At 40.6% G+C, this 60948-nt stretch overlaps 1 protein-coding gene across 1 annotated transcript; it reads left to right on the top strand.

The window, feature by feature from the left end:
• Positions 1 to 286: 286 nt before the first annotated feature.
• NOMO2 (NODAL modulator 2) lies at positions 287 to 30204 on the top strand. The gene is made up of 31 exons (XM_076351255.1): positions 287 to 426; positions 834 to 923; positions 2105 to 2150; positions 2590 to 2690; positions 2814 to 2920; positions 3099 to 3171; positions 3713 to 3865; positions 5001 to 5138; positions 5936 to 6025; positions 6656 to 6761; positions 7181 to 7331; positions 9208 to 9385; positions 10137 to 10278; positions 11226 to 11357; positions 12138 to 12274; positions 12552 to 12639; positions 13548 to 13611; positions 14732 to 14827; positions 17277 to 17486; positions 17793 to 17875; positions 18881 to 19040; positions 19167 to 19293; positions 19933 to 20046; positions 20724 to 20851; positions 21475 to 21616; positions 22468 to 22551; positions 24125 to 24235; positions 26146 to 26247; positions 26470 to 26589; positions 27569 to 27661; positions 28541 to 30204. Exons 1-31 carry the CDS (start codon positions 298 to 300, stop codon positions 28670 to 28672), a joined length of 3627 nt encoding a protein of 1208 aa, XP_076207370.1. The 5' UTR covers positions 287 to 297; the 3' UTR covers positions 28673 to 30204.
• The last annotated feature ends 30744 nt before the right edge of the window (positions 30205 to 60948 follow it).

The following is a 60948-nucleotide window of genomic DNA, read 5'->3' as shown; positions in this document are numbered from 1 at the left end:
GCGGGGCGCCGTGCCGCCTCGCCGGGGGGCAGCGGCGCGTTGCATCACACGGGAGCGGCACGAACGAACTAGGGGTAATCCCCAGGCAGGGACCCATGAAGGCAGTGGGGAGGGTCCCGGTGAGGGTTTCGCAGCGCGCTGTGGCGAGCTGGCGGCGGAGGCGGGACAGCCCGCGGCCGGGAGCGGGCCCGCAGCCCGCCGGGCCGGCAGGGGGCAGCACCCGCCGGCCCCGCCCGGCTCGGCTCGGCTCTTCCGGCAGCGCGGCGGGCGGCGCTGAGTCAGGGAGGCGGCGGCGGGATGCGGGCCTGGGCGGCGGCGCTAGTCTGCGCGCTTTGCTGCGCCCTGGCGCGGGGCTCCGAGGACATCGTCGTGGGCTGCGGCGGCTTCGTCAAGTCCGACGTGGAGATCAACTACTCCCTGATCGAGGTGGGCGCCGTCGCCCTTCCCCTCAGCCGGCCGGGGCCGGAGGAGGGCGCCTGGCGGCCCTCGCACCCTGTTCTCTGGCTGGCTGTAAAGGCTTGGCCCGGGGGTCTGGCTGCGCGGCGTGACTTAAGCCCTTTTGCCCTGGCCGCTGCTTGAGTTGAGTGTGGTTGCGGCGTGGTTTCGGTTGAAGTGGGGCTCTTCCTTAAGCGTTTTCTTCTGAGCCCGGGAGTGAACTCTTTGCCGGCTTTGCCTGGCAGATTGTAGTCTTCTTGCAATAAACCTTTTCCCTGTTGCTCCCTGGGGACTCGCGGGCGCTGCCGTGTAAAAGCACTTGGTTAGAGAATGCCTGGTTCCAGCTTTGCTCACGTTTTTTAAAATATCTTTTTGTGCTTTTTGTTTGTTTCTTTCAGATTAAGTTATATACAAAACATGGTACTCTGAAATACCAGACAGATTGCGCTCCGAACAATGGGTATTTCATGATTCCCCTCTATGATAAGGTAAGAAACTGAAATACCAGTGCTGTCTCCTCTACGCTGGAGGCAGGAGCTGCCAGCAGATTAAACGTCGAACAACGCCCACCCGTGAAGCATTTGAGTTGGGACATTATTTAATTTTGGACCAAACTTTCAACTGTTTCTTTTTGTAATGCAACTATTTTATTTCTCAGTGCTAAGTATTATCATGAGAAAAGCCAGGTAACTTTAGCTGTGGTGTTGTGTTTGTGCTGTTTATCTGTATGACTGCAGCATTGGGAGCCTGAGTTGCTGCCAACAACCATGTGCTAGCAGCTGTACAAATACTCACAAAAAGTATGGGTTCCTACAGAGTACAGATAAAGCTTTCAGTTATCTACCTATAGAAGTGAAAATAAATCTGTATAAGAATGTGTTTTGATGTGACTGAATTGAAAATAACTTGAATGACTAATTGCAGATATTAAAAATGTCTTAAGAAAATAACGATACAGGAAGCTCAGAATGTATCAGAAGTTTGACGTCTATTTAGACTGGAAAAATTCAAATTAAATACAAGCTGCCCTCAGATGGTCGAAGTCTTTTGCTATTTTAAAGAGCTAGTTAACTTAGGGATCAGAAATAAATCCTTCCCTTCCAAATCTAGGAATGTAAGATGCTTTCTGATCTCAGTCATTTCATTCTTAGGTCTTTGAGCCTTTCCACGGATGAACTTCAGAACACATGTGACAGAACATATGTGGTGCCCACTGATGTAAAGAGGATCCCTTTTGGTGCAGAGCTTTTAATAGGCTTGAAATTTTGCTATCCCATGTTTGGGCAGAATGGCTGAGTAGGACCTCCTAGTGGAAATACTAAAGGCTGATTTAGAGCACATCTGTTGGGGCAGATAGAGATAGATTTGAACACTTTCTAACACTGAGCTGCTTGAACATGAGCCAGGTTTGGTCTGGAAGCGGTATAAACACGATGATACTTAATTTTTGCTCTTAGCTGGCTGGATGTGAGCCCAGCATCCCAGCCTGTCTGGGTAGATATTGCTGCGTCTTTGAACAGAGCATCTTAGGTAGGAGGAAAGGAGAACGTGACAGTTGAGTCTTGTGTCACTCTCTGCAGCATGATGCTTGTGTTCTGACTTTTTTTTTCATCCTTTAGCTAAATTGAATTTAGATCAGTGAAGACAGTTATTGCTTTTTTATTTTTAGGGGGATTTCATTCTCAAAATTGAGCCTCCCCTAGGGTGGAGTTTCGGTAAGTGCTCGTATGTCTTCTTACAATAGGACAGTGTATCTGCAATGTGGAACTTAACTATCTCTAACTTACAGTTGGCAGGGAAAATCGAGTGCTTTTCAAAAGAGATAAGTCCTACTGTATGGTTTTAATAACTAAAAATGTACTTACTGTACCAGAGCAAAATAAAGCTATAAGGTAGACACTGACAAAGTAACCCGTGAACTGATTTGAAGGAATGTGGGTTTTTGACAGAAATGGCTGCAACGGGAGGGGGAAAGAGGTTTTTCAGCATCAGGATTTGTGGGTGGTTTAACTTTGCTGAGGCAAGACTTCCAGAGCAACATGTGTGTGCTTGAGTTAGTGCATTTCTGTAAGAGTTTTGTAAAGCTAAAGTAGAATTGCTTCATGATTGCTCTGTCACTAACTACCATGCTGTTTCATTGTTCTTCCCCTCCAGAACCAACCAGTGTAGACATCCATGTGGATGGCATTAATGACATTTGCACAAAGGGAGGTGATATTAACTTTGTGTTCACAGGGTTTTCTGTGAATGGAAAGGTTAGACTCCTTTATCTTTATTTATTTCATCTTATGCTAATTCTACCTTCATAAAAACATTCTACTTCAGCTCTGCAAGTTATTTTTATCTATTTATACTCTGGTTTCTCTTCTTTTTGACAGGTTCTCAGCAAAGGTCAGACATTAGGTCCTGCTGGAGTCCAGGTTGTACTGAGAAATGCTGGCAGTGACATAAACATACAAGCAACTATTACACAACCTGGAGGAAAGTGAGTGTGGGTGGTGCATACTGTTCATTTTCACAAGGTTCTTTCAATTCTGCCGTATCGACTGGGATTATAGTAGTTCTGAAATATTTTTTTAACGTGTATAGAGTCTGAATTGTTTTTTGTAAACAAATGTTTGTGACTGTTTCTGAAAAGATGTAACCCCTTTCTTGCCTTGCAGGTTTGCTTTCTTTAAAGTGCTTCCTGGTGAATATGAAATCTTTGCATCTCATCCTACCTGGATGTTGAAAGAGGTTAGAGCCTACAAAAGTTCTGGTTTACCTGTTTAGTAAGGGCGGATCTGCTAGACCTTGTCTTGATCAACTAGTGTGAGGAAGGATTTTTGTGAGTGGACAAGGTTAATGGAGTTTTCATAATTTTAATTTAGATAGTCAAGAAACTGCCTCGTGCAGGCCCAGTTTGGAGATAGCAGAGCCAGCCAGGGAATGACTGGCAAATGAGCTCTTGCTTTTGGTCTTCTAATCCTATACATTTTGTAGGAGCTTGAATATTATAGCAGATGCTGTAATCCTTCCTTCTCAGACTGCTTGCTTTCTGGGGAGCTCTAAGATCCTGACGAATTCCTAAATCAGTGAAACAGGAAAAATGCTGTTTTGCAAAGTATCTTTGCTTTAGCGTCTTCGTGTTTTGAATAGCCCGTGGACCCTCTTTGAGTACTGCTGCTCTGGCCTCTGTTTCTGTTGTTCAATATACAGCTTCTGATTGTTATTTAGGTGCTGTAAAGGAGATCTAATGCCTACTTTTGATGAAAATGTATGTGTTTCTGTATTTCAGTCAAACACAGTGGTACGGGTGTTGAATTCTAATGCTTATGCTGCTAGCCCTCTGATTGTTGCTGGCTACAATGTTTCTGGGTCAGTAAGGAGTGATGGAGAACCAATGAAAGGGGTCATGTTTCTCCTTTTCTCTTCTTCGGTCACTAAAGAGGTAATGGTCTATCAGTACCTTTTCAATATGAGTATGGACATAAATAAGAAGCAGCTAAATAGCTTCTAGATTCATATTGCCCTGTTACTCATCTCTGTCCTTCATTGAACTTGGCTCATAGAAAACATAAACTGTATAACCCCTCAAGCTGTATTTTTTTTGTTTGTTTTTTGAGGTTGTTGGTTTTTTTTAACAAGGCCCTTGTAATACAACATTTGTTGTACGTGCTGAGTTTTCACGTGACCTCCATGGAATTACTCAGATGTGTAACACAATAGCTGCCTGTTTAAATGTTGGCAAAATTGAGGCTTAAGGTCTACATATTTTTCGGACACAAGAAATTAGAAAATTCTTTTAATTTCAACTCTTGAACTCTTCATTACTGTTTTCAAACAACCAGGTTCCTCAACAATCAGGCTGTTCAGGGACATAGAAGACGTAAAACCTGAACTGAAGCAAGCAACAAGTGCAAATTATAATATGGTTCACAGCATGTTATTGATCTGTATATTCCCTGTGGGTCAGCAGGGTTAAGGGCTACAATTTTAAGACAATATTTTTCCAGTTACACCTTTTCGCATATTAAATGTTGGTTAGTAAATGTGTTCCCTCATGAGGATGACACTTCTCCATGGTGAAAGACCAGCTTCTGGCACAAGACACAAGATGTTGCCAGACAAATCCTCAAATTGCTCTTTGTCCTCTTGATGTGAAAACAAAGTTCAACAGCTTCTATTGCCACCTTAGAAGTGTGTCATGAAATGAGTGTGAAACATTTGGTCATGTACTGTGATTTGTTAACATAGAGTAGAGCTCTGTTCTGTAATGTTAACCTTGTCCACAGAACTGAAGTCAGTTAATGTTAAGACATGCAGTGCTGTTCTGGGGTACTGGGGGATGTTGAATTTCCCAGTTTTCTGTCTTTGTTACCATAAAGTTGATTATTGGTTGTTTTTTCCTCTTTTACCTATACATGAATTGTAAGCCATGCTATATCAACCTTGGCCTCTAAAATGGTTTTGTACTTCCCATCCTTCATTCACAGTATAGTATTCTGAACCCTCCTACATCCCCTCTGAAATTATTTTCTTTGTTCTCCCATGGGAAAAAAGTTGTATTGCATTTATTGTCACAGGATGTTGTGGGCTGCAATATTTCTCCTGTGGATGGATTCCAGTCAAGAGATGAGTCTCTGTCCTATTTGTGCAATGTTCTATCAAAGGAAGATGGATCTTTCAGCTTTCTTTCTCTGCCAAGTGGCAAATACACTGTGGTAAGTAGCTAGAAAGTTCATTGCTTGTTTATCCACTGGGTTGTTAACTTTCATTTTCTAAACTAGATCATGCATAACTTTGTAGCTGTTAAAACAGAAATAGTTGAAATATTTTGAATTGAATGAAATAATTGGAATAGGAACCTCCAACCTAATGTATATGACAGTGAAGTAAGTTGCTGTGATGGGGCTCTGTGGTGTGGTTTCTGAGGAAGGGCTTATTTGCAAATCAGGCTCTGAATTACCTCAATACATTGGCCAGGCACAGAACCACACCTAGAGGCTGCCGGGAGAATGAAAGTTTCAGTTGACTACAGCCACCTCATGTCCTTTAAGTTCTCTGTTTTTTGTTTTTTTTTTTCCCCCCGTGCTCTTTATTATGTCCAGGTAGTGTGGGAGCATGGTTGTCTGTGCACTGCCTAGAATGATTGTTCTGCATTCTCAGTCTGCATGATCTAGAAGTGGGATTCAAACTTCTCTCATTCCTTTAACCCTTCTGGCGATCATATAGTCTCCTGTCTGTAAGCTCTTGCACATCCAAGTACCTTTGCTGTATTCTGAGTAGGGCGTTACTTTTCTGACCCTTTGGGTAATCTCATATGGTTTCCATCAAACAGTCTTGAAATACTACCTTTATTCTTGTCTCCATCCCCCTGAGTTATTTTTTCCAGGAAGTTTGCAGCCCATTCGACCCTTCATAGAGGTGTCTGATGGTGATAAAGACATGGAAAATAGTAAAGGAGAACAATTCTGTTGTCATAGCTTCTTAGGAATCAAAACGATGTGTCTTCTTTCAGATACCATTCTACAGGGGAGAGAGAATTACCTTTGATGTTGCTCCATCTAGATTGGACTTCCTTGTAGAGCATGACAGCTTACAAATTGAGGTAAGGCATTCAGAGGAAATAATCTTTTTGTGCCATTCATTCCTGTAAAAGTATAACTGATTTTAGCAGAAAGCAGGTGTGTTATGGAAAAACTTCTTTGTAACAAATTTGAAGACATTTGTTACGCATACCCTCTTGCACAGCAGGTAGAAGACAATATCTGACATTGTACTGTATTTCTGCACTTTAGTCCCTTTTACTAGGAAGAAACAAAATAGGGAAAAGCTGTCTGCTATGTTCACTTTCATGTGCATGTTGCGAACAGGCAATAGTCTTTCAGGTTGCTTAAATTTACTCATTCAGATTGTCAAATCTCTGGAGAAGAGCCTGTAAGTTTGTATGGTGTGCAGAGTGCCTTGTGTAATGGCATTATGATCTGTGACTTGGGCCTTCTGAACTGTACTGATGCAGATAAATTGAGAATCTGTTCCTGTACTTAGGGTAACAGTATGCCTGGAGATTGATATGTACTTTCATTGTGATTATCCTGGTAAATTTTTTTTCCTAAAGCTGGAAATATATTTCCTTTATATATGTGTGTGTGTGTGTAAAACAGTCGGTGTTGATTCCTATAGGTGTGTGTTTGCTTTTACTGAGTAAAGATTAATGTTAACTTTTTTCCTATTTCAGCCTGTTTTCCATGTGATGGGTTTCTCTGTCACAGGCAGGGTGTTGAATGGTCCTGAAGGAGAAGGAGTTGCCAATGCCACGGTGACTCTGAACAATCAGATTAAAGGTATGCAGTGGTCTTGGTCTTTGTTGCTACAGGGAAGCCTGTATTAAGCTTAAGTACAGGAATAGTGTTTGAGATGGAATTAAGCCTTCAGGATAATACACTACTTCTGTTGCAATTTATTTGAAACATTAAACTTTTTCATGCAGTTCACTAATTTTGCGTTTTCTGGCTTAGATGAGAATATTAGGTGTTCATTTGTTCTGCTGCAGAAAATTTCTTATACTTTCCATATGCCAAATCGTGCTTTGAAATGCAGAAATGAAGGTTGGTCTAGTAAGAAAGCATAATACTGTTTCTTTGCTGTGCAATGTAAATTAAAAATAGCCTAAAGCAGTGCATGCCCTCTAGCTCTTTTGACACATAAGGATAGACAGCCCAGACATGCTCTGTTTTTTAACTCATCTCTTTATTTGTTACAGTAAAAACAAAAGCTGATGGCTCTTTCCGCCTTGAGAACATAACAACAGGTACATACACAATTCACGCCAGGAAAGAGCATCTCTTCTTTGATACTATTACAGTGAAGATTGCACCAAATACACCTCAGCTAGCAAATATCATTGCAACAGGGTAAGTACTGGTATCATGATGAAAATGTAATTTGATATGTGGACAAGGTCTTGAAAATGGGTGGTCCTTTCCCATGTCATGCCCAGACTTGCATGCTGTTGTCAGGAGCTAAATACTGCTCGAGAAATGCAAGGTAAATAGGACAGTGTGAGTGCAGAGTAATGTTTTGTCCACAGTATTTTGCTCAGTACTAGTTAAGGCTTAGAGCAGCCTCTTAATAACCTCTCCCTTGGAAATGAAGACGCTAAGACATGGGTATATTGAGCAATTAGAGAACTGTATGTGAACCAAGAAAGGAACAGAGAGGCTTTCTGCCGCTGATGCTGCACTTCAGATACCCTCCTTCTGTGCAAGAGTGAAGTTACATAACTGTCTGGTGCAGTGTTGCACATTTTGTACGTTGTACATTTTATTACTCATCACTCTCAAGTTGTTATATATATATTCTTTTTCTTGTTTGTGATTCTTTGAGTGCTGGGCATAAGCCTGTGTAATGGTAACAGGATGATTTTGGGAGTGTAAGGCAGTGGTGGGAGATACAGTGTGGGCTGAGGAAGACAAAAGGGGTGTGCTTCTCTGTCCAGGAGCTTCTCCTGGAGGAGAAAATAGTGGCAACCTTCTGGAGAAGTGAAAACTAGGAATTTACTGAGGCAAATGGCAACTAGATCATGCAGACTTAGCTAGCTAATTAGGAAAAAAACCCCGTGTGCTGTTAAATGATCAGTTACAGTTTTTTCAGTCACTAAATATGTTGTAATGTTGAAGGTGAAAAGTAAAACTTAACAGCTTCTAATTTGTCGTCTTGTGTTTTCACAAACGTAGGTGTACTAGGGTTGTGTTCAAGTGAATTACCTATCATATTTGAGGTCTTTGACACAAAACATTTCAAACCATATAAAACCTGAGGGATGGCAATCCTAAGTCAGTTGCCTGCTGTTGTGGTTTAACCTCAGCTGGCAACTAAGCCCCACACAGCCGCTCGCTCACTCCCCCCACAATGGGATGGGGGAGAGAATCGGAAGGGTAAAAGTGAGAAAACTCGTGGGCTGAGATGAAGACAGTTTAATAGGTAAAGCAAAAGCAGCGCACGTAAGCAAAGCAAAACAAGGCATTCATTCACTCCTTCCCATGGGCAGGCAGGTGTTCAGCCATCCCCAGGAAAGCCGGGCTCCATCATGCGTAACGGTGACTTGGGAAGACAAATGCCATCACTCCAAACATCCCCCCCTTCCTTCTTCTTCCCCCAGCTTTATATACTGAGCATGACGTCCCATGGTATGGAATGTCCCTTTGGCCAGTTTGGGTCAGCTGTCCTGGCTGTGCCCCCTCCCAGCTTCTTGTGCACCCCCAGCCTTCCCAGTCGGTAGAGCATGGGAAGCTGAAAAGTCCTTGACTACTGTAAGCACTGCCTAGCAGCAACTAAAACAATTGGTGTGTTATCAACATTATTCTCACCCTAAATCCAAAACACAGCACTGTACCAGCTACTAGGAAGGAAATTAACTCTATCCCTGCTGAAACCAGGACACCTGCCTAGCTGGGGTGGGGGTGGGGGTGGGGAAGGCTTGAGGTGATTGGGTTGGTGGGGGGGCAGAGTGAAGCAAGTTGCTTGTAAATAAAAACATAACATCATGGTGACTTCATTGTAAAAGAAAAGATCCCATTAATCACACATGAGTTTGCACGTGCTCCGCTGTGTTCGGTTATAGTATCTCTTTGATATGAACACTCCTTCAGGAGAAATCCATTCCAATTCATGTGTTAGTACCTCAACATAGTGAGGTTTACTTTTAAAGGAAGTTTTAAAACAAGTATATTTTTAATGAGCTTTGTCACATCAAGATATTTAGTCTGATGGCTGGCTCTTATTTAACAGATTCAGTGTGTGTGGCCGGATCTCAGTAACTCGTTTCCCTGACATCGTCAAACAGATTAGTAAATACAAGGTAACCATGATGCCTCAAGACAAGGACAAAGCATCACTGGTTACAACAGAAACTGACCCTCACGGGGCATTTTGTTTTAAGGCAAAATCGGGTACATACAATGTTCAGGTAAGAATGAGCTTCCAGTTCTTCATTGTAGAACTGTCCTGAGAAGATTTTAAAGATTCGATTTCTAAAATTTGAGAAGTTGAATTTAGATTTTCCTGGTCCTTTTCTCCTGTTTGCACTATTTAAACAGTGACAGTTATTTCCTTTTTATTTTTTTTCCTTAATAAGCTGAGATTCCCATGCTCCTTGTCCTTTACACTTGTTAAAAGGAGATCAGGCTGTTGAGGTTGAAAGTTCTTATTTCTCTCTCCTCTTAGTTGTGGTGACCCTTAGATCACTTCTTATCTTAATATATTATCCTGTGAGTAAGACATGTAATGCGTACCTTTATCAGGTGCCTAAATGGTTCCCGAGATTATAGGTCACAGCAGAACCTGTAGCACAACCACCATGAATTTTGCATTGTGGGTGATAGTGCAGGCTGGAAGATAAGGAAGTGCATGGTTATAAGTTCTTTAACTGTTCTTACAGATAATGAAATAGCCTAATGTAGAAGCAGCAGTGAAATTCACTCAGACTTTTGAAACTGAGCTGTTTAGAGGATTTTTAGCTCAGTTTTATTGCAGTTCTTTGGAGGATTTTTAATACAGAATTTTGAAAAGCATATTTGGGAGGCTGGTTTTGCTTTGCCTGGGATTTACAGTAAATTTCTATTTTCTGATTTCTGGTAAGTGAATTGAACTCAGCAGAGTGGATGTATTTGGACTGGTATTTAAAAGCTGGTGATGGCTTGATGTCATATACTCTACAGGTAGTTATTCCAGAGGCTGAGACCAGAGCAGGATTGGCTTTGAAACCCAAAATGTTCCCTGTTACTGTTACAGACAGACCAGTAATGGATGTGACCTTCTCTCAGTTTTTGGCGTCCGTCTCAGGGAAGATCTCTTGTTTAGGTAAGCCAATTTTGAAAGTGAAGTGGAAACGGGAACAGAGAACTTCAGCACTGCATGTGTGAATGAGTACTGTTTAGATCAAGACACTTGCTGTGGTTAGCCCCATCAGCAGATAAATAAATTAACTTCCAGCACATAGGTAAAGCGGCTCTTTTTTTGGGAGACCTTACAGCCTAATAAGGTACCTTAATAAAGTTTGGAGTAAAGTTATGTACCTATTTTTAATACTTGGTAGGAATAAGCAAGTATTCCTTCCTCAGGAAGGAATTCTGACCTGTTTGCCTTCCTCAGAAGGTGGGTAAGTTCTGGAAGGAAATGCTCCTGGCTGATACTAGAGATACTGTACATCAATCAGAGAAGTAGTGGAGGTAAAAAAGACATTTTGGGGAAAAAAAAAAAAAAAGCAGTGCATGTAAAAACCTGTAGGATAGAGGCTCAGGCTGTTAACAGAAGCTTGCCATCTGTTCTCTTTCACAAGCTTTTTGTCTTTATTTCAGTCTGAGGTCCTCTCTCCTGCTATTTTCCTTGATTACCCACTGATTTCAGCAGATGGTGATTGGAGCTTGACTTTTGTCATTTTCATCCCTTCCTTTTTCCTCTCTGAATCCTCTCTGCACTTGGTGTTCTGTCTTTCAGGTGTTTTCTGGGCCCTGTAGTCTCTGCAGAGCAAGGTGGACCCAGGGGTTTAATGTTGGCCTCTGGTTGTTACTTGTCATTACATAAAAGAATATGATTAACGCTCTTGAACTTCCTGAAGAATGCAAAAAAGCACTGGTAAACATGTGCTTAAGAAGTAAGAGTAAGAGTTTTAACTGGAAATGTTCTCTACTGGAAGAGAGTAATCATTTTAATCTTAGTACACATGAAGCTTGCTTGGAGTAGGGGTTTTGGAGACAAAGGTGGCAAGCCAGAATGCAGTCTCATTTTCTGCTGTCTTTTCTGCACAGATGCTTGTGGTGATCTGATGGTGACATTACAGTCTGTGAGCCGCCAGGGTGAAAAACGCAACCTGCAGCTCTCTGGAAACATGAACTCAGTGGCCTTTGCATTTGAAAATGTGCTACCTGGCAAATATAAAGGTAGGATTATGGGGAACTGCTTGAAGTGTTACCTTAGTAGCTAAATTTGTGACTTAATCTGTATACTTTTGTTATTATGGATACTGTGTACAGTATGCCTGACTTGGAACTAGTTCTGAAACTTGAGAGAATCTGGAAAAATACTATATAACAGTGCATCAAGTTTTCTTAATCTTGTATGTTTGACCCTTTTGTCAGCTTACAGGTAACTGCTCCCCTAAGTTTTAGGGTCTACATGGCTGGTGTGAGGAAAAAGGACTTTATCGTGAACTGACTTGTCCCAAGCCTAAGAACAGGGGCACACCCTAGTTCTTCTGCTTCCAGAGTACCTCTCCTAAGAGCAATATGTGTTTTGGCCAGCCTGCCTTGGCCTACTATGAAAATAAATTGTTTTCCAGGGAAAGGTGTAGAAGGAGTATATACAGATGGCTCTTTTTATACACTAGTCAAAACATCTTTCTGCCAGGTGAAATTGGAGTTAGGTTCTAATGTCCTCTAGGCTTCTTTGACTATCACAATGGTAGTGCACATTGCAGAACTTTCTGGGGTGACCAGACTTCATTATTCTTTTTTATAATAGCTTTTCTGTTACGAGATGTGCTGGACACCTGGTGATGCTGCAGTGCTGTGAGCCAGGTCTGCTACTACAGTCGTTGTATATCTGGCTTTGAAGATTATTGTCAGGGAAGTTAGAGTGATACAAGCTTTTTATACCACAAAACCTGCCCTTACTCAGACAGTTTTACATTACTAAAATGCTTTGTGTGGTGTGTATTCTAGTAAGCATTGTACATGAAGACTGGTGCTGGAAGAATAAGTCTTTGGAGTTGGAAGTCATGGAGGAAGATGTTTTGGGAGTAGAATTCAGGCAGACTGGATATATGCTGAGGTGTTCTCTTTCTCACGCAATTACACTGGTACGTAGGTAACAAATGTCCTTGTATTTTTTCAGTGAACTTGTGTAGGTAGGTTGGGTTATGCTTGGAATCAAGGCTTTCTCATGTCTCTAGGGAGTCATATAGCACAGCAACATTGATGTTTAGAGTGCTTTGAGATTTGTCTCTTAGATTTGGTAAAACGGTCTTGTGTTGTTAGCTGCTATAAAAGAGAAGCATTAATGTGTCTTTAGGCAAATACTGTTTTCATTTGGTTGTTTGGTAGTTACTGATAGTGAATTGTGTTGTGCCTTCACAGGAATTTTATCAGGATGGAAATGGACCAGAGAACGTTGGTGTTTATAACCTGTCCAAAGGAGTTAATAGATTCTGTCTTTCAAAGCCAGGTAACAGCTCTGAAATGTTGGTTTAAAAAACTAAAAAGAACCAGTCAACTAATACTGCTGGGAATTTAAAAAAAAACCCAAACCAAGCTGTTGTGGTTTCTGAGAGGCAGTTTTATTTACATCTGTATATAAATGCTCTGTTCTAAGTTTTTACAATTCTCCTACTATTTAGTCCTTCACCTAAATATAGATTCCAGAAGTAAAATAATTTTTTTTTTGGACTCGGTGAAGGGCGTTGATCTTTGATGAATGAAGAGTATGGTAAAATAATCTTGTTCATATGGGTTCTATTTGTCACATTCTAATGTGACTGACAAATAGAAGTTTCATTTCAATACAGGATTCTTGAGGGATAACTGTTAAAAGTACCACAGGATTATCTATAAAAGGAAAAAAGAATGTTTTAGAATTAGATTTTTTTTTTTCCCTCCTCCTTTTAGTGTCTTAGAGCTAATTCTCTGTTATGGCCCCTTAGCAAAACAGTTAACAAATTTGTTTGGCTTTGATTCAGTTTTCAGCTTTGAACATTTCATCCTTAGAGCCAGTGGTCTCATTCACAATACAGTAATACCCTTTGACTGATTACAGAACCATTGTATCAGCTATGGGACCATAATAGGTTACTTCTGAGCTTGTTTGGTTTGTTTTTGTAATTATGTTTATCTGTAAGTGATGCCTAATTGTGTTTTATATCAGTGTACGTTAGAAACGCTGTGCAGCTTCCAACAGTGATCTATGACTGAACAGAGGTGAATTAATTTACAGGTGTCTATGTGGAAGGCAATAGATATATAGTCAAAATTTGCAATTGTTTCTATACCTTAGGGCTCATGTGATCTTGAGAATTTAGCCAACACAGTAAGCTTGAATTTTTTCCAGCGGATCATTCTTTGACTTAATGTTTACAGGTGTATATGAAGTGACCCCACGTTCCTGCCACCAGTTTGAACATGAGTATTACACTTATGACACGTAAGAGCAAAATCTGTTTTTGATCTTATGCCTATCGGTATGCTTTCATAAAGCTTCCTTCCGCTGCAGCTGCTTTCTTTCAGCAATTCAGGATGTGTTGCTATGACTGTCTCTAACCAATAGAGGGAAGCTTTAGCAAAGTGTATCACATCTGTTCTCTTGCCCTTTCTAGTTTTAAAAAAAATAATCAACTAATGATAGGCTTTAAAGATGCTTTTGCTACTTTAAATGGATATTGTTGTCAACCTTCTGTCTGTTTAATGTTGGTTTTGCTTTGTAACAAAGCAGAGATATTTCAGTGGAAACTGTTGATCACTTGTGAGAGTTGAAATGCAAAAGATAGGATAGTAAGTTTACTAGGAGGCATGTACCACCGTTGTACGTCCCTAGTGCCATGACTCTCTGGTGATTTGATTCTGCTCACCCCAGTTTTTGCAAGCTGAATAAATATTCATCCTAATCACAAGTAAGCGGTGCTGATCTTCCTAAGTCAGCCGTGTTTTATTAGTTAGTTATAGGTTATGGTCTAGCAATGTGTTTAATGGCTCTTTGCTTCCAAAAAGAGGATTTCTGCTCCCAGACTACTTCTAATTCATTAACATGGCAGAAAACAAATTCAGCATTAAAATCTGATTCTTTTCTGCTGTGTTAGTGAATTAAAAGTACTTCAAAGAGAGGTGTGCTAAACATGAGAGCCAGCACAAAGTGAGTGAATGGATAGAAGCAGAAACCCTCTTTTGGCAGCAAAGCACCATTAGACTTGGGGTGTCTTGAACTATGTCTAATATGACAAACTTCTGAGTGTCCTTCTGCTGTGTGTAAAAGGATTGTACATACGAAATCAATCAAATCAGCTTTAGCTTGAGAGGAAGCAGGAGGCACAAAGGAACGAATTGATTTGGCCAGTGTCATGCAGTGGTTTGGGGTTCAGAGCTGGAAAATGCTCCCTTTCCAGTATGCTATCATCTCAGCACTACAGCTTTGCTGTGTAATTTGTATATTGTGTTTTATAAATCACTTCAAACTTAGGGATGGGAGCACAAACTCTGCTAAATAAGATTTGGTTATTTTCTTTAGGAGGGGGATCTTGAATTCATATCTCTGTTACTTTGATTTACAGGTCCTCTCCTAGTATACTGACGCTCACTGCAGTTCGACACCATGTCCTTGGCACGATTGTAACAGATAAACTGATGGATGTGACTATTACCATTAAGTAAGAACAAAGAAATCTTGGGGCTATAAAAAACGGAAGGAAAAAGACATCTCTCTCATAAAGTTTTACTCTGGTTTTAATACCGCAGTGGCTGCTTTCTAAGGGGATGGCATCCAACTCTAGACAGCAAGAGGTTTTTATGCTAAGCTGTGCTTTCAGTTCTTTGTAGATGGATAAATAATTCCCAGCCCTCATTTTGAACATTGTCACTTCATTTCAATATAACCCCTTTCTACTTGTGTGTCATGGTAAAAAGGAATGATTTTCTGAGCTTTTATACACTTTAATGAACTGAAATTTCAGAATTGAGAGGGTATTCTTTTAGCTTAGGTCTGAGCTCTTTAGCACTGGCATCTATTTTTTTCCTTTTTTGTTTCCTCAGAATGAGAATCTGCTGCTTTAGAGCATTGTTACTGGTATGAAGAGGGTTATAAAAGGAAAACCACGCAGAGTGATTACACACTAACGCGCCAATTTATGTTTAGCTGAACAGACAGCTCACTAGGGAGCACTGATTTGTGAACAGCTTTAATTGTATGAGGTGCCAGATCTGCCTGGAAGTGTCTGATAATGATGAGTGCTTTATTAATGCTGTGCTGATGTCCACTTGTTCTAGACTATGGGCTCTCAAACTTTTTGAGTGTAGAAAACATCGTTTCAGAGAACAAACTACCTGCAGAGCATTGCCTCGAGTTCCCTGAATTTAATGAACCTATAAATGCAACTACTGGGCAACTACAGCAGCTGGAAAAGAAACATTGAGATAGCGGAGAGCCATTAAGATTTTAAAAACAACTTAGTGAGGAGGTGAATATTATACTGACCTTCTAGACTGGTTGGGGTTTTTTGAGACTGTCGGCGAGTGCTTTGAAGGCAGCTCAGTTGCCACAGACTGTCTCTGTTCAAGCCTGCCTGAAGCTTTTCAGCCGAAGTCCAATTTGTGAAATGCCATCAACATAAAAGGAACAGCTCTGGATTTAAAAGCAAGACACTTGTTTTTAAAAGTCTACGCTTGTGTACCAGATCCATGGCGGTGACCTGTGAACTTTCAGTTAATAATAATAAAAAAACCCACAACCCAACCAAAGATAAAGCTGATTTTTAACAATTTTTGATGATGGCTTGTTATGTTTGAAAAGTGAGACTGTAGTAATTTATTATTAATATCATGAGACTGTGTGCATGTCTGTACAGATTTTTAATAGGTTTTAAGACAAAAAAAATTTTTTGATACATTTTTGTATTGTCTCTGGACTGCAGAGAAAGAATTTAAAGCCTTGATGAAACTTAGTGTGATAGAAAGACAAAATAGAATATAGGTGAAGGCTGAAGCAGGAGATAGAACTATCCTGATAATCTAAAGTGGTTGTAGGGAGAGTAATTGTGATCATTTCAGTTCACTCCTCATAGAGAATTTCGCAGTGTTCTGCAACAGTTTTTCAGACTATTGTAGAAGAGGCAGAGGATTGTTGGAGACTAGAAGAAATTGCTAGGAAAGAGAGGATGTAAGATCAGGGAAAGTGAAACAAGATGCATTGTTCTGAGCCGAGGTAAAGAACATGTTTAAACTTACCTAGCAATCTGTTCAGTGGACAGTGACAAGATAGCTGGATAGTTCAGATGTACAGGGCAGATATGTTAGAACTCAGAGCCTTTCCTGGGAATTGCCAGCTATTGGAAGTATTTTATTTGTGATAGAATTTTATTTTCTCCGTGTATACTCTACTCCTGAGAGGTAGGTTCTGAGGGGAAAGTTCCTAGTACTGAAAAAAAAAGTGAGCTTACCAGTCTTTTTGTTTATTTTGTATGACTCATCCTTTCTGTATTAAGCTTGTGCTCAGGTTTGGAATTCCAGCCTTTCTCTTTTAGTTTAGGGCTTTGTTAAATGTACTCTTGCAAACTGGTCCTTTGGCTTAAGAATTTACCACTCCTGCTGGCTTGTCAGTGCTTCTGTGGGAGGTTATTGCCCCTGCAGCAGAGCAGGTGTCTGGTACTTGGTGCAAAATCAAGACTGCTTACCAAAAACTAAGATAAGCTAAGATGCTGGACTCTGCAAAGTGGTTGAGATGTAGGCATGTGACACTGGCTCTGCAGTGGGATGCTGAGGCACGGCAGAGGGGAGGAGGAGGCGGCAGCAGGGCCATAACTTCTTGAATGGTTATAGCATGATGGGGCAGAATTTTTAAGAGTTGCAAGTAGATCCCTTCCTGCTAGGCCAGGTAGGTTACCTGTAGTCCCTATGAACGAGCCTTTCTAGTAGTAACTGATTGATATGGATGTTAAAAGTTTTAGTTATGCTTGGAATAAATAGCAGAATTAAAAAGGAATGGATTTAAACAAAAATCCTGGGACTTGTCTGCTGTGGTATAAAGGCAGTAATTAACATAAAGCAAGCTCTTATCCCACCATATGAAAGGAGATGATTTTGTTTTCTCCTCTGTGTTTTCAGGTCATCCATTGACAGTGAACCTGCCTTAGTTTTAGGGCCCCTGAAATCTGTACAGGAGTTACGTAGGGAGCAGCAGCTGGCAGAAATTGAGACCCGCCGACAGGAGAGAGAAAAGAAGGGTCAAGAGGAGGAAGGAACAAAGCCACCAGTGCAAGAAATGGTGGAGGAACTCCAAGGACCCTTCTTATATGAATTTTCATACTGGGCAAGGTAATGCCAAGCTCCAGTGGACAAGGTGTATTCTTTGTACTATTTATTGTCTCGTGTTTCCACCAAACAGAATAGTGATATATTCCATATAGGAAAGAGCTGCTGTATGGGTACCTGCGCCTGTTCTTGTTGACTGTCAGCTAAACAGAAACTAGTACCACATAATACAAATTTTGCTTAGGTTATTGTTGATATTTTTTGCTTGGGGTATTTAGATGGGTTCTTGGGTCAATATGCAGTCCTCTGTTCTACATGAGAGCTGCTAAATCCATTTTCTTCCAATTGTATCTTATTTGTGTTTTATAGGTCTGGAGAGAAAATTATTGTGACACCGTCATCAAAAGAGCTGCTTTTCTATCCGCCTTATGTGGAAACAGTTGTTAGTGGAGGTACATATAAATAAAATCTAGTTTGAAAGGAGTAGGATTTTTTTAAGGCAGAAATGTATCCTTATAGATGAACGTACGAATAGCTCTTCAAAAGTAATGTTAGGAAAGTTTCAATCGCAGATATTTCTTTGGGCCAATTTCACTCTGGAATTTGGAAGCATGGCTATTTGGTAGAGGGTGCAAGTACAGTTTTTATCAGTAGAATATGCTTCCAAGTGCTGAAAGACCACCTGGCACAAGAGGAAGGACTGGATTTCTGGACATTACACTGGATTCTCAGAATTGTTCATATTCTCTCATCTAGAAAAATAGTTGTGCAAAAGCAATGTTTGTATTCTGAGTTTGTTACCAAATTCAAGTTTCTGTTAAGTTTTGTTTGTAGTAAATTACAATAGTAAAAATATTAACAAAAAAGTAAACTTCAAAATTGTCAGGGTTATCATCAATCAGTTGATGCTACTTGTTAAGTCAGTGTCCATCTTGCCCTCAGGTTCCTAAGTGAACATACTTTGTTTGAAATCACTAGAAAATGTTAGGTACCCCTTTTTATGTGCCTCTTTGTTGTGCACATTCTAAATACATTGGAGGGGAGGGGAATAAAATTTTACTTATGTCATTAAACACGACATATGCTGACCTGCATTTGATCTCAAAAAATTTTGTCAAAGCTCAGTGTAATATTAGCTAGAAGGGAATATTGTTGGAATCTTCTCATGTGGCTGCAGTATATGTAACTTAATGAATCCTCAAAGCACTTAGCAAATCCAGCATGTTTGTTTTGGATATGTGCTTATAGCTTTGGAACTTAGTTTTTGATTTTGTGAATGTTCACATGTTTTAAGATGTGTTGAGAGGCCACAGAATTGCATGGGTTGATCTCTTATTCTAAGGTAAAAGAACATCAACTGATCACTTTGGAAGTAGTTAAGCTCTTGCTGTAAGAGAGAATGGTGAGTGTATTTTTGACTTTCTTGTTTGTCTTAAATCCCCTTTGCAACGACCAAGAGAGTTGTCCTGGAAAGCTGATAGAGATTCATGGAAAAGCAGGCTTATTTCTGGAAGGGCGAATTCATCCTGAATTGGAAGGTGTTGAGATTGTCATTGGTGAAAAAGGAGCAACTTCCCCGCTCATCACAGTTTTCACCGATGACAGAGGTGCTTACAGGTAATTAACAGATTTGTTTTGATCTTGTGGATTCTTTAGCTAAAGTGCAGTGGTGACTTGCCAACGTGTGTGTGTGACATCCAAGTGCTGTTTGTGAAACGAGTTCTTCTTTCCTTTTATTTGAAGTGTTGGGCCACTCCACAGTGACTTGGAATATACAGTTACTGCTCAGAAAGAAGGGTTTGTTTTGACTGCAGTAGAAGGAACAGTTGGGGACTTCAAAGCTTTTGCTCTTGCTGGGGTGACGTTTGAGGTAACGTTCTAAACACTTTGGGTTCTGAATGAATAGTGTGTGCAGTTAGAGCTACACAGGCAAAAAAGTTAACCCACGTGTCCCAGCCATACACAAGTGGGTGTGGGATTTGGGGATAATTTTGTCATGGGGAAACAAATCTCAGTGGATGAGCTTAGTTGTAGACCATGACTTGCCATGCAGAAGGTATTTTGCAGGGTTTATAGACTGAAAGTTAGAGCCTGCAGTCCAAAAGACTGGCTTTATTTGCTTTTGTAGAGTGGGACCACCTTCTCTTAATGAGTTTTATCCCTCAAGGTGTTTTTTTCATGTACAGTCTGGTGCAGCTAGTGCCTGGTTCTAGTCTTTGGGATACTTTGTTCTGGCTCCCAGCATGTCCTATGAAGTGATAGAGAATGACTGTTCTGGTGGCACATGCTATGTGCATCTGTGACTGCCCAGATGTTGAGAGCACAAGCTTTTGTAGCCCTGCAGTCTCACAGGAGGGGATACGCTGCAGATGTGGCTAGTTTTCTTCTGCTTACAGCTTAGTGCTCAGAGCCAGCACATCTGTACACTCTGTAAGGGGCCTCTGAATTGAACCCTTCTTCGTAAAGCAGCTCTCACTGACACTTAAAACTATTGCTTTTTCAAAAATAGATCAAATCAGAGGATGACCAGGCTCTTGCTGGAGTTCTCCTGTCTCTCAGTGGAGGGGTGTTTCGGTCCAACCTCCTTACACAGGATAATGGCATGCTAACTTTTTCCAATCTGGTAGGTTGAAATTGATTCTTCTGAATGTGGCTGCATGTGCGATGCTGTGTTACTTTGCTCTCCAAAACAGGGATGCTATTGGCTCTCTTCAAGTGGCAGGGGGATGTATGGTCTCCTTTGAAATCATAACCCACGGTGAGCGATGTAGGTCCCTCAGAGTGGACAGCACTTACAATCTTAGCAAGTGAAAGATGTGAAATCTAACCTGGTGAGAGATTTCTCCCCAACAGGTAGTAGATGATGTTGATTGATCTCAGTTACTAATTTGCAGTCTGTAAACATGAAACAAGCCAATTTGTTGATGATCATTTCAGAGTCTTTAGAGGAAAGAAATCTAATTAGATTATTGATCTGTACATGTGTGTAGACATGCCTGAATAGTTTCCTTGCAGACATCTTTCTCTCCTGGTCACTTTTCTGTCCTTGAGGTTTTGTGGTAAGGTTTTAGGGCCATAGTTTCTTTCCCTCTTCAGGCTTTATCACCTGGTGGAGTTCCATTGGTTTATTGTCCAATGTGCTCCCTGTTTTTCAGTGCTTACGTTTTCTGATCAGTTTAACCTACGGTTGGGACAGAGAACTTCAGCTCTTTAGGGAGCTCTTGCAGAAACATAATTGTTTGGAGTTTGTGAATTTTTGTGTCACTATAAGTAAACAGCTTGTTTTATGCCTCTTTGCAGAGCCCAGGGCAGTATTATTTTAAACCCATGATGAAAGAGTTCCGCTTTGAACCATCATCACAAATGATTGAAGTGCAGGAAGGACAGAATCTTAAAATTCGGATAACTGGTTACAGAACAGCTTACAGGTCAGTAGCGCTGAAATGCCGTGCAAAATGCTACGTACTGTATCAGGATGCAGTATGCAAAATGTGTGTTTTCTCCTGATACACCTCTGTTCTGAAGGTTTGGAGGGTACTTTTGAAGGCACAATTTAACTGTATGATGCTGTGTATAAGTACTTTTTTTAGCCTTTTCTCATGCTATATATATATAGCTATGGATATATAGCTAAACCCAGATGGCAGGACTGTAAGGAGAAACATTGCTATGAAAGCATTGTGTCAGTGGCACTGGAAGTGGCTTGTGCTATGTCCAGTAGGACAGGAGAGGACTATTCTAGAGATGGTAGGCCAATTGACTTCAAGAAGTATTTGACTTCAAGATCCTTCCTTTCCTTGCCCTCAGGGGTAAGCGCTGCTGTTCATGGAGGTCAGGGAACTTGGATTCCTCAAGTTGTGCTCTGAACTGCAGCTAATTCTAATGCTTTAAACAGTTTTACATATACATTATAAATTCCCCTGTTCTTCTCCATGCTATGCTAAATATATAAAGTACTTTTTCCATCGGTTATAATAATAAAATGTCTTTAAAATGTGCATTAAAACAGCATCTGCGCATCTGTAGCAATTGGTTCTCTTTATACCTCTAGCTGTTATGGCACAGTTTCTTCTTTAAATGGAGAGCCTGAGCAGGGAGTCTCAGTAGAAGCTGTGGGGCAGAAGGATTGCAGCATCTATGGAGAAGACACGATAACTGATGAAGAGGGCAAATTCAGGCTACGTGGCCTTCTGGTAAGGATTAGAATGCTCTCTGTCATTTACTTTTATGTTAGTGTGATAATGGAGCAATAAAATGTGTTTTATTAATTGGCTACCTATCTCTGTTTTCCCATCACATTTGCTAGCTCAGATTCCCTTGAGTCTCTCTGTGTTACACTGTCATGTAGTGAACGTTCATTCCAGTAAAGGGGGAAAAAAACTTTTAGCATAAGTCTGTGGAACTTGCTGCCGGCATACTGTGATGGCCTCCCACGAACACTGAACGGTTCCTAGGTGACGTGACCCCCCCGGTCAATGTACTGAATGTGTCTAACGGGTGTTCAGCAGTGTTCAGGTGTTACAGCAGGGAGTTTTCTTAGGCAAAGGAATTTGGGGAAGCATTTAGCTTCTCTTGTGAAAATACTGTGACAGCGTATTTTTAGCAGGATATTGGGTGTATGTAAGTTGATTGTACATCATGTATGTGAAGTAAGCTCTTCTGCAGGAAACACGGAAGCTGAATTTCTGGGACCGCTACGTATGGAGTAAGCAATTATGCTGAAGTAGAAAGCAGTATTTGGTCAGGTTTTAATCCTGTTTAATGTATTTTCTTTCTAGCTAAAACATTTCACAGCAGATGATTTCTTTTAATACTGTAATGTAATAAACTAGTGAGTTCTGTGATAGGCCTTTTGTATTTGCTGGCAGTAAACACCCTTAATGGTGTTATTGAGTTAAATTTTCTATTTGGGATCAGGAAAACTTTAACTGGATAGAGTTAGATCTGTTTGGGTGGTGTATCTTAAATGGAATCTCTTACTGTCTTCCAAAATTAAAGTACGTATTATTCAGTGTTGGGATTTATCATTGAATGTTGCTTTTAGCCTGGTTGCGTGTATCATGTCCAACTCAAAGCTGAAGGCAATGATCACATTGAAAGAGCTTTACCACAGCATCGTGCAATTGAGGTAATTTTTTTCTTTTTTTGTAGTATCACTTAAATATGAAATGCATCTGTCTAGGCATTATGTCTGTTCTATCAGCAGCAATATAGTTGAATGCATTCTGTTTAGACAAGTGGCTTTCAGCGAGTTAGCTCCCTAAATATGGGCCCCATATTGTGTGTCAGCACCGTAGCTTAAAATTGAAATAAGATAAAGCCCAAACGGTAAACAAGCGAAAAGGATTCTTTCACAGTCACAAAAACTATACATCAAGAAATGAGAGAATAAATGTATAGAATACCTTTCAGGATTTCTTTATGATGTGGAACAAAGCACTAGCGACTTGCGGATGTCATAAATTGTCATATTATGCTATCTTTGTATTTAGTTATTGATCGATAGATAGATTTTCTTATGCTTTATTTGGTCCAAATCCTGCAGTCCTGATGTAGATGAAATTGTCATTCAGACTAGCAAATCTTTATAAAATGTAAAAATAACTTTGAATTGAAAACTGATTAAATCTTGTTAAATATTCCTCCATCCTTACAGATTCAGATAAGTTGCCTCGCATTTGTCTCTGACATCCAGCAAAGGCTAATTAGCCTTTGTTAGTTGTCCAGAACTTTTCAGTGGGAGATGGTCATTATTTGAGCTCAGACACGTGCCTGACCAGGGTGCCCTCCTTTGCAGCAAAACAGAAGGGCAGAAATCTTTCAAGTCCTTAGTGTCTTCTTGCTAAGAGTGCTTGCTGGTTGGGAAGGGGGTGGGAATGGCAACCCAAATTCTGGAAAATCATATGAAAGTTATGTACTACAAGTGACAGCTGTACTCAGTAGCTTGTACTAATAGTATTCTGGCTAGCCTGCCATTTTCTCCAGGAGAGAGAAGTGTTTGAAAGATACCTGCAGGAAAAATGTACAGCCTCAGTGGCACCAGACTGTTGATATGGCACCTGGCCTAACCGTAACCTGTCTGTTACTGTAGTTATTATTTGAGTAAACGTCTTTCCTTACTCTGATCGGAGTTCAGATTTAGAAACACAAATGTTTTGTATTTTAAACAATTTTGAAGACTATAAAGTTATATATTTTTATTTAAAGGTTATATTATATATAATTATATAGGTTTATATATTAATATATATAATATATATTTATATAGGTTATATTATGATATGAGGTTATATTATGATATGAGCATATTCCTCATTAATCAACTGTATAAACATCCTAGCATAGTAATACGCATCTCTCAGCACAGATGCAAAATACTGAGACCGATATTCAGACATCAGGCAGCCCTGTGTATGTAACTCAGCCTCTTCTAAAATAATGTGTGCTTTTGATACTTCGTCCATTTTTAGTTTAACTTAATGTCATCAGCCTTGTGCTGATAATGCACAAGTCTGTAATTGCGAGCTGTGCACTCTGGAGGAAAAGTACTTGCAATTGGAAAGCCTTCAAGTTTCCATGTGGTTAGTATAGAACAAAATTCACTTCTTGTTTAAAATTATGAGCAATATTTGTGTTGTGCTAACTGTCCTCTGTTAACTGTTCCTCTGTTGGTAAATACATGACTGTGTTTTATGTTGCAGGTTGGGAACAGTGACATTGATGATGTTAATATTATAGCGTTCCGGCAAATTAATCAATTTGATTTAAGTGGAAATGTAATTACATCTTCTGAATATCTCTCCACATTATGTGTAAGTTCAAGCCGTTCATCTTTTTCAAGTGTATTTGCCATTGGTTTCCCAATGTTTTTTTTTTTTTAGGGTCACTGGAAATTGTTCAGTAGCCAGAGCACACATTTAATTCAAATTATGACTAATACTTTAGTGAAGGTGAATTTGAATTCCAGATGGAATTAAGATTCCAGTGTTCCTCACTGCTTTGCTTTAATGTTTCCATTTTTCATGGGAGTATTTTTAAGAAATACTTTCTCAGGTTGGCCTGTGAATTTCTGGGTCTGCTTCCCTGATTAGGGATGCCCTGTCCGTAGGCAGAGCAAGACACCAGGGGTGAAATGAGTCCTCTGTATCAGAGAACTGCATTAATTCCTGAAATACCTGGAATTTTTGACATGCATGTCTGCTAGCAAGAAGATACCATGTGAATGCAACGATACCATAGGACACATGAATTTAAAAGTACAGTTACAAGAGAGAGTATGAGACAAATAGTAAAGCTGAAATTTTCAAAATTCAAAAGACTGCACTGTGATCTGAAAAGAACTTGCTAAACATCTGTGATCCTTTTGGCTTAGGATACAAATGCTGGAAGTATCTGCAAGAGGTGTTAGTGTGGTAGGAGTTATAGTACCATTTCTCAGGTTTAAAAGCTTCTTGAAATGTTACCTACAAATGTAAATGCAGTGCCTGGATTTCTTTCAGACTAGTCTGTTATGCATCCCACCTGCCAAGATCTCATTGCTAAGCTGTTGGTTTTTTTGGGAGACATCCAAAGGATCCAACACTCAGAGCAGGTGCAAAGAGAGAATGTATCACCTTACTGAAGAAGCACCTGAGCAAGCTTCCTGTCTTTCTGGGGAAATTTAGACCCTTGCAGTTCAGCCTAAGCAAACAGGAATTGATGTAAAAATTTAATTATATAGAAGTTATCCAAGCCTGTACCTGCTTCATGTGAGGTTGGGTCTTGCGTTGCATGTAATGCACCTGTGCTGTTGATGGGTGCATATCATCACCCTTGCTTTCAAGGCAGAAATCTTTGTCTTTGAAAGATGTGCTAAGTTTGATACAAACACAAGTGAGCGGTTTTGTAACCTCAGTTCGGTCCCTTCTGGTTGCATGGGCTTGATGAAACAACTGGAAGTGCTCTGGTGAGCTGTGATTGGAGCTGCAAGCACCGTAGCACTGGGCAGAATCAGTGAGAATTTAGTTGGGCTGTGTCTGCAAGGAGAGCTGAGTCTTGGCAAATATCCGATCCAGAGGTTTACAAACAATGGTATAGATGCTAGAGGGCTGCTTCAGAGTGATCCACAAAAACCATCACTTTGCTTACTGTGTCCCCTGGAGGAGGCGCAGTGGCTGATAAACGTTTGTGTGTACAGGCAGCCTCATGGAGGAGGTGCTGCTGCCCCTACCAGCCTTATTCGACTGTGATACAACCCTCTTTTAATTATGCTGGTTTCTGAGCAAACTGTATTTGCTGAGGACTTCAGGCCTATTCTGTAGCTTGAGGATGACTAGCTTGTTAAATAAGTGTAGAGAAATTGAAATCAAGCAAAATGAGCCTATCGGAGAAATAGAAACAACCCCCAGCTGCAAATTCCTGTGAAACTGCTGGGATTATTTAAAAGAATTACTCAGTTCTGGTTGATGCACAGCACAGACTACTTTTAATGCACTAGATATGTGAAAATGTCAGACAATAGTTGTTCCTAAATTATTTCAAGTTCTGTAAAAAGACTGTTTCTGTGACTTTTCACATCCCAGACGAGAACAATTCCAGGTGTTCTCACTTGACAACTTTCTGTTTATGAAACACATGATGAATTTTGAAGTGCTTTTATCCCTTAAGATGTGGGATGTCTGAAATATCTATTGTGGTGCAGGCTCATAAATACCTGGTTTGTACTTTCTTATTTCTGTCACAGGTGAAGCTCTACAAAAGTGAAAATCTTGACAACCCAATTCATACAGTCAACTTAGGCCTATCCCTATTTTTCCATTTCCCACCACTGCTCCGAGATGGAGAGGTAAGAATATTGGTGAAGAAATAGCTTAGGTCACTTCAATTTTTTTTTTGCCCTAAGGACACTGAAGTGTTATTTCTGGTGTGCCAGCAGTACTGTATTCATGCTGGAGTGGCCAGTGTCTCAGACGATTTGAAACCTGTTAAACTGACTTTTGCCTTTAAATCTAATTTTTGTCTCAGACTGCTACTGATGCTGTAGGCTGACTGTATTTTTTACCCACAGAATTATGTGGTGCTCCTGGATTCTACATTGTCTAAATCACAGTATGACTACACCCTGCCTCAAGTTTCATTCACTGCTATTGGATATCATAAACACATTACACTGATCTTCAGTCCCACTGTAAGTACAAAATACTTAAATGTTCAAGTGTTCACCTTGAGAACAATGTCTGGTGGTATAGCCTGCACGTATTTTGTGCTCTTGGCCAAACTTTCTGTTAACTAACTATAAAGATGTTTATGAGAGGCATTAAAGTGACAATGAATTTGGATTTGGCCACATTTAAGGCATCAGGAAGGGATGTAATAACCTGGTATGTTATGGGAGGCAGGTAAGGAGTTCAGGAAGAAGTTGTAGCCGTGACGCTAGCTGAAAGGTTGCAGTAACTGGGGGCTAAAGGAGAAAGATAGGATTGTTGTCAGAATTCCTTTAAAGACTTCTGTGTATGTGAAAGAAGTATCACCAGGCCAAAAAGAGAGCTTTAGTTACTGGAGCTGAGGTAGAGGGTAAAGCAGAAGGGTTCTCAAACTAACATCAGGAGAAAACTTCTCCGTTGAGAGAGAGAAGTGTCTTTTTGCACTTCTGAACAGTGCAATCAATTTAGTGAAGTGTTCGTTCTGTAATACTTAAATGATGCATTTCTTCTCTGCTTCACTGCATGTTCAGATGCCAGTGAAACATGAGGGAAACGTGAAATGGCAGTTATAAATGAAGGATGCAGATGTGCCCAAAAGATTTTGCGCTAGTATGGTTGCCGTAGTATTATCATTGGGATCATAGAGGTTTGGGCAGCATGTGACAGGTAAATCAAAGCACACCAGGTTGACTGGTGTCAGTGAAACAGTGAATTAGCTTTAAAAAACAGCAGACCCCAGGAAGAAGGTAGCAGATGAATGAATCTGATCAAGGGGACTGCTTTGAAGTTGAAGGTAAAGTTAAACCTTAGAGCAGCACTTAGAAGGCAGTCAGATGGGAAGGGCTGGATGTGCTACATGATCCTACTGCTGACGTTGCTTAAAGCTGAAGGATTTCATAGTCGAAATGGCTGTTTAAAAAAAACCAAACAAAACCCAAAATCCATGGTCCCCACTGTTTTCAGAGAAAGCTGCCTGAACAAGATATTGCCCAAGGATCTTACATCGCATTACCACTGACGCTGCTTCTGTTGTTGGCTGGTTACAACCACGATAAGGTAGGTCATGGGTTTTTTTTGTCTTATACAAATATTGTTGTCCTATCAATGAATACTTTGTACTGTGTTAAGCGAGGGTTTGTTGAGGTGGTTATCTAGAGATGCAGTCAGCAGTCACCTGATGTGAAGAAAAGCCACAATGTAGCCAAGTTTTTGGACAATTACCTTCCTTTAAAAAAACATAGTGTGAAGGTGAGTTCCTGTGCTGCTTCTGAATTTTTGTCTTCTCATTTGATGGCTCTGGGAAAAAAAAAAATCAGATAACCAGACTCAGTTATTTTATTGGCTTCAGGAACAATCATACCGGAAAAAATCTTGCAAGTCATCAAGTCTGGTCTCTTTAGCTTTACACCCTCCCTAGTGAAAAGCTCTCAAGAGGAATATAACTACCTACTATATAACCCCCTCTGTCTTTGTTAACAAGCCATGCTCTTCTAGTCTTCTCTGATGACTGGATTTCCGTTTTGCTGATAAGAGAGAAGAAATTTGTCTGTGCAGTTTGATTTCTTCTCAAACATGGGTAAGACAGCACAGAACATGGGATTCTCCAGGATTTTCTACAGTGTCACTGAAAGTGCCTCCACTGAAAATAGCAGTCGTTTGCTAGACTCAGGACTCAACCTGCTGTTCTTGGCTAGATGACTGCAAGAAAAAAGTTACTGACAATCATTTTCTTTTTTGATTATCAGAAATTCCCAGAAGTTTGGTTTGATTCCTTCCCAAGATTTGCTGCCATTTTCTGATGTCTTTGTAGATGTGCCATTTATGCAATAGATTCTGTTTGTTTGGGGATGCATGGGTCTAAAGAACGTTAGCATTCAGACCTTACATACCATTGTAATCATGAGCTGCTTCCACCTTTTTTTTTTTTTTCCCCAGCTTATTCCCTTATTGCTACAGCTGACAACTCGACTGCAAGGAGTACGTGCTCTTGGACAGACAGGTTCTGACACAGGTGGCTCAGAGGATGCAAAGAGACAAACAAAGAAACAGAAGACAAGACGGACGTGAGATGAAAGGAATGATAGCATGAAGTGGTGCTCTGTCAAGCTGGAGCCTGAGGAAGCGAAGCCACTAAAATACATTTTTGTTGATTTTTGTGGACTTTACATTTTTGTTGTTGCTACATGAGCACCGTTTGTCACACTAGCTCCATTTTGGTTGTAAATTTTCTATGGAGCCTATAGATTTCCTTGTAAAGTAATGAAATGAATGCCTCTGTTGTCACTGTGAGTGCATCTCCCATACTTGAAGACAATTAATGTTTTGGGTTTTGTTTTTTTTTTTTTTTTCCTCTTCAGTGGAACAGGTCATGCTGTCTTCATTAATGATTTGTAAAAGCAGTGGTGGTAGACTGCTTGACTTCACTTTCAGTCTTTAGATTTTGGGATCATTTTTCCTTACCTTTTGAAATACCCACTTTACAGAAGGAGCACGTAGGGATTTTACTAAATCAGTGGTGCTTGAAACAAAGTTTTGGGGGACATACATGAACTGGTGAATTATGTCTTCAGCACTTCCAGTTCAGCAGCTTGATTGAAGAGTCTGTCATCTGCACAGCTGTGATTTCAGTTCTTATCCAATGATTATGTTATCTTTGATTAAAATCAAGATTTTGCCTGATGAAGACAAATTGTTAATGTCAAGTAAGGCTAGTTGTTAATGTCGGGTAAGTTCTGATGATCCTACTGTGAAAGCAGTGTTTAAATTTCAGTTTCATATACAGTGTGATCTCTTTAGACCTCCAGTATTCCTGAAGTGGCTCCAGCTGGTTGTACTAGTCTTTCCAAAGCTGTACTGTGTTGTCGGTGATACCCATTCGCTCGTGTGGCTGTCACATCTCCTGCTCAGGCCATGTGCAGCCTTTTTGCCAGTTGATGACTGATTTGGGTTTTTTTAAACTTTTTTTTACTTTTTTTTTTTTTTTTACTTTAAGAAATGTGAGCTTTTTGAAATCTCCAATGTGTACAGTCCCAATAATGTAGTCTGTATAAATAACTGTTTCTTACAGGCTATCTTTTGATTCTTGTTTGAAGTAGACAGTTGGACATACACAGTTTAAATGTTAATGGGGCTTTTTATTGACAAATAGTATAAAGGTTAATAGAGCTTTTGAAAGATGCACATAAATGCCTACAAATATTGCAGAGACATTGGTGCTGCCAGTAAGTGGCAATGTTTCTCTTTTACAGTACTTGAAATAAAGTCCCTTACATTTAAATATTTAAGCTTACAAACCCTACCATTCTTAGAAATTTGGATGCTAAAGTTTTTATGCTATTTTTCTTGGTATTTTGCATTAGTTTGGGCCTAAATAATTAAAACTTCATTCAGTGATCATTCTAATCTCTCTGAGGGAAATTCTATCAAGATCATAATAAAAATGAAGAATGTTGAAAAAGCATGCATGTATAGAGTTTGAGATGAAGCTCTAATAAACTATTATGCTCTCTACTTAGTGACCTTTTCTATTGCTGTGATGAAATACATGGGGGAAGAAACAAAGTGTTGTAAGACTTATAATAAATTGTACATTTTTGTTACATCTCTATTTTAAGCTGGTGAATGTTAAGAAAGGTATTGCTACTTTGGGGGAACGTATGAGGAAGAAATGCACATGTCCATGGGCCTTGAGGGAGTACCAGATATTCTGACCTCTGAGCTGTGGGACTTACTGATGGTTGACCTTAAACATTGGAAATGCTGTTAAAAAGAAAAAAGTGTTAATGTTTGCTAATTTAATGCTTGCTTCTAAACCTAGGATTTGCCCAATGTCTCTTCTCAAAATTTTCTTTTCATTGCCTTCTGCAGCACACTGGTGGCCTACTTGCTTCCAGTCCCGTGTTTTGAGGTTTATTCTGCTTTTGAAGTGTTTATTCCTAGCAAAAACTATAGCTTGCAGTTTCTCACTTGGCAGAGAAGTCATGGTGCTCTTTGTGAACACGGGGAAAACTAACATGAGATAATTTTTCTAAAGCAGAACTAAATGCCAAGAAATCAATATCGCCGATTATATTTAGAAACCAATAATCAGATACACAGACCCAAGCAGAAAAATCAGTAATGTGGTCTCTCAAATCCCCAGAGCCACTTGCATAAAGCGAGGGTAAGACGGATCTGTGCACGCCAGCAATGAACAGTCTGACTGGGGCACTGGGAGGGAATATTTGTGTGAACATAGTGGTTTGCATGGGCGAACTCCTCCTGCCTCCAGCTGCTCAGCCCAGGTACCCGGGTGGTACCTGGTACCTCTGCATTCTTTATAGCCCTTCACCCACGGACCTGGGGCGGTGATAGCTCTGCCTTGTTGGTATAATAGAGCACGTAGCTCTAAAAGATCTCCTTTACACAGCGTGACTGCGTTACAGTGCTTTTCAGTACAGAAATGGTGGATTCAGTTTAGGATTACCTTCTGTACTCTTCTGAGTTGAATAGGTATCATTTGCTCTGCATATCTAAGGTTTGCAATTGATTTTGTGCTCTTAATACCAAGACTTCAGTACCAGTTGGACTGGCCTTTTCAGTACTTCCTACTGAAAATGTCAGTTAAAGCTGCTTGTTGCATCTTTATGTTAATACAGAGAATAAATGCAGAATGGGACTAACATTTAGATGTTGACTCGTACTAGAAAACTTTCAAGGCTCAGTGTTTACTGTTCTTTTTTGCAGGCACAATAGTGAAAGAATGATTGACTCGCTTGGTGAGCCAAATGTGGGCAAATGGCTGAATTCTGTTGGAAATGAGTAAGGCCCTCCAGATAAAGATGGCATTGCATGTTACTTGATTTTTCTATCAAAAGCAACAATGAGTATTACATATATTTGGTTGGCTCATCAGTGATGCACAGAATTCTATTGTTTAAGAATGAAATGGATCATTAATATTGAATTTTACAATTTCTTTATAGATGGTTCAGCTGAGTTTCTAAAGCATCATCTTTATTAGATGGCTGTCAGATTCCAAGAACAAGTGTTTTTGATGCATAAGCAACAATGTTAAATAAAGATACAGCAATTTAAAAAACAAATGTGCTTAAAAGCAAGAAAAAAAATACTTAAATCTTAGAGAAATGAGCATTCTCAGCAAGAGTGGAGAAGCACAGGTTTCTTCATAGTTAATCAGCTTTGTTGTGTTTATTTTTAAAATCTAAATTTCAATATTTGCTGAGTTGCACTATTTAATGTAAGATACATAGTTGTATGAATCAGATTCTTGGGGCTAAGGGTTCATTTGTTTTTCTTAATTAAGAACATGTAGGGGGAAAATGATAATGCAGTGTGAGATTGGGTCTGTAGATCTCTTCGGGGCCGAACAGGGGTGAAGTGCCCAACATGCCAGCCAGCTCAGTGCTTCCCTTCCTACCGAGGACAGGATTTCAGGAGGAAGTCTCTAGAATGAATGTTACTGCTTTATGTGCTGATATACTGACCGAGGCTCCCCACCTCCTAACAGGTTACTTTTTACACAGCAGAACAGCTATGATCCTTGCCAACGACTAAGCACTGAGGCTTTTGAAGGTAAGATGGCTTTGAAAATCCTACTAGACATCTAAGTAACTGACTTGTCCAGAAAAGCTGAGGCTGGATGTGGAATTGAACCCTGAGATGACTGGTGTCTAATTTTCCTCCTATTCAGTATTCCCTGCTTTGTACGGTATCTCTATTTCTATTTTTTCCAGTCTGAAAGTAATTTAAATTGTTCTTCTTGCAAAGGTACGTGCAATGAAATGAGTGGTGTAGAAAAGGCCTGCAAGGTAGGAAATTTCCTGAGCTGAGCACAACAGCATTGGCTCAAATCACACCCAGTGGTGGGTTCACGTTACGTGTGGTAAGTCATGTTTTCCTTGCAGATAGATCGGTGGCTTTAGAAAATCTCTGAAAGTCTCTGAAAATCCAGTAAATCTATTTCTGGTGCGTTATTGACTGATGCCAGAACTCTGTAATTTTTTTTACTTTTAAAAGAACACCAATGAGTTTTTAGCCTCTGTCATTCAGTCATTTATTTAAACCTGGAACAGGCCCATACCTCCTTGTATAAATGAAGAGCAGCTCTACGCTAATTAGCATTCCCTGAGCCTTCATGGATTATTATTAACAAGTGCAACTTTTTCCACTTGAATGTTTTACAGAGCTTTTGTGAGCTTTTTACATCAGCTAGCTTGTCCTTTCAATTTTCTATTATACCTGTTGTAATTGCTTTCTGTCTATATTTGATGTGTTGTTGCTTTACTCCAGTAACTTCCATTATCACGCTTAACTGTTTGCTATTACTGGGATCAACATGATTGCATTATTTACTCTGTTTGCTTTAAATATCACTTTTTTCTTGTTCTCCCCCCTCCTCTCCCACCATCTTTCTGGGAATATTTGAGCTTAGCAACATGATGCTGTCTGAAGTCTTATTTGTTACCTTCATAGCCTAAGACCATGACTACTTTAAGCCCAATTTATATTATCATAAAGCACTAGAAACCCACCAGACCATCACTGAATTTATCATATCTAAAAGCTCAATAAACACTGAAAGATAAACCTGTTTTTTACTGCCTGTGGAAGTCAGCAGGTTGATTCCTCCTTTAATTCTCATTTTTTGTCAATACTAGAATAATTAAATCCCCATCACGAAGACTCTAGTTGCTTCACAGGTCTCTCACCACACTGAGTCTAGCTACATTTTTTTTTTTTTTTTTTAAAGCATAAGGTTGTGGTAAACCATCAATAAATTCCCACTCCAAGCCTTCCTACTCTCAGGCACAAAAGAAACTAATAGGGGCTTAAGTAAAACACATGAAAAGGAATTATTTTGTTTCTGTGGTCTCTAGCGTTTGCTGCATTAAAGTGTTTTCTACAGCAGTCATTAGGAAGCACGTTCATGTGCTCCATTCTGTACCATAGGGCTTGTTCCTTCTGGAAGGAGGGGACGGGGTGCTGCCCAGGCCCTCCTCTCCCCTCTCCTCAATTCGTGTGATGCGTGACAGACATGGATGATTTCTCTTAGCTGACAAACTCAAGAGTTCATTAAGTGCACATCTGCAGGCTTGGGGCCTGGGTTGTTTTCTTTCTGCTATGCAGACAGGCCTGACAAACTTTAACCGGCACCTGTGATTCCCGGCCCATCTGAAACAGCCCTATCTGTCACTAGAGGAGCGAAGCCCTTTATGTGCAGAGAGAAAAATTATTTTGTTTTAATAAGCATGGAAATTGGATGCAAATTTGCTTATGCATTTAAAATCAGGAATGGTGTTTCCCTTCTGTTCTGCACTCCAGCTTTACGTACTATTATCCTTGGGGAGGCTTGGTGTGATTGCGGAGTACAAGTACAAGGGATTCTCTGTCATTCTTTCTAGCATAAGGGAAGGAAAGACCGACTTTAACTAGTAAGTGTCAGTTCTGAAACAAGCTCTGAAGTATTGTAAGCTTGTATTAATAGGGATTCATGCGGCTATGTGTGCTTATACAAAGCGCAGTATCACAAAGCAGTGATACCTCAAGTCATGGTGAGCAGATGTGGAATTGGTGATATACAGTAACGTCAGAAATCCACAATGTAAACAAGTTTTAAAAAAAAGTATTTACATGTTGCTTTTCATGTTTATAGCTGTATAAATCTTATCTGTGATTGTGTTTATATTTTTACTTTTCTCAGTAAATTTTTTCTTGCCTCTCTCTGGCCCAGGTGTGAGAACGGCGTAAGCGATGCCGTGGCGGTTCTGAGCCGTCAGCACTGACTGAAGGATGGGAAATAACACCATGAATTTCACTTTTTATAGTATGCATGGACTTTGTGAAGTGACAGTTTTGCTTTCAATGCTTTTTATTTCTGGTGAGCGCCAGGGTAGAAGATGACCAAAAAGAGACATTAGTGCTTTGGGAATTAACTTTCATTTGTCTGTGTGTAATTTCCAGCTCTACCAGCCGGCACTTCGGTTCGTGGAGATGCAGATCCTGGGCTGAGACCCATGTGCATGGAGCAGTTCAGGTATTGTGGAAAAGACAAAACAAGTCTCTTCTCTCCCTCTCCCTCTCCACATATGGTACATTACAGAACTGCAGAAGGGAGAAACAGCAAGAAACAGAGCGATACTACTGCTGATAACTATGTGAAACGACAACAGATACCCATAGGTCTTGGGGGAAGATGGGGTGATTAATATCATCAGTACTGAATCTGATTTGCATGTACATCACAAAACCCTAAATAAAAACACAAGAGACTTATCCTGTACTTCATTAAATATGAATATTCAATAAATTTAATGACTTAATCTTGAATGCAGGCATTTGTCCTTACTGGTAGCTGAATTAGACACCTAGCTTATCCTTATTTGCTCGCTTTTTCTTTTTTTCTTCTCATTGTAAGAGAGTAAGGGGCTTCTAGGACATGGTTAGCCCAGTGGTGATCATCACCTTAGCGGGATGCTCTGCTGTCCCACACTGACATTTTCCTCATCTTCCTTAAAATACGAGCAAGCTGCTATCTTTCTCTGTAACTTGGCTTCCTGGAGCACTGAAGGCCAAAGTTTAGAGATATTTCAGTGCTTAAGAGAGGGAATTTCTAAAAGGATTTAGGCAAACAAGGCCATTATTTCACAGGGTTTTAATAAAAATTACAGAATTACATACTTTAAAATATCTAATAAACACCTATTAGCATTTTCAGGCACCTAAATAAATCTCTTGACACTTTGGTCCTGTGAGCCCAGAACTGTGGTCTCACGGTGCTCTTCATGCTGACTTCTTATGACACTTTGTCCTGTTTGCCCAAATCAGGGAAGTTTTGCCGTGTCTTACAGTACGAGAGCTGGCCATTTCAGCATTCCTGACCGACAGCTCACAAAGCAAGGTGGAAGTCATCGTAAAGGCCCTTTGAGGGACTGGGATGCTGAGGCAGGATGTTCCAGCAACACTCACAGACGCTTCAGCAGCAAGTCGGGTCGTCTGCCTCCTAATCTGGCCAGAGCCACTTCTCAAGGCAGGAGTGGGGAGAATCTAGGCTTTGAAAATCAAGCAGTAGGAGTTACAATAAGAATATAATATTCATTATGAAATGAAAGTCTCTGCTTCTGGTCCTTGAAACCTGGTACCAGCTCTCCCTGCTGTGTCTTAAATATATAGAATAGATGACTATTTCATAAATGAGCTGTTTGTTGCTTTTCCTGCATCCATTGCCACAAGGGCACTGGGTAGTCAAACACCTATTACCAGGCTGCAAGCATGATCTCTCCGGGAGATGGAGGCTATGCCCCAGTAAAATGTTTGTTGTGTAGGTCCAGGCTTAGATGTGGGCTTGTGTGTAAATATAGCTTCAGTCTTTAGGTATGTTTCTCTTGCACTTTAGATATGTAGACAGATCTTCTACAGCAAAGAATGCAAAATACTGAAAAAGCTCAGCTTTTCAGTAAAGAAAAGATGGTCTACACAATTAGAAGGCTTCCTCTTTGTTATAGTATTCAGTCATTTAAATATCAGCTGAATAAATACGGAAAGGAAATGGCAGAGAAGATAAAAGATGAGGGCACAAACATATTTGGCTATTTCACTTTTATTCCTCATTGTACTATGCAATGTTTCTTTTCTCCATCAAACTAATTAGTGAAAAACTCCATCCATAAAGCCCTGCCTGAGCTTATTGCTAGGTCAGTGAGTCTATGTTCTTTCTGCTAGTGAATGCTGTCTATGATTATTCCATTCATTAATTTTTATACAGGAAATAATACCTCTGCCTTGATCTATGGAAACACATAGATTTCTGTTCCAAATCAAATTTCCTCTGTACCGTGTGCTGTTGCTGGGAGGGAAGCAGATAGTACAGTGTCAAATCAAGTTAAAGAATGCAATTTCGTAAAAATAACCAATGGTAGTTAGTGCTTATTACATTATGCAGGATGAACTGGGGCAGACAAGTTGCATTGATTACATATTGGGTGATTTGTAACTCTGAAAACAAAACATTCAGTATGTCCTGACTACAGACATGGATGTGCTCTTAGACAACTGAGCTCTCTTCCATGTGCTCAAGATAGAGCATTAGATAAGGCTGGACAATGATCTGCATTCACTGGTCATGACCTTATTGTTCAGATTGTTGTAGATCCTCCTCCCCATAGTGATGATGATGGTAATCTGGAGGATGAAGCCTGGGTGTGAATGTTGCAGTGCTGAGCACTCGGTAAAATGAAGGACAGCTCAAAGAGAACTCCTCTCTCTGACCTGCACAAAGACAGTGGGGCCAAGAATGGGCAGTGTTAGCTCCTGGCACAAATGGAGCCAAAAGTCCTCTGCTAACCTAGTTTTGATTATCAAGCTGGCCATAAGAAGTAGTGGTGCTGATGTGAAGCGATTCTCTCCAAATCAAGCTGGGCAATTGCTGTAGGAACACCACCGCTATTATGCAGCCTTCCTTCCTCTGAAATACCCCACCAAGAGGCCATGAAATCCAGTGACTCCATCTTTCCCAGCTGTGGTTCCCAGAGGTTGAGAGCTAGTATGTGACACAGAAATGGCAGCACTGATGGAAGTGAGAGGCACTTCTCCTGCCGCATTTTCTCATACGAGGTGCTTAGATCAGACGACTTTTGCTACTTCCCATCTGCTGATCCTATGTCCCCAGTGCAGAATTGTCCCACAAAGTCATTCAATGCTGACTCTTCTATAGCATGTTTCATGCTCAGTTGTTAGCCAATTTACAAACTACATTTTACTCTTACGTGGAGAGAGAAGAGCCTAATTCCACATCTTCCTGTCTCATCAGGTTCATTTTGTTCAGCCATTAGAGACATCTCTGAGCCATTACCTGTGAACTACGCCTTCCAGCTCCTTTGTGAATTTGTTTACAATTCTGCAGAACCTTTCTGATCTCCCTTGGTTCGTGTGCTTTTTTCTGTAATTGTTTAAGCTGCTACCTCTCAGGTATCCGAACTCCAGCTCTATCTAGTTCTGGTGAATATAACACAGAGCTGCATTTAAAATCATTCTTTACCTAACAAAACTCACTAAGTTAATTCTAATTCCTTGTGTCTTATTAATCTTATTTGCTGTAAAATTTTCTTTAATAATTAGACTAAAAGTCAGAGTCTACAGCTGACATCCAGTAAGTGGTTTCACACATACTTCACGCCTCAAAAATCCCTCATATTCACTTGCTCCACAGCTGTAAGGTACGTTAACAGTCCCAGCTTCCAAACTCGCACTAGCACTTTTCAGGAAAAGGTCTTGTCAAGAGCAAGGAAATTTTTTGTCTGCTTTTCAAGGACATACTGGAAATTTGGGATTTTTTAGTGCTAAATGGCATGGACATTGTCCCAAATTGTTGTTTTTATTTACTACCTGAAGTCTGGAGCCTTTTGAAAGCCAAGCTGAAGATCTAATGCCCCATCGTTCCGGACACCTTGCCTATCTATGTAAGAAAATGTCCCTACTTAAAGCCCAAAGGCCTTAAAGTCTAAATGGATCAGACAGATAAAAGATGATAGGAAATTCAAGTGTGCATAGTCTATATGATGTCCACCAAGATCCAAAGAGGTCAAGACCCACATCACAGTCACTGAACATTGCAGTGCCCAGTCCCCAGGTAGCTGCTCCCTGCTAGAGGATCCACATCCCCACATCACTTAGACTCCTGGTGGACAAAGCCTTTGGATATACCTTCAAGAAGGCAGCATGGTGCTTCTGGGATCTGGGAAAAAGGGACTGAAAGAAAGCACATATTGCCACTGAAATCCTTAGTTTTGCATCTTCTCCTAAAGGCAGGAGCTTGAACTTTATTGATTTAAGATAGAGCAGAGAGAGTTGGGCTTTTAAAAAACATGATGATACAGCTCTCCTGAGCGTTTGACAACTTACTTCCTTAAAGTAAATCTTAAATATTTTCCTTGCTCCTTACATGATCCCTTTTTAGGTGTATTGTATCAGCTTTGTTCTCCACATCACAAGAGGAGAAAAGCAACAGATGTGCTTCTCCATTTTCTTCAGGGTCTTGCAAATCTTGCCTGGGGATATTTGTTAGTTTCTGGTTTCTTCTAATTTCCTTCTGTTTGAAAGAATAAGATATAATAGGGTGAAGCCATCTGCATATTTGTACTTCTTAGATGAGGATTATTTCATTTGCAAGGAGCTTAATGCAATTCTGAAGAATCAGATTTGTTTATCATTTTAGGGAATGGGACGACATTTCTGCTTAAAAAATAATTACTAGAATATAGCACATTTGTGAGACCTTGCCCGGATTGAGAAACACCCCCCCCACATTCTCATGAGAGCTATTGGTCCTTCTGCTATTTGTAAAACCGACTCTAAAATAATGACTTTAGTGATTAAAGACTGAAAGAAAGAGGTCTCAGAATAACCAATGGGGTCTCCAGCATATGTTAATATATTCTGTTTGGAAAGGTTACTTCCATTTATATTCCAGATGAAAATACTTTGTGACTTTATGGCATGTAATCACATTTTTTTCTACAGAAGCTAAGTACTCTGGTTAACGCTGGGAATAAGCATCTAAAAAAATTGTGATGGATTAAATTAATGAGGAACTGTTGATTTCAATAAAAACATTTTAAAAGATTGGAAATAAAGAAACATACTGATAGAGTCATTTTTTTCCTCTTAAATATTTTTTTCATTTTATTATATCACATATAGTAAATTTCATACTATAATGGTAAAAATAAAAAATGGAACAAGAATTTTTAATTTAATAAAAACAGGATTGTTTTTGTCTAAAAAAATTCTGGAAATTTGATTTTACTGGATTTTTATGTTTTTTCATTTCATGTTGTAACAGAAAGAAATCTGAAATTGCCAGGTCTTTCTCCTGGAAAAGAAACTTGTATATTCAAATGGCTCCAGCCAGAGCACCCAGAATGTTTTGCAGTGAGCCAAGCCTTTTCTTGAATGCTCACATTTCTGCAGGCCAGCTGTCTAATCTGAGAAATTCAGGTGGATATGTGATACACCTGGCATTCCTGGCAGGCAGTGGGGTCCTTCATCTATGTCTTTGCCATTGTGAGAAACAAGCTTCTCTCCCTGCAGAAATTTGCTGCCTCATCCTTCACCCTCCTCAGGGGAAATCTATCAGTAAGGTAAATTAGGTCTGAGCAGGAAAGAATTTTCCAGATCCCTAAAGTGGTTTGGAGCTTGGAAATGTTTTCCTTCCTTTTCCAGGCTAGGGCATAAATAAAGCCTTCCTCAGTTTTTCCCTGAAATATTTTCCACTCCTTTACATCCAGTCCCACCTTTACCACTTGAAGCACTCATTTGGAGAGTAGGAAATCATTCAAATCCCAGTCACTCCTCCCTGCTAGACTGGGTGAAGGGGATCTTGGCATCTTAAGAAGGTGTTTTAGACATAAAGCTAGGATACACAGCGATCTGGGCTGTGAATTAGCTGCTGCAGCGTGGAACTCAGCACAGGAAAACCTGAATAAATAAATCAGGGATGGTAGCTTCACATTACCCTCCTTAAAAAGCTACTAGCACTGAAGGGAACTAGTTTTAGGGAGCTCAGATGTCTCCACAACACACTGCAGTCAGGTGGCTGTGAGCATCCCTTCAGCTGACGACAGTAACATGTTCTGCAGCTGCAGATAGCAATAATCCCATGCAGTATTTGGAGTTGGGGGTAGGACTAGCAAAAAACAAATCTCTGAATAGTCCAACCTGTTGGAGCCACGAGGATGTTTTAACCAGGGAAAGAGATAAATAGCCAGATAGATTTATTACAGCTCCTAATATGTAAAGTACCAGACAGGCTATTACTTAGACCGTGGGTGCTAGTAGCCTCCTGAGAAATCGTGACACAGTGTGTGCAGTGCATGCAGTGTTAGCCCGACTATCTAACTGCCGGTGTCAGTCTTGCAAAGGGGGAGAGGGCCTCTGCCTGCTCTGCGGTATTTCTTTTGCAGCATCACTAGGCTCCTGTAAACCCCTGAAAGCAGAAAGATCCCCTACAGGATGTGCTCTTTCCCCTCTGCAGAATAAATATGAGCCCCAATTCATATGCTCCAGTAAATGCCTCCTGGGCTGGTCAGCAGCATACGCACAAAGAGGAACAATACACAATCCCTGCTTGAGAAAATTTTCCCCTGATTATTGATGAATACCTCAGAGGACCACCATCTCTAACCTCCTCTTCCCCACTTTTTAAATAACCTGGCTTACATAGCTCTACTGCTTAAGTTTATGCTGGCAGCAGCAGCAGCAGCTTTACTGGACTGTTCACCTTTCAGCAGCTGCCCAGCCAGGGTATGGCCCAGAGCAAGGGCCTCGAGGGCAAAGCCCTGCTCGTTAGTGAGATGAATTATGGCTGTGGGCTGGTATAAAAGGCCCAGCCCACAGAGAAATGAAGCCTAGTTTTAGGCTTAGCTTGTGAGAGAGGAGGTCTGGGGGGAAGGACTGATGCAATTTGGGAGCCACAAGCATGGCTGGGGCCTGCAGCAGTGGAGGGACCTGGCTATGGCTGAATTCCCTGCAGAAACAGGACCTGAGAAGTTTCCCCTATCCTGGGAGAAGGCCATGCTTAAACCCCGAGAAACCCAAAGCTGTAAAACAAAAAAACCTCACAGCCAAAAGACTTAAATCTTGTGAGATGAGGGGTTTTCCATCTGGGTCTCCTGAAGAACGGCTTTACCCTCGAAGGCTGCGATGCAAGCTGAGTTTGCAGAGGAGGAGGCAGCGAGGAGACAAGCCCTTCTCCTGCACAATGAGGTAGGCTCTCCCACCAGGTACTTTGTCACTTTTCTGGACAGCATTGTGCCTCAGCACTTCTGTGTGGGGGAGCAGATGTAGCTGCCATCAGCGGGGTAATAACAGAAGAGTTGGCTTCCAGTTCCTGCAGTTACTGTGGTGGTGTTGACTCGTATTGGGTGTTTGCTTTTATGGAGAGTGAATTACTTTCCCCCTAAAAGAATGGGGCTTAGCACTTTGTGCAAAAGCTTAACAGAACAGCAGTCTTGCGTGCCTTATTTGACCTGTTCCAGGAGTCTGCTGTGTCTGAATGGAGATGAGTTGGAAAGCAAGGAAGAGTCTGTAGTAAACTCCTGGGCTTTGTAAGACTGAGAAAGCTTGCGCATTGCAAAGGGTGTTCTGAGTCTTCTTTTGCTCAGCTCTGAACTTACTGGTCAGTCTGAGCTCTTCAGGTGCTATTTTGCACTGTGCTGCAATTGCTGTAAACGAGTGCTACTCTGTTGAATACTGCTTCCTTTGACTGGGCATCTAATTATTACTAAAATGAAGATGTACTTGCAAGCTAAGTGCTTGAGCTTGCAGACTGTTTTGGAGTTAACTTTGAAAGATCACTTTTCTTCCCCAGTATTTTTTGTTTTAATATTTTTCTTGTTCCTTTTCAAGTCTTGCTGTTCCTGGGAGGAGTGAGGAATAGATTGTTTTCATTATCATTATTTCAGAATGGGGGGCAGAAGATAATAATGATCCTATTTCACGCTTTCATGACTTGCCATGTGGTGATGACATATGCCCTCCAGCAGGAAGTACTACCAAGTGGCTCTCAATTTGTGCTGAGCCATATTGCCATTCCCAAAACTCTATGTGTTTTCTGCAGTATGTATAGCCTGGTACTCCCTAGACCTTTGTAAATAATTGATATTCACAATTCCTATGCAGTAAGTTGAGGATTTATAGCGACATCCCTCAGAAGTCCTGCCTTCTACCTCCTGCCTGTTCTTTTGGTCTCAAAGCAGAAGAGTTGTTTAAAAGGCACAGCAATAATACATGCCCAAAAACAGAAAAGAAAACTAGGGCTGCTTGATAGCATAGTGGAATTCTAGTAGGATATAATTATGGATGAATCTCAGGCAGCACACAAGACTTAAAATGTAACTTCTAAAAGGGGAAAAAGCAAGTTAGTGTTTCATCTTGACCCACTGTGATGTAAAAGAAAGATCATCTCCTGTGTGCCACTTGTGATGCAGAGCGACTGTTCTCTCTGTCATTGCTTTTCATAATCCTTAGTGTGCATATGTTCTCTCTCAGGATTGCAATATGAGATGACGTGGCTGTGAGCCAAGCAGTATCTTTAGTGTTGAGTGCTTTCAAGAAAGAAGAGTAAAGCCTTGCTGATACAATGAGAACTGAAGTATCAAAACACATCTGATCTTTCTTGAAGCGGTAGGAAGAACTGTACAATACTTGAATGCAACCATGCTGGAGCACAGATTGATGCTGTACAGACTTTTGATGACTAGGTGTTAATGTGTGCAGAACAGAAAGCTGAAGAGCAGTAGGTAAGCGTAGTGAGCTGCAGTGAAGAGCCAAAGAATGGAAGAATTTGGAGGTGAAAGAAAAAAACTGCATCTTGGTATTCCTGTTTAAAGTATCAGCTGCAACAATAATGTATCTCTGCAGATAGCACTGAATAAGTGCAATGTACAAACGTGATTTCCTGGTATGTCACACGTGAAACAGTCTTCACAGGATGACCCAATGTGCATCCTGGGAATGGGCCAAAGATTTTTCTCTCTTTCATTTGTAGTAAGCAGAAAAGATATCATAAATAAATCAAACCTGGGAAGAGTAATTTCTACTCCTCAGGTTGCTCGTCAGATCTGAATATGGTAAACATTAAATGACAGCAATTTCAGTATAAAGTCAATTATCTGTGTGTAGCAAATTAAAATTAGGCACATTCTTTACTCTGGAAATTCGTCCTAATGGAGAATGCAATTTGCTTCCTATTGAAGAGTAGTGTGTCTCTTGGGTATAGCATTAGCGTGCATCCGTTCAGGAGGAGCATTGACTTGACAGGCATGGGAAGCCATTGACTCTCCCCTCCTTAATCCTGCTGGAGACCTTTTACAGGGGTGAGATGGCAAGATTTCATTATTCAGAATGTTGATTGAAAGCTCTGAGCCTTTAGAGGATGATGAGTGTGTTTTTTAATTTTTTTAAGAACTGTCAGAATTTCTCCAACTCATGTGCTTATAGATTCCGGTAAATAGTGTAACAAAAAATAATGCAGAGTTACTGGAATATGTATTTTTTTTAAATAGTGGAACCAAACAGGAATAGAGTTCAGAAGTGGAGTCAGGGGAATTAAAAGCAAATGGAGTTGTCTCCTGAAGATGTGCTTTGAAACATACTCTACTTTAATTCTGAAAATTTATCAAAATAGTGTTTACCTCCTCTTCTAAAATTGGAGGAAGGAGGTGGTGGTGATGGCTTGAAAGAAAGGGAGGCAGGTTTATTCAGAGTTTAGGATAGGGACACGGATTTTGGAAGACATCTTTGCTTTTGTTTCTGCTCTCCCATATAACCTGCACTGGCACCTTAACTTCTGTCTGGTGCTTTGCCTTCCCATGCTTTGTTTTTTTTAGTAATCTAAAAAATTACTAAAATTGGTACTTGAATGTTGTAGTCATTTGTCTTCCATCATTAGCATAAAATAAGATGCCTTCAGTTTATTTAAAAAAAAAAAAGGAAATATTAATTGTAGGAGAAATTGATGAGAAACCTGTAAATTTGGATGTCCTGTCTGCATCCCCACCCATCATAATCTTCATACTCAGCTGGAAATAATATATGAACCATTTGAGGATGGGGTGGAATTTCCACCTGCTGTGTGGATCAGGTTTTTCTAAGACATATTCTCTGGCTCACAGATATGTAGCTTGTATTTCCAATGGCTTTGACAGTTTTCAGAAATTGTCAAAATATCCAGCTCTAATGCTGTGAATGCGTTTAAGAGGAAGAATTCTAAATCCATAATGCAATAGGTAATGCTTATTAAATTACTTTCTGATACTGTGCCAATTTATTTTATAACCTGTTGAGCCGCTGGTCTTGAGACTGTCTGTAAAAAGTACAGAATGAGCCTTGGTAGCATCTGATGCTCCCTTTAATTCTGTAGTGCTTGTCTACCCTTGGCAGTCTGAGAAAGAGAGGAAGTGTATCAGAGGCAAACATAAAAGACAAAATTATAATCCAGAATCAAACTATTAGACAAAACATCCTCAAAACCAAACATGTTTTGAGACTCTGAAAGGTTTGTGGTAGAGGGAATGGGGCAGGTTTACTCTCCAGCACCTGCTGTGCTGGATTGTGTGCCATGTTGCTGTATGAACTGCCCCATCCTACACGGACAGGGTATGTTCATGTTTCACTAATGGCAGTTCATGTGAGTATAGCTAAGCTGGCTCTAACCTACCTGTAGTAGTCCAGATATCAGCCTGTGCTGTAGAACAGCTTAATATTTACCCAGCTAGTGAGATTCAACTACCCAAGAATCTTCTGGAAGGCTGTAATACTGGTATATGGCTGTTCTGCTCCTTTCCTGGAGGAAGCCTGCTGTGGGTCTCTGCATGAGCCAGCTTCCCATGCAGCTGCTTTCCTGCCCCACATCTGCTGGGGACTCATACGCTTATAGCGCTGCTATAAGCATACTATATAGTGGCATCAAATGTTGGTACTTCTAGGGGTCTTCTGGGATTCAGGTAGGACTGACTGCCATCCACTTCAGAATCTTGCTAGCACAGAGAAAGCTTTTTAGCTGGTAGCTCCCCCCTGCCAGGTGTTTTCAGTCACATTCTTTAGGGTCCAATTTAAGAAAGTTGTTCAGTGCACACTTAAACTTCACATGTGCTTGTGTGCTTTGGATGAGAGTGGACTTCAAGGAAACAAGAAAGGAATTTCAGTGCTTAAGTGGGACTGTGTAGTTACTTGCTTGACTTTTGTCTGTGGATTGATCTTCTTGATTATAATTCTTCCCCTGTCTTGCTTTTAAACAAGGTTCATGTATATTTTCTCTGTTCTCACCTTGTCCTTTGGAGTAGTCAGTATTAATCATACCAGGTACTGGTACAGATCTGCTAACCAGAACCCAGACTATTGCAGTGCACTGGAAAAGCTCAGAAGAACTAGAAATATCCTCTTATGTTCATTTCTATATGAATTAGGTTTTTTTTCCCAGATGATTGGAAACAGCACTATAGGCAAACCACACACCACTTCCAAAACAGACACCTTTAAGATTTCATGTTTGCTGTGTGAGAAAACTTCAGAGGGCCCTGCTTTTGAGCAAAGAGTCAATTCCTGTAAGTGGCTCTAGGCCACTTATTTTTGGACAACTGATGAGGCATCTTCTGGTGTGGTGCAGGATCTGATCTCATAAGCCATGCTGCTGATCTGGGTCTGTTTTCCATGCCAGTGCGTGGGCAGCAGTACCTCTGTACGACTGACCGGTCCCTTTTCTTGGAAACTGGGGGGGGAATCTGTCTTGCAGGAGAGATCTGAAGTTAATGTGTAAAATTACTGTATTAGTTCACTGATGGATTTGCTTCTGTAAAATGAATAACTGGAAACTAACACCCAATTTGTTTAATGGGAATATAGGAAGAAGATAAATCTTGAAGTGGGATCTTAATGACTATAATAACTGATGATTTAATCTAAAGCACTTACAGGGTGCTTTGTGAAAGGCCCAGCATCATGCAGCCTGGTGTAGAAACAGGTGCAGAGCAGGTGCTGAAGGAGGGTGGCAGGAGGGCAAGATGGCTGCCTGCCCCATGTTGTGGGCAGTGCAGCCTCCAGTGGGGAACATCTGAACATCAAGACTTAACTTGCTGCCTTCTTCCAGTGCTCTGGAGACCCAGGGCCCTGTGTGGGTGCAGTTGCTCCTCCCCAGGCTCATAAGGGCACCTGGAGCTCTTAACAGCAGCCAACACCCCTGCAAATGGGTGTTCCATGTTCATCCCTCAATGTGGCTGTTAGCACACAAGATAGTGGCTGGTGTTAACCTCAGGGCTGGAGCTGACAGGACACATGGGATGGGGTGGCTGAGCTGAGGTACTGGTGATCCCTGTGGCTCAGTACTGAGGGTGCCTTCTGTCTGAGAGCAGAGCAAGGCATGTGTGAGGAAGATCATAATATCAGAATGACAACCTGATTTTTTTCTGCCCAAGATCCAGCCCACGTAATAGCAAAGCAAGACTTGTAGGTAGATGTAATATCTCTTACTAGACTAACAGGTGCAGCTGGAAGAACCAGCAAGCTTTAGGGTATGTGAGGTTTCTTCCTTCAGGAAAGTATGTTTTCCTCAGGTTTCTACCCTCTCCACAGTGTGGGGACTCCTGCTCCCCACAAGATGGCTGGGAGGTGCCCACTGCTGTCCTTGGGGAGACGTGGCTTCCAACCCTTTGTACAGTGCACATACTAGTTAAAGTATCTGGTGACCCTTCAAGCTTTGCAAATAGGGCTATTGTGTGATATTTTCATCATCCTGTTCCTAAAACTGTGTTTTTAATGCTGGAAATCTTCAAGTTGTTTGGGGAAACTTGTGTACCCTGACATTTATTCTGTAGCATCCAATGTGTCCTGACAGACTGTAGATGCTTACCTGATATATCACTTTACTCTCGTTGAGTTCAGTGGGGCTATCTAGGTGAGTAAGAAACACTTGCAAGGATGTGGTTTTCTAGGTCAGGGCCTTATCTCATGGATTTTTGTCTAAGATGGGCTGTCCTGCTTGCTGCAAGTCTGTGGTGTTTTTTCCTTCTTTTTCTTTTAAAAATGTTGACAAGCGGGCAAACACCTGTACTCAGAAAGAGTCCCTGCAATGGCTGTGCAGGGGTGCCACACAAAATGTGCTCTGTGTACCGTTGTCTTGGATTTCAAGTGAAATCTAAGCAAGGCCTCAGATGAGAACTCGAATGCAACCAGCCAGGATGGGAGTTGGAAAAGATGGCATTTCATATTGTGGCATCTTCTTGTTGCCTGAGAAGGCAGTAGGAAAGCACAATCAAAGAGAAAAGCCTGACTGGTATATTCTAAAAGCCTGGTGTACGTAAAACTGAGTGTGATATATATATATATATATATATATATATATATAAAAGCCTGGCTGTGGTTTATGCTGGCCTTTCTGCAGGGTGGGCTGTACCAGCACAGTCTAGTCCCAGCCAAGCTTTCTGTGCTTGCTCACCAAACCTATTCATTATTGAGCAAAACCCTGTAACAAATGTTTGATCTTTCTCCCTGCTGTAGGGAGAAAGTTTCTTTAGTCAGCTGAATCTAGGAAACTTGCGTCTGAAAGATTTCCTACGCTGTTAGTTCAAAGGGTGCTTGAACAAGGTCACATCTCCTGCTGTGGAACTATTTTAGGAGAAAGAGTGCTACTTCAAATCAAAGTACTTTATTTATGTAAATCTATTTTACTATTGCACATTAAGGAAGCAGTTAACCTTAAGTCATCCTTGTACTTGAAGAACTGCTGTTAAGCTTTTTTGACTTGTGGGCTTTTACAAGTTTTGGGCACGTATTTACAAAATTTGTTCTCAAGAGGAATGCAAGCAACCTGCCAGTCATTCCTGGCTGACAGGGACCTGTCACTAAATGGCACGTACTCTTTGAGGAAGGGGTGGGGGGGTGGGGGGAAAGCAGACATCTAGCAAAGCCTTTCTCCTCCTGGAAGGAATCCTGCCAGTCGGCAATGACTGTGTTCCAGCAATGGAAGACTTTGGCAGGCAGCAGGGTGAGCTGTGGTTATTGAAAAATAGGCTGAAGTAGCAGCAGCTGGCAGCTTGAAGAATTTCTGACAGTGTGATGATAACCTGTCTAGTACTGTCATCATCTGAGCTCAGCAGGACCAGAAAAAATCCTGATGACCTAGGGAGGATATGGAAAAGCTGTGGTTTTTTCCTACTTTACCAAGGAATGATTATTTTCTTGCAGCATGAAGGATTGTTTTAGCATTTGCAGAAATAAAGCCAGAGCATCTTGACTGACCATTAAGGACAACCTGACCTAAGTGTTACAGTTTAATTTTTGGTGGAAAAAATGAAACAATCAGCTTGAGCATCATGTTTCATTCAGAAATCTTATTGCTACAGCAAATACCTATCCCTTTAAGGGGAAGGAGTTGAAGTTACCGCTCTTCTGTTTAATGTGTGAATTTGACAGTGCGCTGGCAGTTCATTTCAGTTTGGTAAAGTGAATAGATGATCTGCAATGTAACTAGGAAAAGATCAGATGAAATCCTAAATGGGAACTGGATGATTCCTAGGTACAGCAACAGGCAATGTTCCCAAGTGATATGGAGCTCTGGAGCTGTGAAGATACAGCGTCAGCAGGGACAACTATTCCTATTTGACAGGTCAGATAATTCTGCAGCCACCAATGCAGGCTGGCATTTTGGAGAGTAGCATTATTGACTGTCCAAATGAATTATTCCATGCAGCCAGACTGAAGCTAAATTTGTCCCTTCTGGAAAGAATGTGTGCCAAAACAAAGGCTACTATGGTGGTCATTGAGAGATGAAGATACCAGACAAACTCACTTCAGCATTTGGTCTGCAGATAAGACACAAATTTGTATTTAGGTCTTGAAAACTGAATTAAGCCTGTTTTCTGCTGAGTGGAAGAGGTGCAACAAAGATTTATATATGCATATACACAGAACTGATAGGTTTCTGGGGCTAATCCCAAGTGCAGGATATTGTCCTGCAAATAGATAAAGATGGATGTGTATGGCAGAGCTTCTGTATCTGGAGAAGCTTGCCCATCTGCACTAGGTATGGGTCTGAATCAAAGTATTGGAGTGAAAGTCATCCTCTTGAGAATTATGGGCAACTTTTAAATTCTGGAACCAAGCCTTGTGTTTCAACTTAGTCCAACACTTTGCTCAGACAACCATTATTTCTCATTTGCAGCTACCTAAAAATGGTCTGGAAGCTGTCTTATATGAATATAATAGAGTGAAATACAGTCTGAGTATTTATACAGTGCTGAGTATTAATTAACACGCAGATACCAGCAATTGACTGAACCCTCTGCAAGTAATTTTATTAATATGTTTAATCCTTATTAATGACATATTATAATTATTAGGTTATGTGTTTTCCTAGCACATTGTCCTAGTTTCGTCTGGGATAGAGTTAATTTTCTTCCTAGCAGCTGGTAGAGGGCTGTATTTTGGATTCATTATGAGAATAATGTTGGTAACACACCGATGTTTTAGTTGTTGCTAAGCAGTGCTTACACTAGTCAAGGACTTTTCAGCTTCTCATGCCCTGCCAGCGAGAAGCTGGGACGGGGCACAGCCAGGACAGCTGACCCAAACTGACCAAAGGGACATTCCATACCATGGGACGTCATGCTCAGTACATAAACTGGGGAAAGCTGGCTGGGGGGCTGCTGCTCGGGAATTGGCTGGGCATCGGTTGGCAGGTGGTGAGCAATTGCACTGTGCATCACTTGCTTTGTATATTCTTTTATTATTATTACTATTTTTTTTTCCATTATTAAACTGTTCTTATCTCAACCCACGAGTTTTCTCACTTCTACTCTTCTGATTCTCTCCCCCATCCCATTGTGGGGGGAGTGAGCAAGTGGCTGTGTGGTGCTCAGTTGCCAGCTGGGGTTAAACTATGACACACTTTAAACCTGAAAGTGTTCATTCCTGGGGTTTAGCTTCTCTGTTGTAAAGGTAACAGTGGAGCCTGAGCTCTAGTTTGCCAACCTCTAGCTAAGCCTCCAAGCACTTAATTTATAGAAGGAGCTGCTGTAAAGGGATGGCATCATGGAGACCATCACCAGGGATCTCTTGAGTGCAGGTATGCATTTGTAGCTAGGGAGGGAGGCCAGTGTTTCCCAAATAAAACTGAATCCTGTTTGAAGGTGTGCATCTGACTCCTTGGAGCCTTTGAAAATCCCATCTGAGGTATCTGCTTCGAATTGTTTTTAGCCAGATTTGGTGTTCCAGTGACATGCTTGATTAAAATTTGCATGACGGAATGAATGAGTTCTTAGCTACCTGATGAAAACCATGATTATGTCTAAGGCTGTCGTTATGGTATGGTACACATCTGAGCTACAAGTTTGAGGCACTGTGGCATACGAGCCAGTTTGACATTGAATTATGTTTTCAAATGACACAATTCCTTTTTCAGCCTCCCCCCCTCCCTGAGATCCTTAGACGGATGGATGGAAAGCTTCACTGAGTGCTTTATCGGCCAACTGGCATTCTCTGAATGGTGGCTGATAATAGTGTGATGACCTTCCAGTGATAACAGACTTGCAAAGAAAAGAAAAAAATCAAAGAAGGTAATTTACGCTTGCAAGGACAAGGACAAAATATACAAATCATATTAGAGATAAAGAAATCCTCAGGCTTATGACGACAGTGCGTGTGTTGTATGTGATGTTATCACAAGATGCTGTAGCTAGTTTGTCTTGCAGTCTAATACACAGACTAGACATGCTGGTTTAAAAAACAATTCCAAATCAAAAGAGCTTGTGGGAATTAATTTTGCCACATGCTTTGCTCTTCTCTTGAGTGAAAATAGCAGTAAGGGCTAAAACAGAGTAGTGAACACACTCTGTAGTCTATTGGCAACTGGTGCCTGCCTTGTGTTATTTTTTTGTCATACTTGTGTTTTGTTGATGCGCAAGCAGCATTAGATCAGAGGACAAAGTACAGGCTTGCTGCTGTGGAGCTGGAATCTGGGATGACATGAACTGAAACTGGTGGAGCACCAACATTTTACACATGCTCACAATTGTGCATGTACATTGGTTTGTGTCATGTTAAATCAGTTTATATTCCTGTCAATTTTTATAGTGGCTTTGAATTACCATACCCATGACAGAATAACATTTTATTCACCAGGTCTTCTCTAAATTACTTTGGTAGTGTGCTGCTGGGTTGGATGTGTACTGAAAGTAAACCGAATTTCAAACAGTTACAAGCTATAAATGATGCCTTTGAAGGTGTGCAGCTTTACAAATGCATGTGTAGTCATTGCAATAAATGTTAATAGTTACACAGTAATAGGAGAATGATGCTTTAATTCTGGAATAGTGTCTTGTTAATCTAAAGAGTGAATAGGAGTGGAGAAAAGAAATGAGAAAATGAATTTTCTTCTTGAAGCAACGTTTCATTAATTGGGGGGAAAAAAAACCCAAACCAAACTCTGCATAGCTGCAAAGCTTGTCAGTGCAGGCAAATAATTAATTTTCATCCTACCAAATAAGTTTTGATTTCCAGTAATTATAGGGAAACCAGAAACGTGTCTTCTAGGAATTGTTTTTTTCCATTACTGTATTAGTTGAGAATATTTACTAATGGCTGAATATAATGAATATTACTTTTCACTATCTCGATTTTTCTTTAAATGGAGCTTGCTGAAGGTACTTCAAATCCATCCCCATTACTGTATCACACAGTTATTGTAAAACTTGTAATTAGACATGATGCTTTTCTTGCTTTGCACTAAAAATCTTGCTTTGCTAATAATGTGGGATTTCCCCCCCCGTCACCTTTTCTAGTGAGAAATGTTTATTACCACAAATATTGTAAAGTATGTGGCAGAAAAGTTAAAGGAGTTGAATTCTGTTGTGCAGGGGGCTGCTAGCAAAGCACTGATTGAATGGACTAGTTGGCTGATATACAAAGTGTTGGTCTTTATCGCCCGTGGTGAAAACCAAGCATTGTGCTGAGGATTTAGTCATACCAGCTATGTGTTAATAATGGTAGTGAGGCTGGAACAGTGTTGCATGTGTCCTTGCAGTGGTGTGGCTCTTGGGGGCTTGTCTCTGTCCCTTCTTGAGTAGTATGGTTACTGTTCAATGCAACCTCCCTGCAGCTTCCCTGGGAGGATGCAGTCTAAGCTTCTACCGCTACCTGAAGTAGCTACCTGGCTCTAAGTCTTGATGGAGCGCATGGTGTATCACTTGAACCGCCATGTGTGGGTGTGAACAGTGCAGTAAATGTTCTGGATGTGGTTGCAATGTGAGACCTGCTGGGGGCTGAGATCTCATTGAAGAATGAGAAGTTGATCACTTTCAGGGAGCAAAGAGACTATATTGCAGGGAGCTTGAGAAAATGTCACTTCAAGCTTGACTGTGCAAACATAAAGCCTCATGATTTAAAGTTCATATTTTATCTTACAGATGACAAAACTTATTGGACAATTAAGGCTGCAGATATTAAGATTTGTCTTTTCTGAATGCAGTTGCTTGATTGAGGAGGTAGCATGGACCACTTTACATCTATTTAGATAGTATTATTCATGACTTCATTTCATGACCCACAAATAGGTGTAAGAATGACAAGACTGGCGAAGAAATCACTTACAAAGTTATTTAATATCCAAAGTATGAGTGTGTTTCTGGAACATTAGGAAATCATTGCTTTCTGGAGGGCTATGCACTCTTCTGGTATCGGCCAGCCTGGCTCTGCTGAACGTGTATATGCCAAGGTCTGGCCTGTGCTCAGCACCACTCTTGCTGCCCAACTGCCCTTCACCAACTCCACGGGAAGCAGAGTGTGCTGCTGTGAGCTGCATACTCTTCTTGACAACTTGGTTTTAACTCAAATGGAATAGGTAATAAAAAAATATCTCTGTATCACTGAGTATTACTAGGGATGTGCTACATCTGAACAGCTGTGAAGAGTTAGTAATGGTAAAATTATAGGTAAATCGAAAGGGAATTTATATACTGCTTCGGCAAAGTTGACTTTAGGGTAAAGTAAAACCCTGAAGGCATATCAATGAAAAATATTAAGGGTGTCAAGCAGTGGATAGTAATTTAAATAAAATTAGCCTAACAAGCTAAAATACTTAGAATAATAAACATCTCTAGCCACAAGAGGCTCATTTTACTTAATTCAGAAATATTAAGCAGTCTGTATAATCATACTTGAACACATGCTGAAGAATGCATATGGAAATAAGAATACTATGTTTGCTAAGTCTACTGTATTACAGAGTCAGAAGTGTACATCAATACCTAATATGTCCTTTTCCTCATAAAACACGGCAGCCTTTTATCTTCAGCTCGAAATTATATTGACCGCAAAATGGAGTAAGACACTTGCTTAAGTTTGCCAATAATAAAAGCAAAAGATGTAATATGACAGAGATGTGGGTAACGATCAAGAGTACAACAGACCCCTTCCTTACTGTTCAACCATAACCCTTGGTCTGGCTGTTGGTGACCAAATACTGGCTGCTGCCTATGGGATGGTATAAAAGGAAACTAAACAAAATATATCGAGTATCTCTGGACATGGGATTACATGAAAAGAAAGCTTTGCTGATGGCTTGTAATTCTGCTTAGTTATCTTTTTAGTTGCTTGCCATGGAGGGGGGGGGAAGTCAGATGTTTCACATGGGTAGTTTTCTGTAGATGGTAGGCTAGTTATCCTGAAAAATGTTGGTAAGTATACAGTGATGTCCGAGTTGTTTCTGTGCACGTTTGATACAGAAAGGATGTCCTTCCAATTAAATAAATAGCCCAGGTTAACTCAATCCTCAGAGCTACCAATTCTTTCTTTATTCTAAAAGCTAGAAAAATAATTTTATGCTTGTAAAATAAACATTAATATCCTCTTTTCTAATTTTTAGTCCATTTAGGTGACAAACTCTTCTCTTGGCATATAAATGGTCCTTATGGCATTGCATCTTAATTTTTATGGAGGACTCTAAAAAGTATGGATTAACTATTTACCATTCCCATTCAACTCTGTTATGAAACTTACGGGACAGTTGTTAGTAACTATCCAGTGTGTAAAGCCAGATAGTGATAAGATCTTGTGATTAATTGATCATTAGTCAGTCCCAACAGGTGGGATTATCAAGTGAGGGGCATGATTTCTTTTTCAGATACCCATTGGTAGAGGTGAAAAAACCTCCTGACTGCTTAAAACAAACATGACGTTATTTCACGACAGTGACAGCACTGGTATAAGGCGATTATGGATTCTGTAGATTCCTGGGGGCTGTCTTTTTATTTAGACAATGGTTGGCCTAGAAATCTGACTCCTATGTAACTCTTCTTACAGTTTTGGGTACTGTGCTGATGAAATGGTGGAGATTTAAAGAAAAGCTATAAAAGGCAATGAATGGCTGATTCTGTTAGCATTTCACTTCAAAACCATGCTAGTACCCTGAATTGAATCTTCCAGTCATCCACGCTTACTACATGTTGGTTTTTGGGGAATGAATTTAGTGCATGTGGTAGTTCAGATTTCTCCAAATAAATCAAGAAGTTCTACGGTAGGTGCACTCCAACTGCTGATGCAGGTGGTGTTTGAAGATGTCTGCAGGACAACTTCAAAATATGTGTGGTGGAAACCTACAACATAGGGGACCGGGCCAAGTTCAGTACAAAGTAAAAAAAGCATTACATTTTACAAAGTGTCAATGCAAGTACCTTAGCACCAACTGCTTCAGTTACTGATTGCCTACTGCAGCCCTGAATTACTGGATAATAGAGCCAGAGTCAGTCTGACCCTATTCTTGCCACCCAATTACTACTGTGGGTGGAAAATTTAGTTGTTCTATATCCTGAAATTCCTGACTGCATTGGGTCTGCGTGAAGCTGGAGTGAAGAAAAAGTGCAATTTGGATATTGCAGTAGGAAAAAATATCTATGATGCTTAGATCACGACTTTTATATTAATATTTTTTTCTTATTTTGTTCAGTTTTTTCCCTCTGTTTGGCAATGTGTAGTGCTGTAGCAGTTAGACCTGAATTGAAGTCTGGCTACTCCCCAAAATCCTGGGTTCTTGTCACACCGGTCTAAACTCCTTCCCATTTGGGGAGGGTAGATTCAATATTGAGCCTGCAACCACAAGAGCAGGGTTAGAGCTCTGAAAACAGTTGGATTCTAGAAATTCACATGAAAGGTTACCTTAATACTAGAGGATACATAAACCCCAGGCTGCATTGAAATCAGTAGCAACGCTTTTATTCATTGAAGTGGGGCTAGGTGTTTTCTCACTGCTAGTAATTAGTTACAGTGTGAAATGTGCTATTGCTGTATTGGATATGATGTCAGATGCAATGCAACATCACCCCCACCAACAAGTCTGAGCATCTTACTGAGGAATGAGAGTCCCAAACCACTATATGGACATGGACTATTAACAGGTTTAACTGGAAACATACCAAATTATACATTAGATTGCTTCCTAAATAGCATGCATTTATTGACTGCCAGCAATGATCTGATCCTTCAGTAAATAATAAACCAATCAATTTGAAATAGTTTTATTGTGTTAATCTGTCTCAAACAGTTATGGGTTACCCTAGCAGAAGTTTATGCAACGACTTAACATGGGACCTGTGAATGCAGAAGAGGAGGACTGTTAAGAAAAGTAATTAACATTATTGAAAATAGAATTTGTTCCTGTGAGGTGGAAGTGCTGATTGAACACGAGCTCCACTTACATTTTGTTGTGCAATAGATTTTTTTTTAATAACATTGCAGGTGAGTTGTGGTGGAAAAGAAAGAATCACTGGAGTAGAGATTTTTTGAATGTTTTATTTATAGCAGCTTAGGAAGGATGTGGAGTGGGGTTTATGTGAAATAGCTGTTCTGCAGTACACTTACAAAGTTATGAAAGAAAAACCTCTAAACCGCTATTAAAAAATGTCTGCTTGATGTTAGTCGCTTCAAAAATGTCACATTTTAAATTTAGACTAATAGCTTAGCTTTGATCTCTGAACTTTATTAATAAATTTGCTTTTTTCCAGCTGACAATAGATTTTTTTTTTTACATTAAATCAAGACATATTCAAGAAGAATGTATTTCTAAGCCTTAGGTATCTTTTGGAGCCCCGAAAAGTATGGATGTACTTTGTCCTTAATATGTATACACGACACCGTAAAATGTATGTACTAGATGCTTGTGTTTATACATGAACTACTGCAGCTGTGAATTGTTCATAAGTCTTCTCTTGCAATCTATGTAACCTTTACCTGTTTTCCTAAGCCAATGGTTTTTTTTATTGCGGGGGGGGGGGGGAACAATGGCACAATCTTCCCATTTCTTTCCTAAACATTACGTGTGTATATGTGCAAGTAAGTACTTCAACATCACAGTAGATTTGTAACACTGATTGTCCAACAGTGATCTCCAGCTTTTCAGTACCGAGAAAGAGCTGTTACCAAGGCTGTATGAATGGGGAGCTTTCAGGCAGTGTTAACTTTAAGATGCTCATGTGAGGGGAAAAATTGTAACAGATAAACAGACACCTATGAATGTGCAGAGTGGTTGGGTCTGCTGAGACTTAGTGAACGGAAGGTGTTTGCTCCACTATTTTATTAACAAAAAAATTTTGGTCAGGTGAAGCATCTTAACTTTTTTGTTGGGGTCAGGGAGGAAAATATGGAAGTTAAAAGCATAATACTTAGATTCTTTACTTGCAAAGACTTTTAATTTCAAAATGCTTTACCTTTATTTAAATAAGGGTAATGTAACACTATGTTGCTGTGAGTAAAAACATTTTTTTTTGTTCTGTTAGTGAACCAAAAAATCAATTTGCTTGTACAGCTTTGCTGTGGAGTAGTGTGCCATTTTTTTACCACTTGCTTTCCTGATTGTAAATGCATTTTAATTCTATTTCACTTTAATATTCTTCCATCTCTCAGGGTTTTTCCTCCTGGCTTTTTATGTACAATATTTGAATTACATGGGCAAGATAAGGATGCTGCTCATTGAAAAGTGTGACAGGCTGGCATTAACCTGTCCAGAATTCATGTCTGATAGAGCAGATACTGTTCAGATGAATTATATATCCAATCTCTAAAAGCTTTTCAACAGTAAACCAAAGCCCTTTTCTTCAACAATAATGTAGTAGGAGATCAAATCCCTTGTCCATTTTCAGTAATCCATGGTCAACATGGAGGCACTCGTACAGTGGAACACAAGCACATCTGCCTTTTGGAAGGATGGAACAACCTGTTCTTGTTGCTTGAGCTCTGGTTTCTAGGTTGGCTGTTGTATTAGTGTGGTGTTTTCCTTGTGGGGTATTAAAAATCCATCAACACATAAGCAATACCTGATAGTGACAGAGGGCGCATTCACTGCAGCTATCTGAAGCAGTGACTTTCTGTGGCCAGCAGTTATGTGGGTGTTTCCTCTCCCTTGCTACCTTCACCTTCCCTTGGACTGGCCCTGTGTTTGGCTGTGGAGGAGCTGGTGTCATTGGTGGTTCAGAACTGCTCTGGCTGTCTGAGGAAAGACTGTGTGAAGGAGGCTGTTCTCTCTGGCAAACCAAAGAACCTGGTCTGTGGAGACCTAGATTAGGCTTTTGCATTGTTTCTTGTCAGATGGGTGCTCTCTGACCCTAGCTTTGGTTCAGGTCCACCTGTATTTTAAGTAACTTATCCTCTAACGCAGTGCTTATGGATTCCAGGTTCTATGAAGGAGAGTGCTAAGAAAAGGCTAGGTTCATTTGGAGATGGAAAGTAGCGCTGGGATGATTTGCAGCAAATGTTGCCACTAGTGCATGTTTGCTGCTTTTGTGGATTTTAATTTTCTCTTAAACTGCACTAGATGGCAGTAGAAGTGAAAGGGATTACCTGGGGTGTTTGCCAGCTTTTGTTTTGAAACCTAACGGTGGCTGTAGGCACAACTGCTCAGGACTGGCTGTGGAAGAGCTGGCCGCCCTCTTTGTGCGTTTGGACCCTAGGAAACCCAACTGCTGAACTATACTGGCCAGGCAGAGGACTATCAGCTGGTCCTGGGTGGAGGCGGGGAGCCTGGGACACAACTAGATGCCCAGCCAGAGACCTAGCTGGGAGTGGGCAGCCCTCAGTGAGGGGGTGTGAGGCTGAGCCGCAGGGGGACAGGACAGACCCCCACGAAAGGGGCAGAATGGCATGGAAAGGAGCTACTAAAACGGTCTTCTAGGTGTTGGTTCAGGAATCACCTGTGATTTTCAACGTGTTTATATTGAACAGTCCTTAGCACAGCCCTGCTAGTGATGGCTAGCTTGTGACTGCTGAACTGCATCCTTTGAGCCTTTTGAAAGCTATTTGTTTCCATATCTCTGACATAGTGTTGCTGTTCCTCTTGGAAGCCTGCATGTCTTCTATAGTTAAGGTTTTTTTCTCCTGCCAAAGCCTGCTGGCAGAAGGCCAGAGCTCTAACCTACCTTCACCCTATCAATCTCTAAGTCCCAGTGGAAGGAAGTGGTGTTCAAAGCTGACCTTGGGGGTTTAGCAGAAGATATCTCCTGCTGATACACCTGAGTCTTTGGCCTTGCAGGGTAGAGTATAGCTGTCAGCTCTGTAGGAAGCCAGCTTGTTTCTCCTGAGGATCTGGGGCAATTTGGTTTGTGATAAACTCATTCTCTTAATTGTTCATATCCACTAAATCAAAGGTACTCGTCCTGTTCTTAGAACCCATCAATGGATGGGACCCCTGGAAACCCCTGATGTGCTGTGAAGTGTGGGTTGGCTGAGGTTTTGGCCAGGATTGAATTTTCAGCATGCAGATTAAATGGGGTTGTAGACATAACATGTTTGTGGATCAGCCCCAGTGTGTGAAACTCCCACTAGGAAATAAGAAATGCAGCGCTAGTCTACAAGGAGAGGGTGGTAGGGAGTGAATCACAGGAGACAAACTTGTCTATCTTATTCAGGAAGAGGCTGAGAAACAAACTGAAACAAAGATGGCAAGTCTAAAGTGGAACTGTCATGATTTCTTTGCTGTCTTCTGCACGTCACCATGGGTGGAATTTCCCCTGTTGCAGACAGCGGGGGGGGGGGGGGGGGGAAGACTGGGCTCTTGTCTTGAATCAGGCACAGCATGAACTCCAGGAAGCCAGTTGTTGCTTCAGGGATGAATTTGGCCCAGTGAATGTCACATTAGCACATTCAGAGCACAAAATGCCCTTTCTGAAAATTTCTATTGATTTTTATGACAAATGAAGTATTGCAGAGTGTGAACACAAATACATTATTCCCCTTCTGCAGAGATAGCAGCCTTCCAGTACCTGAAGGGGGCCTACAAGAAAGCTGGAGAGGGACTTTTTACAAGGGCATATAGTGATAGGACAAGGGGTAGTGGCTTTAAACTGAAAGAAGGTAAATTTAGATTAGATACAAGAAGAAATTGTTTACTGTGAGAGTGGTGAGGCACTGGAACAGGTTGCCCAGAGAAGTTGTGGATGCCACATCCCTGGAAGTGTTCAAGGCCAGGTTGGATGGGCCTTTGAGCAACCTATTCTAGTGGAAGGTGTCCCTGCCCATGGCAGGGGGGTTGGAACTAGATGATCTTTAAGGTCCCATCCAACCCAAACCATTCTATGATATTACAAATTCTGTATAATGCTAGTGGGACAGTGATCATTTACTCCTTCTATTACAGGCTTTTTAAAATGTAATTTCTGCTTTCTAGAGCTATTTTCTCATCCTTCTCTCTGGATCTGACCAGAAACTTTCTTTTAAAACATGAGCCAACAATAAAATACAATGCATTGTGTGACAGAGCTGAACTCACAATAAAAAATGGGAGTAATCTCCTGCTAAATCTAAACCAACTGTAAAAAAAAAAAATTTTTTTCTTGCTACAGACTTTAAGTGTTAATCTTGTTTCAGTGGTTATGCTTATGCAGTAGTAATAGGAGGGGCAAAGTGCTGGACCAACAGGGGTCTGCGAGAGATAAGCATATGCCAGCATGTTCAACTGAGCAGACACAAGAAGTCTTGGACTAGATGCTTCAGAGATTTTTGTTGGAGAAACAGTTTGAACTTCCATGTTAAACATGAGTGTCATGGTTTAACCTCAGTCGGCAACTAAGCACCACGCAGCCACTCGCTCACTCCCCCCCACCCGGTGGGATGGGGGAGAGAATTGGAAGAGCACAAGTGAGAAAAAACTCGTGGGTTGAGATAAAAAACAGTTTAATAATTGAAATAAAATAATAATAATAATAATATGATAATAATAATACACAAAGCAAGTGATGCACAGTGCAATTGCTCACCACCTGCCAACCGATGCCCAGCCAGTCCCCGAGCAGCGGCCCCCCCGGCCAGCTCCCCCCAGTTTATGTACTGAGCATGACGTCCCATGGTATGGAATGTCCCTTTGGCCAGTTGGGGTCAGCTGTCCTGGCTGTGCCCCCTCCCAGCTTCTTGTGCACCTGCAGCCTTCTCAGTCGGTAGAGCATGTAAAACTAAAAAGTCCTTGGCTAGTGTAAGCATTACCTAGCAACAACTAAAACATCGGTGCGTTATCAACTTTGTTCTCATCCTAAATCCAAAACACTGTACCAGCTACTAGAAAGGAAATTAACTCTATCCCTACCAAAACCAGGACAATGAGTCAAGGTGCCTGTGTTAACTTTAAAATGCCTTAATCCCACATTTATGGGATGCTTTTTTCCATGGTTCAGTGCAAACCAAGAAACATTTTTCAGAAGCTGTGCATTATCAGGGCTGCTAAACAAATAAAAAACGTTAATGAAAAAATTAATTCAGTTCTGCTTTAATAGGCAGAGGAATTGCAGACTATCTACTTCTGGTAGTCAAGAATTTCACAT

This window comes from Aptenodytes patagonicus, chromosome 13 (assembly GCF_965638725.1).
Source record: "Aptenodytes patagonicus chromosome 13, bAptPat1.pri.cur, whole genome shotgun sequence".
Lineage (NCBI taxonomy): Eukaryota > Metazoa > Chordata > Aves > Sphenisciformes > Spheniscidae > Aptenodytes > Aptenodytes patagonicus.
The sequence above is the reverse complement of the archived record's forward strand: the minus strand, read 5'-3'. Positions and strand labels throughout refer to the sequence as shown.

Excerpts from the sequence above, each read along its gene's own strand:
- NOMO2 (XM_076351255.1), top strand. The coding sequence starts at position 298 with ATGCGGGCCTGGGCGGCGGCGCTAGTCTGCGCGCTTTGCTGCGCCCTG. Across the intron at positions 17,876-18,880 it reads GGAAACAGTTGTTAGTGGAG|AGAGTTGTCCTGGAAAGCTG; the intron begins GTACATATAAAT and ends GCAACGACCAAG. Across the intron at positions 26,590-27,568 it reads CACTGATCTTCAGTCCCACT|AGAAAGCTGCCTGAACAAGA; the intron begins GTAAGTACAAAA and ends CACTGTTTTCAG.